Genomic DNA, 72,089 nt, shown 5'->3' on the forward strand with positions numbered 1-72,089 from the left:
CTCTTGAACTTCAATAAATAATCTATTTTCCTTAAAACTTCTTTACACTTTCCTAAAAAAAAATTCCATTGTAAATTTATTCATTTAGTTGAATTGTTATAAAAATTCAATTTATTTAGATGTGTATTTTTATTTTCCTCTGCAAAGAACAAATGTTCTTCTGTCGTCTCCATTCTTTTTCATTCCTACTTATAGCCGTTGCAAAATAGTCAAGCTGATTAATGTGTATTGTAAAAACTGTAAGCCTGTGACTTCCCATCCCCAACCCATCCCCAACACTGTGTGTTTGGTCTAGAGCAATAGAAAAGAGGCGAAAAAGTATTGAAAATGTCTACCTTTATACCTTTTCTTGTAGAAGTTTCTATTAAAAAAAATATAATTACAACGACTATTAATTTCACTCCTGCATCGTGTTCTGCTATGTCGTGAGAGAAGAAAGATACAAAATGCTGCCGAAAAATATTTAGTCCCATGACTATTTAAAAAAAAAAATACATTTCTTATTAAATCTCTGAAACAATACGCTAAATGTCACGATTTGAGACGACGATTTCTTGTGAAGCAAAGACGTTTGTGACAGATAATACACGTAATGTGTCAGAAATCTATACGTAACACCTAAACGCTCATGCATAATTTCTCAGATAAGGCTTTGCGTCACGATGAATAGTGGCCGCAAATCTTCACGTTTTACAGATTGTATCAAAGGTAACAAGTATCAACGAATCGAATCACACCAGTATTTTTACATAGCGATGCGTTAAGTGAGATCTCCATTAATCATTAGAGAAATTGCTGTTTCGTCTGCATTTGTGTGTGTGTGTGCGTGTGACTTGGATTTTTAACGTAGTTTTAACAATTTTTCAGTCATATCGCTACGATGTCTGCAGTGTGGCAGTTGATAGTGATGTTAAGCACTGTATGTAGCATGATGACCCACCCAGTCACATTATCATGACACAAGGCCGACCAGTCCTAACACCAACCTCTTAATGCTGAGCGCCAAGCGAGGCAGTTGTTAGTGCCATTTTTGTAAGTCTTTGGCATGACTCGGCTGGGGATCGAACCCACGACCTCCAGCATTCGAGGCGGACGCTCTAACCACTAGACCATCGGAGCTGTTGATTGCATTTGTAATCTCTTTCTCCGTGAACTGAAACCCATTTTCACTATCTTATTTATTCAGCATCCCACAATTGATGAGAAACGTTTTGCAGTATGTGTTTATGTGTACAGCTGATATGTACATTTTCTTTCAAAACTACATGGATACACATGTAGACGAGTATATCGCTTCGCGTTATCGCAAGGTCATTTTAAGTACTTGGGGCTATGCATTATGCTGGTATTATCTTTTTATCGGGACAAAAATTTATTGTTATAAATAGGTCATGTAGATCCTTTATATTTGTTCCTAATAGATTTTGATCTAAATAGTGAATTTTTCAATTTATAAAAACATATCAAACCATGTTCATATCAATGGTTGATCGCCATCCGTCTAAATAAAGCCTCGCTGTGTAAATTGCCGTGTCGTTGCTGTTCAATATTTTAATGCCTGGAGCGCCACCTACAACTTATGAAAGAGCGAAGTACACGCTACGTGTCGGTATGTACATGTACATGAGTGGTGGCATATGTAGAGGTAGAGACGGTCATTCTTTTCAAAATGACTACACGTTCTGATGCGAGAAAAAGAAACGTGTATTACGCTGATGAAGAAGCAACTCCCTTTATCCACGTCGAAGCACAAGGACCGATGGAAACATGGTAAATGAATAAAATGAATATCTTTGACAACGGGTCACATATCTCTCTCTCTCTCTCTCTCTCTCTCTCTCTCTCTCTCTCTCTCTCTCTCTCAAAAATATATTTCCCAAGAGTAACACAAATCTTCAAAGTAGTTGAAGATCCATCTCAGAGTTTTCTCTCATTTTTATCGTTTAGATATATGCAATGCCTTCATCACAGATAAAATGTCAGGACTTGTTTGAGTTTACATCAGATAAACCTCGTATCACATATGTTTATTTATTGATTTAAGCTGTAATTACATGTGTGTTTCAAATGATGTATTGTAGTATTGTTTTGTCAACTTTATGATGCAATTACGAAACGAATCTCCCCTGGCCATATTATTTCTGTCGCAAATATTCGTTAAAAAACGTCATTAGAAACATGCTAAATGTACACTAATGGCACGCAGCAGTGACCTAATTTTTGTAAGATGTTTTACTCACCAGGACAAGTTCAAACAAAATGATGTATAATTCTGAAGCCATCAATGCCTGGGAAATTAAGATAAACGCAAAACTTAATGAGTATGTGAATAATGGGTCACAGGAGTCTATTTGTTTGGATTTTTATACGCATCAGCAGTGAATAAATAAATGCACGAAATATAGGTCACAGTGATCTATTTTGGTAGGTATGTGATACTATTAACGCAATGTACCAAATGCACCAAAGCTGCATTCATTGAAATTATAAAGGAGATTTTATCCACCAATACATTTTTATTTACTTATACATTTCTTTTAAATCTGCAACTGATGCCAGAAAGAAAAATAAAAAGCGTACCAACCATGTCGGCCAATTCTGCGCGTCGGGTAATTCAACGATACGTTATTTCTGTAAACATTGGATCACTTGCTATTTTGGGGCAAAAATCCATTTAGTATCAAGAAAGAACGATTGTACTTTAATTAAGAAAAGTGATATTCATAAAGTGTATAAAAATATCCCACGTTTCGACTCGAAAGGCATATGAAATTATGATTTCAAAATGTCAACATGAAGACCCACTCCATGGCCTTCTTAAACCTGTAATCCAGGAAATCCTATTTACTATGTATCTTTTAGAATCATAGAAAGAAATACATTACATCAAAGATGAAAATGTATACCTTACACAATTCTGCATCTTAATCCAAGTTTCCAGTTTTGCAAGAAGTTGTCCCACACGTACAATATCGTCTGCTACCCAACGTGTCAACTTGCCGCTAGAACGGCATTCTCAAGAAATTCCCGTTTCTAAATTCTTTAGTAAATATTCTTCATAAACAAAATGTAAAACATTACATTCTATTCAAGATGTAAAACATTACATCCTATTCACTGTTGTTTTTCTTCATCATCATAGCTTATTTTTTTATAAAATGTTAAACTTTACTAATTTTATACAAGTTCGGTTTATTTTGCTTAGTATCTCTTGCTATTTATTGGCATTGTTATGTTGAATTTTGTGAAACTAGCTATAAACGTGATCCAATTACTCGACTGAAATGCTGACAGAAACAGTCGAAAGTAATGTATTTCATTTCTATATCCCGATGGATAAACATTACATGTTTTCAAAGCTGTGCGCAGAAAAGACCGACATATTGCGAGTCATGAAAACACTGGTGTGCTATCTCCTGTGTCCAAAATTAATATTATTTCGAACAGACTATTCTGGTGACAATTGCTTCTTTTCAAATGGTAAGCATGAAAGTATTTTATTTTCGTCAATCGGTCGAATTCGGTATGCGTTTTGCTTCAATATTGGTGATGGAAACCTTAGGTGCGCAGAATTGTCCGACAGCATTGTATACATTTTACATGTCTCAAATTGCAAAAAGTGAAATAAGAGCGAACATTTTAATGAAAACCAAACACACAGACAGAACAAAATTGTCGATAATGAATACAACGGAAATATAAAATAACCATCTCAGTATCACATATTTATTTGCAATAGATCGTAGTCGTAATGTAAAAGGTTGTGGTTGAATATTTAAAATCGGAGAACCATTGGCATCCGCAGGAATATTTCCGACAGCCTTCTCATTTGAGTAAAGACTATAATTTCTCTGTACTTAATATTTAAAAATGATACTTCTGTCAGTAAATCAGTTTCACAACTATGTTGGTCAACATTCCCATTCTTGTTAAATTTTAAATTTTACAAGTCATGTCTCATTTTCTTCTCTCCCACGGTATGGTAGTTTTCATAGTGCTGATGTGTCGACAAATTTTCCTGTTGATTGATCTGGTTACTTGATTTATTGATTATTCGAGTGTTCGTTTAATTCATTTATTTATTTATTTATTCATTTACGGGAAAACAGTGAGGACGATAAGAAGCTAAGGAATGTCAGAAAGGAAGAAAGGTTTCACTGGGATATATGGTTGACTCTTACACTTCAAAACTGGATTTTCGACTTTGGTAGACCAATAGCGGCGGTATGTGACGTTTTGGTTTTAGTAGACTAATGTCGATGGCATTTAAATTTTGATACAGCAATAGCGACGATATGTGACATTTAAACTTGTATAGACCAATAGCGACGGCATTTAGAGTTTGATTGACTAATAAGTGGCGGTATGTGGCATTTAGACTTTGATAGACGAACAGCGACGGTATCTGACATTCAGACTTTGATAGACCAATAGCGACCGTATACGGCATTTAGAGTTTGATTGACAAAAAGCGACGTTATGAGATATTTAGACTTTGATAGACCAACAGCGACTTATCTAAGATTTAGACTTTCATAGACCAACAACAAGGGTTCATACGATTTAGACTTTGATAAACCAATAGCGACGTTATCTGAGATTTAGACGTTTAAAGACAAACAGCGACGGTATCTGAGACTTAGACTTTGATAGGTCAACAGCAACGGTATTTCAGATTTAGACGTTGATAGACCAATAGCGACTGTATCTGAGATTTAGACTTTGATAGACAAATAGCGACTGTATCTGAGATTTAGACTTTGATAGACAAATAGCGACTGTATCTGAGATTTAGACTTTCATAGACCAACAACAACGGTACTTAAAATTTAGACCTTGATAAACCAATAGCGACGTTATCTGAGATTTAGACGTTTATAGACAAACAGCGACGGTATCTGAGATTTAGACTTTGATAGACCAATTGCGACGGAATGTAGCATTTAGACTTACAAAGATCAATAGCACTGGATTTAAATGAAATACGAAACGTCGTATAAATATATCATTTCATTCCTGCCTTACTTATCTTTGTTATCATTTGATACTACTGTATTAATATCACTGGCCTACAGCCTAAATGCTTCCGAAATAAATGTAGTCAAACTTGATTAATTCTGAGTCACTGTTAATGAAAATGATGCTTAAAATTGTTGATTGGCTCTAGTTTTTAAAGAAATACTGGGTCAATATATACGACCCTCCACGTGGCAATGGCGGAGGTTAAGTGAGTTATAAAGGGAAAGGATCTCAGTTTAAGCCAGAAATGGCAAAAATATATATTTGACTGGATCTATGAATAAATCTATGACCGGGTTTCGACAGTACTTGCTTTTCAAGCAAAAAGATTGAACGATGCTATCTGAAGCTGATATTGAGTCATTCATAATACGAATTGCATCATGTTTTTCCTAGAAGTCATGGAACCTGCCATCAAATTGCCCTATTTCAGCTCTGGAAATCATACAGTGTCGTTATTTCTTATTTGTCAGTGTTTGATTTTGCAAAGGGAAACATTTCTGTTTAGCCAACGTAAGCAAAGATGCCTCGTACTTGTGTGAACAATGCAGATAACTTCTGCTGTGTTTGTGGTGAAGTGACTTTTGCATCACAAAAACACCGTATAACCACTATGGTTAAGAAAGCCTATCACCCTTTTTTGGGCTGCAAAATTGGAGTTTAGGACAAGAGATGGGCCCCACACAATGTTGCAACACTTGTGCAACAAATCTTCGTTGAAAAGGAAAAGGAAATTTATGACGTTTGCAGTACCAATGATTTGGAGAGAGCCACCAGATTATATCAGCCATTGTTTCTTCTGCATGGTCCCTCCAGTTGGGAAAGGTGCGTCAAAGAAGAAAAAGTGGACAGTGCATTATCCAAACATTCCATCAGCTATACGCCCAGTACCCCAGGGAGAATGACTGCCTGTTCCTGATGCAACATAATCTTTCTTACTTGAGTCAGACGAGGAAGATGAATTGATGAAACTTCTAGTCATAAACAATCAATTTCACGTGACCCATATTTTCCTCTATCCTCCTCCTCTAAACCATACCTCCTAACACAAGGTGAACTGAATGACCTTGTCACGGATTTGGAACTATCCAAGAGTAAGGCAGAAATGTTGGGCTCCAGACTACAGCAGTGGAATCTCCTAGCAGGTAATGTCAGGGTTTCCATGTTCCGTGACCGTCAGAAGCATCTTGTCGCATTCTTCTTCATGGAAGGTGATCTTGTAGCCTGCACGAACACCGATGGTGTGATGGCAGCCCTCAGCATCATTCATGATCCAGATGAGTGGAGATTGTTCATTGATTCGTCAAACACGAATCTTCAATCTGTTTTGCTGCTTAATGGCAATGTCTGCCATCAATTCCAGTTGGTCATGCAGTCCATATGAAGGAAACCTATGAAAACATGAAACAACTTTTGAGGTGCATAAACTATGACCAACATCAGTGGCAGCTTGGTGGCGATTTGAAAGTTCTTGCTCTCTTGCTTGGTCTGCAGACTGGATACACAAAGTACTGCTGTTTTCTCTGCGAATGGGATAGTTGTACGAGATATTCCCACTACATCAAGAGAGATTGGCCACTCCGACAGTCATTGGAAGCTGGAAGGAAAAGTGTTCAGCATCCACCACTTGTTGAATCAAGGAAGATTTAGTTACCACCCTTGCACATCAAGATGGGTCTGATGAAGAACTTTGTCAAGGTCATGGACAAAACACCAACAGCTTTCAAGCACGTCCGTGGAAAATTTCCAAGTTTAAGTGAAGCTAAGATAAAGGAAGGTGTCTTTTTTGGTCCTCAGAATCGTGAACTTCTTCGAGATGATGCATTTGACCGTGCACTGGGTGGCAAGAAAAAGACAGCATGGAAAGACTTACAGTTAGTGGCAACAAATTTTCTCGGAAACAACAAGGCAGACAACTAAAGGGAGTGGTGGAAAATCTCCTCAAGGCATACAAAAGCCTTGGTTGCAACATGTCACTAAAGATAGATTTTTTTCTCACTTTCATCTAGATTGTTTCCACCGAACTGCGGTGCAATGAACCACGGTCGATTTTACCAGGACATTACAACAACGAAGAAACGCTATCAGGGCAAATGGAGCCTATCAGTGCTTACAGACTATTGCTGGACATTGACAAGAGAGGCATCATTTAATGAATACAAGAGACAAGCCAAGAAGCACTGAATAATGACTAAACTATTTACTTATTTATACATAATGGTCTTTTGCCTTTTGTTTCATAATAATTTTTATTTATATAACCCATTTTCTGTTTTCTAAAGTGTTACATTAACAAGACAGGTTAAATATCATCATGTAAAGCAATCATAAACACGTGAAAAGACCTAAGGTTTATAATTTATGATTAAACTCTACTATCTACACAATATATATAGACGTAAAATATAAAAACTTAAATATCTTGGAAACAGTAGCTAATCAATTGTTTTAATTGTCATATTTGAATTCAGCACATCAAAATCCATAATAAATATCACATTTTATCTCTGAAGCAGAAGACTTTTTAAAAATAATATAGACCAGTGTATTTTATTAATATCACTGTTTGATAGTATTAATATTTTATTATCATTCGATAGTATCATCATTTGATAATATTTATACTGTTTTGTTGTTATTTGATAGTATTACTGCTATTTTGTTATCATTTGATAATTTTAATATTTTGTTGTTATCGTCTGATAGAATTGATAGTTTATTGTTATCATTTGATATAATTAATACTTTAATGTTATTATTTGATAGAATTAATACTTTATTGTTATTAGAAGCAGCATTATCAGCGTTTTCATTATGATTATTATTATTATTATTATTATTATTATTATTATTATTATTATTATTATTATTATTATTTACATCACATTTTATCTCTAGTCTTACACTACTTTGTACCATCGCGTGCTAGGAAGAAGGAATTGATAGGCATTACCTGCTACCCAATCCCAATAATATATAAATTATATAAGTACAGAAATTATTTTATATCGCACCAGTACCAGACTCTATCCAATGTGTGTGTGTGTGTGTGTGTGTGTGTGTGTGTGTGTGTGTGTGTGTTGTAGAATCTTATATACATAACTATACAGCGTTCTGGGAATCATCTTTAACTATCATTTTTGCAGCTGTTTGTACCCCTATCGATGACACCGCTAAACAAGCCAAGCATCGGCGACTATTTCCACATGGCCTACAATGTCATAACACCATTTTGTATTTTGAAGGTAAGATGTCCATTTGCTTCATACAACAAATAACGGTACATTCGTTTTCATTCATGGTTTCTTCCCTCGGTAGTTACACTGGCCGCCATGTATAGCCTATCGTGTGCTGAAAAATGGTGTTAACCCACAATAACAACAACAATAGTCGACGAGGGCTCCCTTTTGTGATTATCGAACCCGCGACCCTTGGATGATGAGTCAGAACTTCAAACCATCTAAGCTACATCAGTTCCTTCATACAAGAGAACAATGTTTGAAATCATAATGTGCGAAAAATATGAATTCTTTCAATTGTAATTATCAAAACGACGCTATGAAATATAATGTTCATTTCATTTTGAGTGCAGTAAGGGGAAAGTAATTGTACATGGGATGTAGTCAAAATTACATTACAATCTCGACATGTGTATTGTAATGAAGCTTTAGAACTCATGACATAGTTCATGTAATTCGGATTTGCAGAACTAAGAAAGTACATGTTGAGGAAATTCAGGATGTAAAACTGTAAGTATATTTTTTGCCATTCTTATTACCAGCTAGAGAAGACACTTTTATCCCTTGTCACTTGCATGTTATTGGTAGGGACCCAGACCTGTCTGGCGTCTATCTCTAGCCTAAATTTGAAACACTGTATCATAAAAGTTAACGCGGAATGTAGCAAAGCAGCTGGCAAGGCAGTCCACGAAACATCTCCTTTAGTTCTTTCAGAAACAAATATACTCAACCAAAACGTAAAGCGTCTACTACGTAAGTGTACATGATTTGTTTACAAATTAGTTCCTAATACACTATTGGGCACACGTGTCTTGCACGTGAGTGCAATATGAAGAACACGTGAGTGCGATATCGTAAAATATTGCACGATTCTGATAATCTAAATCTAACGGAGGCAAAAATAATCATCTGAACGTTAAGTTTGCTACACACTTTCTGTCGAGCAAAACACACTTTTCAAAGAAAATAAACCACTTTAAAATTGCAGTTTATCCTGGATGCGAACGAACATACGAACAGACATATACAGACGGACGGGCTCAACAGTAAAAGACTAAATAATTAAAACTAGGTATGTATCATCTTCGTTAGCTAAGGTTCCGATAACCCTATCTACACCTTGACGGACCGAACAGCTATATCGGTGCTTTGTCCTAGCGACATCTATTGGATTTCATGTGTTGCCTCCCTTAGTATGTAATGCCAACTAACCAATAGCGTGGTGCGTTGTATATCGGCCGAAAATGGTGGTGGCAATTGACCTTAAAAGGATACTTTGTAAGTTTAACATCGAAAGTATGACTATGTACCAGAGGGAAGCCATTACAGGTCTGTTTGAGTGAAAGATATTTATGCAAACACGGACCAGCACTGGAAAAGTGCTTATTTATCAGTCCATTCAATTTGAGTTCTCCCATTGTCTCGATTACGCAGGAACAGTGTTCGAATTTGAACAACTTTATTTTGATTGGTTATGGTGGCTTGCTGCCGCATCCAATGAAATTTACAGACCCGAAGCAAAGAAATATCTGCTCGATATCAGAACCTTGGCTAGCGAAGATGGGTATGTATGACAATTGCATATAATCTCACACATATTAGTAACACCGAGAAGCTATTTCTCCTTGTTATAATATTATCAGCAACATACCGTATATGCTCGATTATTGTATCATCCTCTCAAAAGAGATGCATGCTAGACAGTTACTCCATTAAAATCTGAATGATTCAATGACGTTTGTATTTAAAATAAAAAGAAAAGTGTATATAGAATAGAATGCATTTTCTGTCGTTGAAACTTTGAAATTTAACATTCTATGACAATGCTAAGAAGGAATGACCCAAAACTATGTCGGACACCCTTTTTCATGTGTGGAGTGGGAGGAATACATCTTGATTTCCGTTATCTCGATTCCTCCATTGAGATGAAAACTCGTATGCACGAGGTCAATTTTATGTATAGACAAATCTCTAGTTTTGACTCTGTACAACTAATTTTTGATCTATTAATTGATTTAGTTTACATTCATTTCCACTATTTGATATTCTATCATTTTGTACTATATTTGTTTAATGAATGCGTATGTAGTTAGGAACCGAAATGTATAAGGTTATAGTACAAAGTCTCTTGGTGTAATATTGTTAATGAGGTTAAACTGCAAGCAGCGATGTAACTTTTATGTTAGAATTATAATCGGTACTTTTATTCTTTCCAAATAATGACAAATATTTCAGGAGCCAAAATATGAAAGAACTTTTGTAAATGAGCAAACTGACTCTTAAAGATATGAAGTCAACAACTTTGTAAATGAGGAATTGACTGGTAAGAGATATGAAGTCAGTAACTTTGTAAATAAGGAATTGACTGGTAAGAGATATGAAGTCAGTAACTTTGTAAATGATGAATTGACTGGTAAGAGATATGAAGTCAATAACTTTATAAATAAGGAATTGACTGGTAAGAGATATGAAGTCAATAACTTTATAAATAAGGAATTGACTGGTAAGAGATATGAAGTCAATAACTTTGTAAATAAGGAATTGACTGGTAAGAGATATGAAGTCAATAACTTTGTAAATGAGGAATTGACTGGTAAGAGATATAAAGTCAACAGCTTTGCAAGTGATGAAATTGACTGCTAAAATATATCAAGTCGACTACTTTGAAAACGAGTAAATTGACTTCTAAAAGGTAATGCAGTCAACATCTTTGTAAATGAGCAAATTGACCGTTAAAAGATATGCAGTCAAAAACTCGGTAAATGAGCAAATTGATTGCTAATAGATGTAAAGTCACTGATTAATTTTCATACACGTACTCATTTATATCTTCCATTCAAAATAGGTTATAACCCATGCACACTTTATATGTACATTCAACTCCATCTTAACAATCCACTTCTGGGAATTAAGGAAACGACCTATAGGTGGTTTCTCACGAAATGTGTATCTGATTTGAAGGATTTACCCTCCAAAATATGTTTTTTGTTCTTAAACAGGTGATTTCTTAACACGGTTGACCTTTATGGAAGATTGAACTTTTTAAAACTGCACACAAGAGTAATTACTCCTCAGCCACAAAACGATGACGATGTTAAAGCACTAAATTAACTGCATTGTGTCCGTTGATATGTGCAAATAGTTTGATATTAAAATGTCGCATGAACTATGTGATCTTCTTAAACTTAGCTTTCTCAACGTCGTTGACATGTATCTTAAACGAAGATTTTCTTATCTTAATGCATACCATAATACCCTTCCGCGTGACCTTTCAATTCCATGACCTTTCTGATGGCCATCACAACTTTCATAACTTTTCTTCGTCATCGTTTCGTCGCTGGATGGCTCACTTTAGCGACTGCTGATCTATGTATTCTGCGCACTAATATAATGGGGAGTAAAGTTTCAATTTTAATTCCTCTCTCGCCGAATCAGCTACTGGAAAGAAGTCCCCGAAAAGTGTCTCCGACATTGGTCTATTTGTCAATCATCACGTTTGTAATGGGTGCCAGTATCCACCTGGTGGGAGACTCAATAGATCATCGCCTAGTGCACCTGGGATACCAGCTCCACCTGTCGGTCAGGGATAATCCCATCATGCAGCAGCTCAAACCTGAGGGACTTGTGAGTATAACCTAGTTAGTCTCCAAAAGGAAAACTTGGATTACCTTGATCTGTCAATGCAAAATGTAGGATACACCACTGTATACTTTAGTTTAGTCAAACAAAAACAAAACTATGATGTGCTTGGTCCTTCTTTTTTAAATGTAGTGTGACACCTAAAGGTTATTTTTAGAAACGTTTTTCAAGATGACTCCTTTATATTCCCATAGAGGTGTAAATGTTGCGTAAGGACATACTGATGTAATTTGGAGTATTTGTAAATGGACAATTTGACAAACTATGATTTTCTAACGTACTTTTACGGAGGTTTAGTATGTCTTTATACGTGTATTATGCTATAGATGAAGATCGTAAAATTAATCTTCGGATGAATTTCAGTAACGTAAAAGACATATCAGTACTTATGTCATTACTTTAAAACCTAAGGATACAATTTGCATTGACTTGCCGCCTGGAAGAGTTATTAATGTCAGAGATAGAATGCGAATAAAGCTGGTGAAATTATATATTTATTTATCGTGCGCAGCGCATGCCCAGCCATTTAACAGCGTCATCATCAACAAAGTGTAGAGCCTGCTGTCCACCGGGGAACGTTGTCAGTGCACAGTTGTTCACAATGTCTGACATGGTCTGTAGAGCTCCACAGCTACAGGAAGTCAGTGGCCTGGCCCCACCGGACAAGGTTGACTGCACAACGACCCTGCCCTATCCGGAAACAGTTCCGCGTTGTCCACATATGTCGTGGAAGGTTGAAGCCAGAGGGCAGACAGATGTCTCAGCTACGAGCTAGTAGTTTACAACATCCGTTGAAGACCTCTAATCACTCCATGCCGAAATAGCCGTCATATCCTCCGACAACGGACCTAACCAGATTAGGTGTCTCGAAGCCAAACGGACTGCTGCATGTGAAGTGATGTCCACGTACAATGGAAGTTTCTCGCTCACTGCCTTTAACCTTAGCTATCAGTTTTGTGATTGCTTCATGGCGGCGGTGATGTGGAGGAAGAATGTTGCTGAGTACCGGCAGCTATGGTAAAGGAGTAGGACGTAATGTTCCAGACATTATGCGCATTGTTGTGTTGGACTGGACGTCAGTTAGCTTGGTACAGGACGGTCGAGCCCAGACAGGAGCACAATATTCGGCTGTCGAATATCAGAGAGGTAGTGCTGATGTATTGAGTGTCTGAGCACTAGCGCCCAAGGTTGAGCCAGCCAGTTTGCGGAGTAGGTTGTTTCGAGTGGTCAGTTTTGCTGCAGTTCTCTTCAGATGGTTGTAACATGTCAGTGAAATAACTGGTCATCGCTTCATAGCTAGATACAAAACAACAAAGAAACGAAGCCGATAATATGAGAAGATTGCCAAATAATGTGTACACACTAATGAAGACCATTGCTTATCCAAACTAGAGAGCTTTCATTCCAAGCTATATGCCGTCGCTTACAAGTCAGATACAACTGTATAGAAACATATCTTCTGTTGCATAATGCGCTGGCAGATCTGGGTCTATGCAGTTTGTTAGAAGTAATCAGTAATACAAACAACACAGGCTCTGATCTGCCATTTAAAAATATGTTGGCAGATCAGGGTCAATGTTTTTTGCAGTTGGACCAGAATTATACGCGAGTATAAACGGTATTTAAACAATGACTACAGAGTATAATGTCTCGTTTAAAAATTCCGAAACTTCAGACTTCTGATTCGACTGCAATATATACAAACCAAGAATTGTGAACATTTAAATTAAATTATTTGTTGTGGTTCTTATTTTGTTGTAATTCAGTTTCTTTTTTTAATGACGCGGACAATGAAATGACATCTCGTCAACAAAGCAAACTCTCAACACGAACATGTTCTTATGGGATAGATGGAGTTATCTGACAGCACCTTGTCTCATCCTGTATATGCTGTCCTGTTGTACTTCATGTTTATATTTATATAAATGGAGTTGTCTTCTCATGGTTTCCATGCAACTCTTTATTTGTATATGTTTCGAATTTTAGTTGACACAAAATAACTAAAGTTGTGTTTTCGTGCCGTTGACAGAGAATAGCCTAAAGGAATAATATCAAAATGCGTCATAAGTAAATGATATAGTTAAGAACCTGTCATCCTTTACACGTCTGTTTCGAGATGAATATTCCTTTCAATTCTAAAGACACGTTATTTTTTTCAAAAGGGGATTAAGTAAGACAACTAAACATTTTAGTATCTGGTTGGTGATCTTTGTTACATAAAAATCAAATGTATTCTTCTTTTCCTATCGCTCCTGTGGCACGTTTATGATATTACTGTAGAGCTATGCAACATTTTCCCTGCACCACCGGATGAACAATTGAAAACAAAAGTTCTTGTGTTTCAAACCATTTAGTATACGATGTTTGCATTCATATAAACATTTCGAAAGAAACAGATTGCAGCGTCATTTTATTATTGTTTCGCACAAGTGGCATTATCAAAATTGCAAGCAGATCTAAGTGCCCGTTGTCCACTTTCTTTAGTATTAATAAGTGATGTAACTCCAGGTGTATATGGTCAATGATTGCCAGTTTGAAATCTTTCCTTCTTATGCGTATGAATGATGGGAACACGTGGACAACCTTTGGAGAAGAAAAAAATTAAATTTATATCCCGTATATTGCTTATCAATACATTCTGTGTCTCATTTCAGACTGACTCGTTTGAATTGCTATATTATTAATAATACAGTATGTGTCTCATTTCAGACTGACTCGTTTGAATTGCTATATGGTATCACGGTACCAATTGTTTTTCCATATACCTCAATGCTAATGTTTTGTGAAATAAATATACTTTCTGTCCTACTTGGGCATGCATGTCACACGCTGTCATATAGAACAATGCTAGATTGTCAATTTGACAATGACATAACCAGGTACTCCATTGCATTTAAGAGAGATAACTCTACTGGAACTAGACAGGGATAAGAGTTATCTAGTCACAACAAGCACATTTTCAGTCATGTGTACCATATTTTAAAAAAATCATAAAAAATACAAAATATGATCTAGATAGAAATTAACACAAACTCACATGTTGCCAAGAGGCTCAACTTTTTTTTAAGCCAAACAGAAAGTACAAGTCTTACATAATGCACCAATCACAGCTAGTTTTGTTCTTTAATTCTGAATACAATGTTCCATACACCTTAAGCTCCGCCCACCTGGACTTGTGCAATTGGTACCGTTATACCATATTATTAATAATACAGTATGTGTCTCATTTCAGACTGACTCGTTTGAATTGCTATATTATTAATAATACAGTATGTGTCTCATTTCAGACTGACTCGTTTGAATTGCTATATTATTAATAATACAGTATGTGTCTCATTTCAGATTGACTCGTTTGAATTGCTATATTCGTATGACGAAGAGATAGGGCATCTAATGTGGTAAGTAAAGGAACTGTTTGTACGAATCATACGTGGCGTATTGGATTGGTTTAAAGGTCACGTAGAAAAAACTAATTTATTGGATGCGAATATATTTAATTCATGTAAGATTGCAACAACTTTAATCAGTATTGAATGTTTTCGTGTGAGCTTGCGTTCCAGTAGTTGACTGAATTTGGTAAACCATATGCATACTCGTGAAATGAGAAGAAATATTTTTACTATCGCGCTCTCCATTATATTGTATGATGATGCTATATAGTTTACACCCTCTCTGCTAGATTGTATCATGATAGTATGTAGTGTTTCCACCCTCTCTGTTATATAGTATCATCATACTGTATAGTTTCCACCGTCTCTACTAGACTGTATCATGATAGTATGTAGTGTTTCCACCCTTTCCGTTATATTGTATCATGATGCTATATAGTTCCAACTCGGTGGCGTCACTAAGTGGGTGCAGGGGCTGCGGACCGCACCTGGTGACACAATCAGAGGGGGTGACACCAAAATAACTGTCTCTAAAATTGTTGACTTTTTGTGCAGGAAGGAGGTCCATGGGGGTGACACCAAGAGTTACCGCACTGAGTGACACCAGCCTAGTGACGCCACTGTTTCCAGCCTGTCTCCTAGACTGTATCATGATAATATATAGTGTTTCCACCCTCTCCATTATATTGTATCATCATACTATCTAGTTTCCACCCTCTCCATTATGTTGTATAATGATAATTTACATTGTTTCAATCCTTTATATTGTATTCATTTAGGCCTGATGTGAAATTTTCCAAATTGGCCAATGATAGGGCTATTCAGTTAGGCCTGATGTGACATTTACAAATTGGCCAATGATAGGGCTATTCAGTTAGGCCAAATGAGACATCTACAGATTGGCCAATGATAGGGCTATTCAGTTAGGCCAAATGAGACATCTACAGATTGGCCAATGATAGGGCAGTAGTGAAGTGGGGCACCCTACGGACAATGGGAATTAGCATTACAGGGACCCCTGGGTCACTCTACGGACAATGGAAATTTAACATGGCGAAAAATCGTGGGTCAATCTACGGACAAGGGGAATTTAACATGGGAATAAATCGTGGGTCACTCTACGGACAAGGGGAATTTAACATGGGATTTTTTTTCTTTAAATTTTAAAAAAAAATTTTTTTAAAAAAAGGGGTAGGCAATGGAAAGGCTATCTCTTTTCGAGAAATATGGCTGGCCCTGAAAAGGGCCTTTGGGTTTTATGTTAATGTATTCATTAACATAAATGGCACCGCATTGGTCTTCTTCTTGTCCTTAGGCTGCGTCTTACTGTTGGTCCGTACATCAGCACTCTTTTCAGGCATCCTTGTCTTTCGACGTAGATCCTACGTATCCACAGGCTGGTGTTTGTCCTGTGGACAACGGTCCACTTCGATCGGACATACATGAGCAAGTCTGTCCGAAACATCATGGAAGACACAAGGGTGGATGACTCAACTGTAGTCCACATCTTGAAGCGACGAGAACAGGTGAATCAATGCATTGAACGGCGCTTATTTATAGGCGGAGGAAGGATTGAAACGGATTGAGTTCATTTACCAATCCGAACACGCGTTACAGAATTCAGTCAGCTCGCATCCAATCCGAAGAGAGCAGTCTGTGACGTCACGTAGTCAATATAGATTCGCTAGCGCTTGTGTGCAGTCAATCTATGCGACAGTGATTCAACATGACGGAAACTCAGAAAACGATCCAGTGGGGTGCACCAGCAGGGGAGACTGCCCAAGGGAACCCGGACTTACTTTCAGAAGAGGTGAATTGGGATTTTGTGGATTTTCTCTCCTCGCAAGAATTTGTTCCGGAACCTTCGTTACTTTCTTCATTACCGCAAGTGGAGAATTTTAGACAGAGACAGAAAGAAGAATTGGAGAAATTTATACAACGACAAAAGGAAGCGGAACAGACTTTTCTCCTACAGCAACAGCAACAAGAAGAAGAGGTAAGAAAAAAACAACAGCAACAACAGCAACAACAGCAAGAAGAAGTAGCAGCAAAGAAACAAGAGGGTGAAAATCAAACGGTCACGATACTGTTAGACATTTTAGCGGAGTTAAGAAGTCTTAAACAAATGTATCAGACTTCTTTATCACGACCGAAGAGAATACGACCTTCCCGAGCCAAACATGTCAACCCTGTGACTAAGCCTACCGTACCACCCTTAGTGATTTCAACCCAATCATCATCATCATCAACATTACGCAGTCCAGAAGTAGGCCTTGGCCGTGGCAAAGGCTTAAGGCAGTTAAAATTGATTGCTTAAACTCACCCCTACACCATGAAGAAGAAAGGCCCTTTTCAGGGCCACCCACATTTCTCGAAAAGAAATACAATTTCAATTTGCCAATAACTCAAGAAAAAAACTCACCCATGTTACCCTTTTAATACGTGTCTGTGTATGAGTGCGTGAGTGTAGCTTCTTATTTTAAAATCACAACTCAAAGACACTTACCTTATATCATTCATTTATTCTTTTCTCCATTTTTTACAATCCAATTCACAATTTATAACACAACACTTTAATTAAAAGTTCATTAATTTCTTCTTTTCTCCTTGTTTAGTCTCTCCGTTTTTTGAATTTCTTCACCGTCACACTCTTTTCCTCTTCTTCCTCCTCGCTTTCTTCCCTTCTTCTTTTTTTCTCCTGTTTCTTTTTCTTCACCTGTCTTCTTTCTTCCTCAGAAGAATCCCTCTCTTCCTCAGAAGAATCCCTCTCTTCCTCTGAAGAATCCCTCTCTTCTTCTGAAGAATTCCTCTTTTCTTCTGACTCCTCTTGTTTCTTTTTTGGGCAATCTGGAGACCAATGTCCTTTTTCTTGACAATGATAACAGGTATCTTGACTTTTATCTCTTCTAGCCCCTTTTTTTCTTTTTTGACGGTCTGGACACTCTGAAGACCAATGCCCTTTCTTCTGACAGATATAGCAAGTATCTTGACTTTTATCTCTAAAGGAAGGAGAGTAGTCCGTAGGCTGGTCTGAAGAGAATTTTCTAATGACCCCTCGCAAAGCTCTGACGAAACGTTCCATCTGGTCAGTCTCTTCCATCGTTGTGCTCGGCTCGAGAGTGAAATGAATAGTGAAAGGACAAGACACACACCCTTTTATATACGCTGGTCTGCTATGACTATAAAGTAGTTTATGGTGTTTGAACTTGAGTCATTTGACTTTTTGCTTTCAAGATGAAACGATCCCATTCATTCGAGAAGAAAGAAGAAAGTAAGAGGCAGAAACGTGATCTATCGCCTCGTACCAGGGCTGAGATCTTGGCACAAATTCATGCCAGTGATTTTGAAGAGGACATGAGTGAACCAGAATTTGAAACCTCTAAACCAAGTTCACCACCCTTAGTTAACCCTGAAAAGTACTATTCCATTCGAGAGACGGAAAAGCGCTCCTCTAGAAAATTTAGAACCACGGCTTACAAATACACGGTGAAGTTTAAAGATTTCAAGGCTGAAGTGCCGTTAGAGAAAGCAGAAGGGTTCATCACTGAGGTGTGGGATTCTTTGCTCACTACACTCAAGCGACAATGTCAACCCAAAGAAGACGATCGCTTGAGACTTTCCATACAACACGACGGTTTGAAATCCCCTGTTTGGATCGAGTTTAGCACCCCTGCAGAATTAACTGCTTCCAAAGTCATGGACAAGATTCAACACGTACAACAATCTAATGATCAGTTTGACATCACCGATGGTAAAGCCACACTGGACATGACCCACGTCTCTCCTCCTCAAGGGACTGGACGCAAAAAGATGTTATTGGTGGACGACCTTCGCAACACCAAAACGAGTCTCGTCCGAATTAACAACCCTCATGACCAGATGTGTTTAGCCCGTGCCATCGTGGTGGGACGAACCTATGCCAACAAGAACGACACGGTAGAATGGAAAAGAACCTGGGACACTATTCAACGTTCCGACCGAGCCAAACAACGAAACGAAGCAGAACTCCTGTTACAACAAGCCGGACTGCCCAAAGACACACCCTGTGGCATTCCCGAGATGCAAAAATTGCAAGATGTCCTAGCTCCACGCTACACCTTGAAAGTGCACCCTCAAGAAGTGCGCGGACCTCTGTTGTTTCGAGGCCAAGACTTTAAGGACGGAAAATACATTCACCTTTATCATCACGATGACCATTTCGATACCATTACCAGTATCACTGGATTCCTGGGATATGTTTATTATTGTGAGAAATGTGACTATGGTTATAATAATCGAGAGCAACACAAACATTGTGGATGGAAATGCTCAGGATGTTTGGCCTCTCCACCCTGTCTGAGCGAAGAACCAGTGCCTTGTTCCACTTGTCTGCGCACGTTTGTCAGCCCTACCTGTTACCAACAACATCTGAAAACGCAAGGTTCACAGAAGAAATGCGCTTGTCAACTGCTGAGATTGTGCCCTACGTGTGGACAAGGCATACTTACCAATAATGCCAAGGCACACGTATGTCGAGGAAAGAAAAAATGTCACATTTGTCACCACATCGTGGACTTGGAACACCAATGCTACGTGCAAAAATACCAACCCCCACCAGAGAAAGAGGACGGTCACAAGAAGAAAGGCAATTTCATCTTTTTCGATTTCGAATGCATGCAAGAGACCGGCATTCACATTCCTAATTTTTGCGTGGCTCATCGAGCGTGCGAGAAGTGCATTCAAGAACCTATCTTCAGTCATTGCCCTCACTGCAGCAAGATTCCTGGAGGACGTGAAAAAATCTTTCGGGGACCGAACACGTTAGCCGATTTTGCACAATGGGTCTTAGACCCCATCGACAAGACGTGGAGCCAAGAGGACATCGAACGTTACGGAGATTGTCATCGTCATGCCACGGTGATGGCTCACAATTTCTCCGGATACGATGGACAGTTTCTTTTGAGGTACTATACGGAACAAGGCACCGAGCGTCCTAAAGTGACTTTGAACGGAGCCAAAATCATTTTCATGCAAGTGGGACAAGTACAGTTTAAAGATTCGATGAGCTATTTGGCCATGCCTTTGAGTCGAATGCCTAAAACGTTTGGAATGACAGAAATGGCTAAAGGGTACTTTCCACACTTTTTCAATACGGAAGCCAATCAACACGCCGTTCTACCCCATTTACCTGAGGCTCACTATTACGACCCCGACAACATGCGTACCGAACAACGAGAAGCTTTCTACGCTTGGTACCAGGCTCACGCTTCGGACCCTTTCGACTTTCAGGAAGAAATGCTAAAGTATTGTCGTTCCGACGTGGACATTTTACGGCGTTGCTGTGGAAAATTTCGAGAACTGTTCATGGAACACGGAGGGGTCGATCCTTTGAAAGAAGCTTGCACCATTGCCAAAGCGTGTTCCTTAGTGTACCGCCAACGATTCATGCCTGAAAACACCGTGGCTGTCATCAGTCCTCAAACGACCCACTTTGTCAAACGTCAATACTCGGTCAAAGCCCTACGTTGGTTACATTACTTGTGCGACAAGGAAGACAAGTGGATTCAGCATGCCCGCAACGGAGGGGGCGAAAAGACCATCGGAACATATTCGGTCGATGGCTGGGACTTAGAAAACCCCAAGATCGTGTACGAGTTTAACGGTTGCTTATTTCACGGATGTCCCGTCTGTTACCCTGACCGTGGTACTAAAAATCAGTTTTTGCAACGAACCATGGAAGACTTGTACCAGGACACTTGTCAGCGACGCCTAAAGTTAGAACAGGAAGGATACCAAGTGGTGGAAATGTGGGAACACGAGTACGATCACCGTATGAAAACCGATCCCGAGTTTAAACGTCTCGTGGAAAGTTACCAGTTCATGGACCCGCTGAACCCGAGGGATAGTTTGTACGGAGGAAGGACCAATGCCACCTGTTTGCTGTACCAAGCCGACGAAGAGAAAGGAGAAGAAATCAAATACTTGGACGTGTGTTCGCTGTATCCCTACGTGTGCAAATATTGTCGCTTTCCTGTAGGACACCCGCAATTGCTGACGGAACACATCGACCTGAAAAACATTCGACAATACGAAGGCTTGATTAAGTGTAAAGTTTTGCCTCCCACGAACCTATACCATCCCGTCTTACCTCACCATTGTCAAGGCAAACTGATGTTTCCCTTGTGCCGTACTTGTGCCGAAACGTGCAACCAAGATCAGCCTTGTCAGCACACCCAGGAAGAACGGGCCTTGACGGGAACCTGGGTCAGCGTAGAATTGTTCAAAGCTCTGGACATGGGATACCAACTGTTAGAAGTGTACGAAATTTGCCACTTTCCCAAGACACAACAGTATTGCAAGGGTGATCCCAGTCAGAAAGGCATTTTCGCAGACTACGTGGATGCCTTTTTGAAACTGAAGCAAGAAGCCAGCGGCTATCCTTCCTGGTGTCACACTCCCGAAGACCAAATACAATTCAAAGAGAAATACTACGAACAAGAAGGCATCACTTTAGACCACATCGAGAAAAACGAAGGCAGGCGATCGTTTGCCAAAGTGATGTTAAATTGCTTGTGGGGTAAAATGGCACAACGACCGTGTTTACCCAAGACGGAATATTTGACAGAACCTTCCCGCTACTTCCAGATGATTCACGACAAAACCAAATACATGAAACACGTGGACGTCGTTCGAGAGAATTTGATCTTGGTCAATTACGAAGAAGATCTGGACTTTGTACAAGACGACCCTTTTGGAAATGTCATCATTGCGGCTTACGTGACAGCCCATGCTCGCTTAAAATTGTACGAAGCTTTAGAACTGTTAGAAGAACGCGTCCTGTACTTTGACACGGACAGTTGCATTTACATCCATCACCCGATTCAACATCACCCTAACATCGAAGGAGACCGTTTAGGAGCCTGGACAGACGAGCATCCCGACGACAAGATTCTAAGTTTCGTCAGTGGCGGTCCCAAAAATTACGGCTACGAATACCGGGACAAACAAGGAGAAGTGCACACGACGTGCAAAGTGAAAGGACTGACTCTGAATTATCGTACCAGTCGAGTGGTCAACTTTGGGGTATTGAAAGAAGCCTTGCAATCGGGAGAGGATGGAAACTTTAAAGTGACCACTCACCAACCGAACAAGATTGTACGTTTACCCACTCACCACATCGTCAGTCGGCCCTTGGAAAAAGTCTATCAAATCGTGTACCAGAAGCGAGTTCGACTTCCCAATCATTTCACCTTACCGTATGGACACGTTGGTATAAAACATTGGTTGTAAGAGGATAGTTACCCCACCAGAAAGATGACTTCGCCACAGCAAGAATCGAGTGAGAAACCCGATGAGAACTCCAAGTTCAAACCCTACCATTTTCCAGTCTTCTTACCTGACTATTGTGATTGTGCCCGTCGATTGGACACGTTTCAGAAATGGTCTACGAATAGGGAAGGATTACCTTCTTCGCATGTTTTAGCTAGAACAGGATTTGTCTACTTGGGACCTGAGTCAGGATTGGGATACGAGGTACAGTGTTTCGCTTGCGGACTGAAGTTACGAATGGATCTATGTATCTATAAAGATTCAGCTATTCTGGAGCATACTCGATGGTCTCCGCACTGCCCTTACCTTTCTATGGCCTTTCCACCCATTACACTACGGTACAATGTTGACGGTACCTTAGAGACGGTACCTTCCAGAACAGGACATAAAAAACGTGAAAAAGGAAAGATGTACAAGTTGGAGACTGCATTGAGACTAGTATAAAAAAGGGGCTATGGTCAAGATCGATAGTTCATTGTGACTACCAAGACCGAGCGAACAAGATGAATACTTTGAAAAAGACATCGTTTCAGTTTGGGGATTGTAAAAAAGTTGTATCTTCCTCTAGTGTGACTAATACTGGATGGATAAGACCCATGCATTGCGACGGAAAATGTCCGGAAGGAAACTGCGATTGTCCATGTGGTTACCATTGTAATTGCGTAACGGAGTTTGCAGACGAGTGCGATTGTGAGCCTTGCGATGGGACCGATGCTGTACCTTGTGACCTGAGCGATGCCGTAAAGCATCATGGGAACTTTAGTACCCCTACCCCTATCATGGAAAGTGATGCTGTGCGTGTCAGACCTGTGGGATGCGAAAGTGATGCTGCTCGTCCTCTTGGACATTTTACTGGGTTTCGTTTTAAAGGGGAATGTCCACCTTCACGTCTACCCCCTTACGGATGTCATCCAGCCCTGAGCAAACTCCTACCTATGTCACTCAACCCTCATCGAAACGAACCTGTGAAAGACGAATATTCGTTTCCTGTGCGTTTGTCGGAATACTGCGACTTTGAAAATCGTCTTCAATCGTTCAAAGGAAAATGGCCAAAGTATCTGGGAGGACCGACCCCCGAAGAATTAGCCAGAGCCGGATTTTTCTACTTGGGCGAAGGAGATAAAGTCAAGTGCTTCAGTTGCGGTGTGTCACTTCACCACTGGGAACCGCAAGATTCGGCCTACGTTGAACATGCTCGATGGTCACCGAATTGTCATTACTTACCCTTAGTGGGACCGAGACATTGAAGTAACTTCTTACCATAATAATCTGTTCATGGATACTTTACAAGAGAACATTCGTGCTTTGCCTGTGGAGTTGAGAGAACGCATTTATCGAGAACTGGTCAAAATACAAGTGAAACGTAAAGAACAATTGCATCCGATACGTCACCGGTGTTTGAACCACTGGTACCTTCAGGCTATACAAGGACTGATTCAATTGAAAGTGTTCCATTGGACAGACATTGATCAACGACCTCCTGGTTATAAAAAGGAATGGTTCGGTATGGACGATTCTATCTACTACATTGTAAACGTACTGCATCGAATTCCAGAGGAAGAGTTAACGAATTACCAACATCTTTCACGCAATGTCAACTTGGTGAAAGAGGAAACTTCTGAACGAATTGTAATGTGTAGATTAGTGACTCAACGATTTAAATTTGACACTGAAGTGAAACCATGTTTGTGCAAAGAGTACATTTCTTGTGTCAGACCAAAGAGGATTTAGTATGACCTATTCATGGATACTTTGCTAGAGAACATTCGTGCTTTGCCTGTGGAGTTGAGAGAACGCATTTACCGAGAGCTGGTCAAAATACAAGTCAAACGTAAAGAACAATTGCATCCGTTACGTCACCAGATCTTTAACCACTGGTACCTGAATGGTATAAGAGAACTGATTCGTCAGAAATTCTTTCAATGGTCAGACATAGTTCAACACTTTGAGGTCGCTAATGATCGACACGTTCATAATTATGGTTACTTCGAGATTCACCTAGTGCAACGCATTGAGGAAGACAAGTTAAAGGATTACAAACATATTTTACGTGGAATCTACTTAGAGGAAGAGGAAACACCTAAACGAACTCTGACGTTTCGGTTACAGTATGCAAGATTTAGATTCCCTACTGGAGAACGAAGATCTCTGGCTAGAAAGTACGTCTATTGCATCCGAAAAAAAGAGAATATAAAAACAGGCTGCCATGCCACGGTTTATGTCACATGTCATCCAACAGATTCCGTGGAAGGAACTCAATGACCATATTCAAACCGTGGATCATTACCATCAATTATTACAAGAACTGTATCCATTCAATTTGGGACGACAAGTGGTGTGTGTCTTAGTGACTTGTTTTTTGGGATTTCGTTTACCAGCCGATTCTTTGTGGACTCTTTACGATCAGTACTTACCACCTCCATGGCCTTAAATGGTCACGAAAAACTCCTTTTGCTCAAAGCCTTGCGTTTTCATCTGGATACTTCTCGACCTCTACGGGAAAAAAAGATTCGTCAACTTTTAGCTACCCAAGACGTGTATGACGATGTGTGTGTAGCTTGTGACTTACATCCCCATTGGACAGATGTCCGTGCCTGGAAAGAATGGGATTTTGAGGCTTGGACCCAAGAAGTGGCCCAGTATGCACGAGAGTTGTTCAAGGAAAAAAGTTACTTTTCAACCCGTGTTAGTGACGGTGCCAGAAGAACCCGTCACCCAGGACAGGACTGTCGTGGACAGACCTGAAAGACCCTTTCGGGAGGACACTTGTGTGACCTTACCCCCTGTTGAACTGGTTAGAACATTACCCAAAAGATGTGATTGTTGTACAGACACTTGTGTTTATTCCACGTTCATCGTTATCATGTGCCTTTTATCCTTGTACTTAAGCCTTTGGCTTTTATGTATTTTTGTCTTTCGTATTCATGTTTGAAAAAAAACATTCAATAAACGTGTTCTGAAAAAGTATATAAACTCTTGTCTTGTTTGTTTTCGTGTCACAAGTGACATTTCTCACACCATGGCTACCTCTGCTGTCTCTGCTCCCTCTTCCTCTACTGTCAAAGTCATCGACGAACACTTAGATCGTGCCAGTTGGGAGGCTTTGTATCTTCGCCATCCCTTTAACATGCTCATTGCTGGACCTAGCGGTTCAGGCAAAACCGAATTCGTCAAACGTTTGATCGAACATAAACATCATTTGATCGATCGGCCCCCTCAACGGATCGTGTGGTGTTACAAAGAGTGGCAATCGGCGTACAGCCTCTTGCGTGAAAGTCAAGGCGATTCCATCGTGTTTGTGGAAGGCATTCCTAAAGAAGACGATGGCATCGTCTCTGACTCCCGTCTAACCCATTTGGTCATTTTCGACGACATGTTAGGAGAAGACGAAGAAGAAATTAAATTGTGGTTTACGCGCAAAGGGCATCACCGTAATGCCAGTGTCGTTTACATCACCCAAAATTTGTTTCAACAAAGTAAAGCCCATCGCACCATCAGTCTCAATGCGCATTACGTGGTCTTGTTTAAAAGCCCTCGAGATAAATCGCAAGTGCAAGTCTTAGCCAAACAGTTAGGAACGCCTTGGCTGACTCAGGCGTACGACGATGCCACTCAAACGCCACACGCCTATTTACTCGTCGATTTGAAACCTACGACCCCCGAGGATTTGCGATTTCGTACCCACTTGTTTCACCACTGGTGCCAAGACGGAGGGCCTGTCCTGTACACGTCTCCGTCCTCGACTTCATTTCACTCCTCCCATGAAAAAAATCTATAAAAACCTCAGACCCTTTTTCGTCTGTCTCACACAGTGTGAACATGACGTCCCTTCAGTCGCATCTTCCCGTCAAATTGATTCGTGCCTTGTATGGCATCAGTCGAGAAAAAGATCCACAAACACGAGCTCGTGTCTTAGAAGCTAGTCTCAAAGAAGTCTTACGATGGTTCACGGTGACGGCACGTCAATTACTCCAAGGAATCATTCAGATTCCTCATCAAACCCAACGCTTTTTCGATCGAAACAAAGTCGCTTTGGTCCAACTGGCCGATCCCCGCATCGACACTCAAACCAAAAAACAAATCATTTTGAAACCTGGAGGGAGCGGTACTCTAGGAGGGGTCATCATTCGCTCACTCTTAAGATGGGATCCTAATGCCCCCAAAGTTATCCCTAAGACAAAAGTCCAACGAAGCCCCAAGAAGAAAAAGAAAAAGACCAAGTCCCCAAGAAGAACTTCTCCAGTGGCGGGACCCTCCTCTTACCAGACACCACCACCATCACCCCGGAAAAAGAAAAGAAGCCCCAAGAAAAAGAAACAGAGAAAAAGTCCTCAAAAAAAGAAAAGTCCACAGAAGAAAACTAGTCGCAAGAGAGGCACTTCGGCCAGGACGCAACCTTACACTCGCAAGCCACGACCTGCCACAACGTCTCCGGCAGCCTCACGTTTGTCCACTTCTCCGTTGATGTCACCAGGAACTGAAGAGTACTTGGAGACGTTGATCACACCAAGAACTTCTCCGTTGATGACCCCCAAAAGAACTTCCCCAGTGGCAGGACCTTCCAATTTAGTGGCAGTGGCTGCTGCTCACAAAGTACCTTCTCCCAAAATCAAAGTTCAAGAAAGATCGGGCATGTTACAAAGTTTACTGGATTTGTCCAAGCAAGAACTGGCTCGATTTAGTCCGTTACGTACCCCTGCACGACGTGTCATGCCTGTCCTCAAACTGATAAAATGTAAAGACAATCAGTGGCGACGCGTTCCAGTATAAAAAAGGCCTGTGACCGAGTAGGGTATCAGTGTTTTTTAGGTGCTCCTAAAGACTCAAAGATGTCACCCTCCAGAAAACCCCAAGGAAAGAAAAGGAAAGGACTGCCACCACGTTTAGCCAAACATGGGGACCTGTTATCTGTCCTGTCCAAAGCTTCTCCACCCCTACGAAAAAAACTCATTCAAACGGCCTCCAAAGAGGTCATCGATACCGTGTGCGAATGTTGTTTGAACGTCTTGAAAGGCACGATCCCTTTGTCCAAACACCAGAAACAATGCTTGAGCAAACATCGTCACGTTCTTCGCCAAATGGTTCGAAAGAAAATTCCCATTCGTCAAAAAAAGAAGATGTTAGTGCAACGTGGAGGTATTTTACCTCTCTTGTTAGGCCCCATACTGAAAGGAGTCTTGGGAACCATGTTGGGAGGACTGATGGGAGCAAGATAAAAAGGCCATCGGAAGTCCCAAGATCTCAAAATTCACCCCTGACAACCCCATGGAAGGACGAAAACTAGCTTTAGTGCCTTACAAACGATGGATGGAATACCATCGGTGGCAAGAACAACGCACCCCGCATTTACCTCCCAATCCCAATTTGAGCGAGATGTCCCAGTTACAACACGAATTGCAATCCTTGATGGATCGCCAAGATTTGTCCGAAACAGAAAAATCGCAAAAGTATGGTCAACTCTTGCAACGACTGCAACTCTTTCACCAGAAAGCTTTAGACGAAACAGCTTTACCCACTCTGAAAGATTTTAAGACCTTGATGAAAAGTCCAGCACCATCACCAGTACCAGTACCAGTACCAGTACCACCAGTACCCGTGACCAAGACAGAAAAAAGAAAAGAAGAAGAAGAAGAAGGGTTTCAAACTCCACCAGAAAAAGTACGCAAGTTAACAACACCACCTACCTCCAGAATTGGATGGATTAAAAAGATGATGGCCACCCCTTCTTCCTCACAAGAGAAAAAGAAAGTGAAGACAGAAGTGAAGACAGAAGTGAAACAAGAACCTATATCCCCCGCTCAGACATCCTCCTCCTCTTCGACACCTATTGCCGGTCGCACACGCAAAGCCTTGCAATCCAAGAAAATACCCCCAGAGAAAAAGAGTAGCCTCTTCCAAGAGTGGGTGCCTTATTAACACACCAACACAAAATAAAAAATGGAAAAAGTCTTAGCCAGCATTTACTACGATCCCTCCCATCCTGCAGGTTACGCAGGAGTTCAAAAATTGTATCGTGCTGCCAAAACTCGACTGAAAAGTCTCCGTTTACCTCAAGTGCAACGATGGTTACAAGAACAAGCTACCTACACTTTACACAAACCCATTCGACGCAAGTTTGCCAGAAGTCGCACCCGAGTGGAAGGCATAGATCATCAATGGCAAGCCGATTTAGCCGATGTCTCTCATTTAGCCAGCTACAATCGTGGCTACAAATATTTGTTTTGTGTCATCGACGTCTTTTCCAAATTTGCCTGGGTCGTGCCCTTGACTTCCAAATCCAGCAGCGAGTTAGTGCGAGCCCTGCAACGAGTGTTGAAACAAAGCGGCCGTCACCCTCTTCGATGGCAAACGGACAAAGGCACCGAATTTCTGAACCAGGCTTTCCAAAAAGAATTAAAGAAACGTGACATTCATTTTTTTACCACCGAGAATCCCGAAACCAAAGCCAGCATCGTGGAACGTTTTCAACGCACTTTGAAAGAACGCATGTGGAAATATTTTACGCATCACCACACTCTGAAGTACATCGACATCTTACCTCACCTGGTGCAAGCGTACAACCAATCTTACCATCGAAGCATCGGACGTGCCCCGCAAGACGTGACTCCCGAGAACGAAGTGCTGGTGTTTGAGCGCCTGTTTGGTACGTCCCCGACGAGGGCTGTCCCCAAGAAAAGTGGAGAGTTGACCGTAGGAGATTGGGTGCGCATTGGCAAAACCAAACGCACTTTCGACAAAGGTTACTTACCTAACTGGACGACCGAATTGTTTCGCGTCACTGGACGAGTGCATGGCCGTCATCCTGCCGTCTATAAATTGGAAGACATGAACGGAGAAGTACTCAAAGGAACGTTTTATTTGCCCGAGTTACAACGTGTCACCAAAAAAGAAGACGACGTGTACGACATCGAAAGCATTCTGGAACGCAGAACCCGTAAAGTGGGCAAACGACGTGTCAAAGAAGTCAAAGTACGTTGGAAAGGATATCCACCCAGTTTCGATTCTTGGATCGACGCTTCGCAAGTCATCGACTATAAAAAGAAGAAGTGACCATCATGCCCTTTCACACAGCAGACGCAGCTACGTCGACCAGTCCTTCTTCCCCTAGTTCTTCTGTGCAAGATTTACAAAAACAACCCTTGTGGGTGTGGTGTGGAGAACGTGTGCCTAAAACGCAAATCGTCTTTTTCTGCCAAATCTCCGTGGTGTATTGTGTCATCGGGGCAGCCATCGCCAATTTGAGTTTGCAACAAGGAGACAAACAATTGTGGACCATTTTATTGAGCAGTTGCATCGGTTACCTACTTCCCAATCCCTCCCTGAAATTCTCCTCGAACGGGAACGTTGTGTCCAGTGCCAGTGCCAGTCACCACTCCAACCACAATCAGAACCCCATTTTGGGCGGAGACACACCTCTGACATCCACTAATATTCCCTCGGACAGCCACAGAACTCTGGAATTATGAGTCACCAAAACCAATTTTACTTAACCTTACCCAGTGACAGTTCCATGGAGGTGTTTCCCAACAACACGTTGTGCTGTTACACGGCCAAATTACCTCAAGCCATCCCCTTAGATCACGAAGCCCATTGGGAAGTGGCTTTAGTAGAAATGATTCACCCGACCCAAGTCCTCAATGTCCTTCCCAATCAAAATAAATTTGATGTGGAAGTTCATGACGAACAAATGCAACAGTACTTGGATACCCATGGCAAATATGACAAGAAAACCCGTAACACACAAAATCCAAAGTGGACCACCTATCACTTGTTCATTCCCCCAGGCTATTATTTTAGTGGTCAACATTTGGTCAGCACCATAGCCACCAGGTTTAATGGTGTGTTTCTGAAAGCTTTGGAAAGTGTCAAAAAAAGTGTCACCCTGGAGTACCACAAAACAGCTCGTCGCTTCCTGATAAAATTTCCTGAGGGGCCCAAAATCATGTCTTTCTTATTTTGTCCTGAATTGTTTGACATGTTGGGCGGGGACATGGAGATGAAGAAGAAAGTAGAACAACAAAAAGGCGAATTACTAGTCATTTCTGACAACGATACTTTTGCCAAGTATTTTCGTACCCCGGTAGAACTGAACCAAGGACTGAATTTGATGTTCGTGTACTCCGATGTGGTGGAATACAACGTGGTGGGACACACCTCCGTACCGTTACTGCGTGTCATTCCTTTCAAAGTGGATTCTGCCGCAAACGCTGACGAGGAAGGTGGAAACACTTACCACGTCCACCGCGAATTTGTCCATCCTCACTATTTGCCGGTCAGCAAGTCGTATTTGGACACGGTCAACATTACTATAAAAGGAGATTTGGGACAAAATATTCCATTCACCAAAGGAAAAGTCACGGTGAAACTCCATTTTCGAAAACGGTTCTCTCACGATTCGTAAGTAAGTCATGTATCCAGTGTACCGAGGGGTGGCTCGACAGCGAGGACACGGTTTAGGAGACATGTTAAAATCGGCCTTTCGTTCGGTGGCCCCGGTGTTGAAACCGATGGTGACACGCGGATTGCACGCCTTGAAAGATGCGGCACTGACGCAAGGCAAAGAATTTCTCCAAAATGTCATCATCGACAAACAAAACCCTAAAGAAGCCTTCATGAGGGCAGGCAAAAATGTCTTGCTGCAAACGGGTAAAGACATTTTGGGCCGACGAGACACACCTATAAATGCCCTGCACGATACCGAGTCAAGCATTCAGCAAGGACAAGGCAGAAAGAGACGAAGAAGAAAACACCCCTTCACCAGACTTCAAGCGAGAAAGGCCAAGAAAAGAAGAACCGTACGAGACTTAGACGTTTTCGATTATTGAGAAAAGAGACAAAAAATGATGCACCGAGAATCTTGCGCCTGTTCCAAGACGGAACTGGATCTGTTTGCCATGCCCCCCACCATGATGACCATGCAAGAATCCCAATGGGTGGAATTTCACCCCGTCTCCTCATTGACAGCCTCAGCTCCCATCGAGTTTGAAATCAAAGGACAGCCCGAAGATTACATCGATCTGAATAGCAGTTACTTGTACTTGAAAGTCAAACTTGTCGATGAGGACAATTCGACCCTAGATGGCGATGAGGTAATAGCTCCCGTCAACAATTTCATGCATTCCTTGTTTAGCGGAGTGGACTTGTACTTGAACAACAAACTGGTCAGCAGCAGCATGGATACTTACCCTTATCGAGCGTACCTGGAAAATCTCTTGACGTACGGAATAGACGCCAAGAACACTCATCTCAATGCCTGTGTGGTATGGGAAGCTGACGAAGCTGAAAAGTTTGAAAATTTAGAAACTGATGAAAAGAAAGAAAACAATGACGGATTTATAGAACGAAGAAAGAGAATCAAAGATGGACAGAGTTTAGAACTGATGGATCGTTTACATCTGGACATGTGGTTGCAAGAGAAATATTTACTAAACGGGGTCAATGTCCGCCTGAGACTGAATCGGAGCAGTGCCGCTTTCCATTTGATAGGTAATACTGTTTGCAAAACTGTCATCGAGGAAGCCAGGCTCTACGTACGTCGTGTGGAAGTGTTACCTAAAGTGGGTAACGATATCAGTCAAACGTTGAGCAGAACGACAGCCAAGTATCCCATACGACGCGTGGAAGTGAAAACCTTCACCATTCCCAAGGGACAACGATCCATGATCGAAGATCATCTGTTCCAAGGACAGCTACCCAAGCGTTTGATCGTTGGTATCGTCGAAAATGAAGCCTTCAACGGAGCTTTGGCTAAAAATCCTTTCTACTTTCAACACTTTGGCGTGTCCAAGATCGAAGTCAGTCGCGATGGCAAGACCTTGTGTACCCGACCCTTTGAGCCTGACTTTGAGAAGAAGAATTACTTGAGATCGTACTTGTCCCTGTACGAAGCCACCGGTCAGTTAGGAACCAACACCAGTCACGGTATTACGTACGAGGATTATGTAGGAGGCTATGCTTTGTGGGCTTTCGATTTCACTCCAGACCAAGGCAGCGACGAGGGACATTTCCACCCTATAAAATCAGGCCAGATTCGTGTGGAAATTCAGTTTGCAAACCGAGACCCTGATGTAACGGTGAACGTCATCCTGTATGCAGAATTCGATAATACCATAGAAATCAACAGTTTGAGAGAAGTCATCCTAGATTACTAGAAAGCCATGGAAGACTGTTGTCCCTCTTTACCTAGTGAAGAAACTTTGGAGATGGAATGTAAGGAGACCGTGGAAGGAGAAGAAGATATCATGATGAAGTCGAGATGGCCAGAACAAGAAGCCCATTTAGTCTCCTGTTTTGCCAAACACTTGGTCGACAAAATAACAGAATTGATCAAGAAAAATTGTTATGGATGTCAAAACGATCATCCCAGTCAAATTCAACACGATAAATGCCTGATGTTGAGTCAAGAAGAAAAATTGGACGAGTATCTGGACGAAGCTTGGAGTCTCATCTCAAACAAAGACGTGTTGCACCAGTGGTATAAAGACTTGCGTGAACATTCTTGTCCACCATTAACCACTCAAGAGATCCATCGTATCGAAGCTCTCCTGAATCAGAGTGAGGAAACAGAACGAATAACCGTTTATTCGTCAGACATTTTCAAGCAAAAAGTCAGGATCGAATTGACGACTTATTATTACCTGTGAAGAAGAAAAAAACACAAATCAATGGATACCTGGGAACTTTATTACCTTTTGAACCATAGTTCGTATACGGCTTCTTGGAATCCTGTCGTCTGTGCTAAAGATGAACTCCCTCATCGCAAACCTAAAGACCATCAAGCTTACGTGATCAACACGGACGAAAGTCATCTCCCAGGAACCCACTGGGTAGCCGTCTACTTTCCTCAAGAAGGATGTGTGGAATATTTCGATTCGTACGGATTGCCCCCTTTGGAAGACGATATCATCGACTTTATGAGAAGAAATGCTCAAACCACCCGATTCAATAACGTGAAATTACAAGGCACAGATTCCTTGGTGTGTGGACAGTACTGTGTGTATTTTCTGCATCATCGCAGCCTGGGCTATTCCTTAGAACATTTAGTGACTCATTTTGATCCTCGTTCTTCTGCTAGAAACGATGTGAAAGTAGATCGATGGTTTTGTGACCATTATGCTTATCTTTTGTCTCAAGCTAGGAAACGTAGTGTCCATCAATGGCCTAATGATTTCCAACAGTGGAAATCACAGTTTCATTCACAACGTTGTCAGCCTTGTTTAAAGTAGATCGTATTTGAAGAAAAAAATGTTTGTGATTTGAAAAAAATTGTTAGATGTTATAGTGTTGGATTAATGTTAAAAAATGTTAGAGTTGTTGTTGTTTAGTGTTAAGTGATTTTTGAATAAAAATGTTGTGTTTTGAAAAAAATGCCTTTGTGGTTTGTTTAGCTATAAGAATATTGGATTGATGCTCTTTCATTTCTTACTATCCCTCTCATGAACGTTGCGGCTCGAAAACCGTGTGGGGGGATGTTTTCCTTCACGTCCGCGCTTTAACTTTAAGAACCGGGTTGTTCCCAGTCTAGCCATCCATTGTCGACTCATCCTCCTAAGAAGATGTGCTCCAAACTAGCTAAGCTCAACGAAGCCTACGTGAATTTGCATAGGGTCAGACACAGTCTGATACCGAAGCCAGAAGAAATAGAGAATGTGAGAATGTTAAAAATCACTGAAGACCTGATAGAAGAGCTCTTCAGAGAAGAAATGAACAAGGAAAAAGAAGAATGGACAGAGAAGTACAGACTTCAGAGACAGCAACAACAGCAGCAACAACAACAGCAGCAACAACCTGAAGCTGACAGAGGCTTTGTCGATTGTCGTATCGACACCAAAGAATTCTTCTTCTCTTTCCGAAGAAGCAGACCTATTGCCAGAAAGTCTATCCTCAGAGGACATCGCATTCTTAGAAACTAAAAAAGAATGCCATAGCAAAAAAAAACAACAAAAAAACAGCCCTTTTCAGGGCTACCCCAATACTCTAGAAAAGAAGTAATGATCCATTTGCCAATGTGTGTAGGTAGAGAAGTGTGAAAATAAACACTAACTCTTTCTTAAAAATTTTGAGGGTATGTGTTAGTGTTTGTAAGTGATAAAGTAGGTTGGTGTGGATAGTAGATTAAAATGATGTTAGTTTTTTTTTTTTTTTTGGGCTGCTTGAGGTGTATATTTGGGGTTAGATTGGATTGCTTTGAGTATGTGGATAGTCTATTGAAGTGATGGGTAGCATAAAAAAGTGAGCGAGTGTTTCTTTTAGGTCCGCGCGTTGTTGTTGTTTTTTGGTCATGATCTAGGTAAGATGAATTTTATGTTTTTAGGGGGATGTTTTCCTTCACGTTCGCGCTTTCAGTATAAATTGAAACTCGTTCGGCAGTCCAACTACCCTTGTTGATTGATCAACACAGCCAGAAGAATGACTAGCAGAATAGTGAAACTGTTAGAACTCCAGATGCACCTGGAATATGCCAGGCGGATAGTAAACGAACTATCAGCGGAGGCTATCGTAGAAGAAGCAAGAATAAAGAAGGAAGAAGAGGAGAGAAGACAGAGGGAAGAGGAGGAAAAGAAAAGAGAAGAGATGATGTCGTTTAATATTCCTGAAACAGAGGATTGGGCTGCTGAAGCGAATCATCCTCCCTCTGCGCTCCCCAGAAGAAAGGTGAAAGAAGACTGGGGAAGAAGATGCGTGTGCGGCGCCAGGCCAGGAAGGTGCAACCATTAGATAGGTGCATCTGGAGTTTAAAAAAACAGCCCTTTTCAGGGCTACCCAATAGTCTAGAAAAGAAATAACTATTAATTTGCCAATGTGAGTAGGTAGAGTAGTGTGAAAATAAACACTAACTCTTTTTTAAGATAGTGTGAGGGTATGCGTTTGTGTGTTTGTGTGTTTGTGTTTGTAAGAGCTCAGGTATGTTTGTGTGAATAGTAGATTATGGGTTTCTTAGCGTATGTGAAGAGTAAAGTTAGGGTTTTATTATATGAAATGAGAAAGTAGGGGGATGTTTTCCTTCACGTACGCGCGTTGTTGGGTCATGATCTAGGTAAGATCCATTTTATGTTTTTAGGGGATGTTTTCCTTCACGTTCGCGCTTTGAGTATAAAACTAACAGTGTTGGCCATTGGAACCCATTCTACGGAATAAGCAAACAAGAAGATGCCAGCAGCTTCAGCTTTATATAACAATCTTATGGGAAGTTGGTATTGGATGGTAGATGGATTGAGTGTAGTAGAAAGGGTTGAACAGGAATGGAGGTATGCAGTGACAAAAGACTTCGTCTCAAGACAAGTAACCAGCCTCCACTTATCCGTAAATATTGTAAAAGAAATGATACAGGATGAGGAGAAGAGAATCAGAGGTTTAATTAACCCACCGTATGTCAAAGTGGGTAAGTTAAAAGAAGCGATAGATCATGTGACGAGTGCAAGGTGCTTTCTAGAAGACATTGTAGAATGGACAGATTGGTGTTTCGCGAAGTGGGGGTTAGAAAAACTTAAGAAAGCTGAAGAACTAATGAGGAATGTGCTGACCGAAGAGGTCAAGAAGATCAAAGAAAAGTGGTTAAAGGAAAGAAAAGAAGAAGAAGAAAATAGAAAAAAAAGGGATGAATTCGAAAAACTGAACACAAACTGGATGAAAATCCAAGAGAAGTTCCGGGCCATGGGCCACCCGGACTGGTTGCCGGAAACAGAAAAGAAAAAGAAGAAAGGAATGATGGACAAAATAAGAGGATGGTGGAAGAAGTTAAGAAGTTAAAAGAAGAAGAAGAAAAAACCCAAAGGCCCTTTTCAGGGCCAGCCATATTTCTCGAAAAGAGATAGCCTTTCCATTGCCTACCCCTTTTTTTAAAAAAAATTTTTTTTAAAATTTAAAGAAAAAAAATCCCATGTTAAATTCCCCTTGTCCGTAGAGTGACCCACGATTTATTCCCATGTTAAATTCCCCTTGTCCGTAGATTGACCCACGATTTTTCGCCATGTTAAATTTCCATTGTCCGTAGAGTGACCCAGGGGTCCCTGTAATGCTAATTCCCATTGTCCGTAGGGTGCCCCACTTCACTACTTAGGGCTATTCAGTTAGGCCAAATGAGACATCTACAGATTGGCCAATGATAGGGCTATTCAGTTAGGCCAAATGAGACATCTACAGATTGGCCAATGATAGGGCTATTCAGTTAGGCCAAATGAGACATCTACAGATTGGCCAATGATAGGGATATCCATTAGGCCTGATAAGACTAATTGCTTTATGGTTACATAATGTGGGTTAACACGTGAGAAATGACCTCACAATCTTATCTAAAAGTCATTGATACTGCGAATCATTTGCCATGAAAGTACCGTCATTTTGTCAGTCAATTTATAGAGCATATGTGTTTAAAGAGTCCAAGAGTATATTTTAATTACATCTTTACAAATCCTTATTTTTCAGGTACATTCCATTTTTCATCAGTTTGTTCCTATACTTTTGTGGCTGTTTCCGAGATGTAAATGATTCCAGTGCCAAGAAAGGGGGCATCCTGTGGTGGATTCTTACATTATTCAGTGCAGTCTACTACTGGTACGTTGTAAGCACATATACAAGCAATTACGACACATATTACAACACATATTGCGACACATATACAAGCAATTACGACGCATGTAAACAAAGAAATCAACGAGTATATACGAGCTAATCAGCCAGCTTAGTTTTTCTGTTTGTTTGTTTCTCATCATTTATTTATTTATTTATTTATTTATTTATTTATTTATTTTATTAAAATCAAAACTAAAAATATCAATCAAAGCTTGACAAAAGCTGCATTACTTCAGGGCCAGTCGGACTTAAGATCTTGGTCACTCTGACACTGAATTCTGCTAAACACGTTCTCGCTTCTTTACATGTACATGTATGTGCACTTGAACTCAAGAAAATGGATACGTCAGGATTACGTTGACAGGCATTGGAGACGGATTTCAAGTTTAAGTTTTGAATCTCTAATTAAATTTAGGTCCGCTGAAGTCGTATACAACTATACAGTGTCTTCTATGATTGCATTGCTGCTGTTTTGTTACTGAGGTGGGCATTGGTGCTGATAATGTTGTGATGGTGGTATTACTGCTACTGGTTTTAAACGTTTTCATCCATTCCTCCACTTTTGATAGTTATCATTTTTTTATTCAGTGTTCTTCAAGTGAATTAGTTTCTACGAAGTTCCAGGAGCAACATTATTCACAAAAAGACCATTATTTCTATTTCAGGTATCTCGTAACCGAAGGTCAAATTTCATCAGTTTATCTCTTGACCTATGTCGCCATGGTGATTTGGATACTTAGAGAAAAGGTTGCAGGCCATGCCCTTGACATCAACGGCCGTTTTCTGTTCTATTCCTTTACTGCAACGTTGATTTTAACCGTTGTTTGGGTGGCGTGGCTTTGGAATGATGCAGTATTGAGGAAAAAATACCCAGGGTTGCTCTATGTACCGGAACCATGGTCATACTATACTCTTTACTGGAAGGGTTAACATCATATGAGGAACCATGTTTTTACCGATAAAATAGAACTACCAGCAGGAGGATTTGAATACGAACAGGACACAATTCGTATGGTTCATATGCAAGTTTATTGCCATTTGCATGCAAATACCTTACATATATGACCTCTGCTTTATTACTGAATTTACTCCATAAATAAATAGTTTTCCTTATCTTTGGCGGACAATCTTGGATCTTGACATCTAATCTTTTTTGGCTGTTGTTATTAGTTTCAATGCGCCAGTACTCTCAAGAGAAATTAAAATCTTACAATTTTAACACATGTAAATGTGCTTCTGTATTAACCATACGTTATTTATATCCATTTATCTGTATGATAAGCGTATGACACGTGGACACTAAACCCGGGACTTTGTTATGTTGAGGTCCTCTTAATTAAATCCTACCGAGACATATTGACCTTAAGAGACACATTTAGCTTTTATGATCGACTGAGATTTTAAAGGGAAGTAACTGTTCGAGTGTAACAGACACTTTTTAGTTTTTCCCCTTTTCCTCATGCTGACTTCAGCAAAGTAGTACATGTAATTTCCGCTTTGACTAGTACTCTCCTCCTTGGACTTCTTGCACAAATGTGCGTTTGTCACATTGCACAGTAGTTAAAATGCATGGTACCAGACTAGATCAAAGAATCATCAATAGCTTTAAAAAATAGTATCTAAGTACTGAAAATAAAACCTGCCAAATCAAGAAACTATACAATTTCTAAATCAATAAAAGTTCGGATGGAGGTGGAGGAATAAATAAAATAAGTAAGACGATACCAAACCATTGTCTTAAACCAAGATTCGTTTTCGTGTTCAGCGGAGGATCAAAAAGGCTGGAGAAAGAAAACCAAAAATGCATAAGTTGCAACTATTCTAGTGTGGGTCATCGGTGGGGGGGGGGGGCGTGTGCGTCTGTGTGTATGGGCATTTGTGCGTTTTCTTTTTTAGTCACATTGACTGCTCATGCGCATATTGACATGTGACCTACTCTGCTTGACCCTGGTGTTCTCAAACTTAAAACGGACCAAGTATGATCGCTGTACACACCCGATGATTAACAATCTGTTTTCATTCTGCAATGACTTCATCGGGTACGTTTAATTGCTTCCAGATGCATGTGTGGACCTGTTGTCTCTGGAAGACTGCTTGCAATTTTATGCGAATATTTTCAAAAATAAACGGAAACCATAGTCACAATCATAGTGTAGTTATCCCCAGCACTTTGTTTTATAAAACTGTATCGCTGTTCACACACCCGCGTTTGCACATGTATTTCAGTTGCAATACATTGCTGTGAAAGAATACTTTGTTAATTTAGGCAACCAAATGTTTCATTGTTGTATTAACATAATATATATATATATATATATATATATATATATATATATATATATATATATATATATATATATATATATATATATATATATATATATATATATATATATATATATATATATATATATATATATATATATATATATATATATATATATTATGTCTGATTCCGTTCGTTTTATTTCGTCTGTGTGAATTTGGTAAACAGTAAATATTATCGCAAACAGACCTTACAGTTATCACCCATTTGGAAACATTAAATAATTGTAATGTTTAGCTATTCTCATCATTGTATCTACCAAAGAAGCTGTCATTTACCATAGATATTTCAGGCCTGAATTATGGCATCTAGAGAACGTTGAAAATTTTCTTACCTTCGCTTTCATTCACCTGTACCTATCAAAATCGTTTAGTTTATTCAAAGTATTTTTTATATAATTATTTTACTGCACACGAAAAAAAAAATACATAAATAAATAAGGGGCCCCGAGTGGTCTAAAGCGCACTCCGTTACGGATCACTGCCATCTCACCTCTGTCTGCGTGGGTTCGAGTCTCAGATTCGGCCAATGTGTGTATGTGAGAAAGCCTTCCAGTAACTTCTCGTGGGTCGGTGGTTCTTTTTGGAGTTTTCCTGGGTTCTTCCTCCACCATTAATACTTGCCGCCATGTATAGCCTATCGTGTGCTGAAAAATGGCGTTAAACCCTACAACAACAACAACATAAATAAATAAATAAATAAATAAATAAATAAATAAATAAATAAATAAATAAATTTTAGTTATGAAGATTTGTAGTATTTTCCGACATTTTCAATATAAATAATGCTCTTTACTGCATAGTGAAGCGTTTATTACAACGAATTTGAAAAGCAGATTAAACAAGGTGAAGCTGCCGATGAAATTTACTTTTACCCAAAAAACTATATGGTCCTTTTTCTGGCGTTATTTTTTTTAAATAAATTTTACTCGTAGAAGATAGTTATTTATTTCTCATAAGAAGAACATCAAAAGAATGTTATTTCATCCCAGATATTACTGGTATGAAATAACCTCCATATATAAATGTATGGAAAGTCAGATTCTCTAACAAGTAGTTTATTTTATCTTCAAGGAAAGGTGGAGAATAATCACTGAGCTTTTAATGCATTTCCTTTTTTTTCTCTTGTTCTTTTTATTTTTTTATTTTTGTTGTTCTTTGCAGTTTTTGATGATATGCTAAGTATCTCAAATTGGCTATCTTCCGATTACATTTCGGTCTCGTTTTTCTAATAGGTGATTTCTTAAATTTCAAAATTCCTCCATAAACTGAAACTTGAGAGCATCTTTTAAATAAATTTATAAATTTCAATTAAATTAACGGGACGATTGAATTACTTTTATATTTACCTGCATGATGACTTTATTAAAACTATGGATAACGCTTTTATTTAGTAAAGTTATGATTAGAGTTTATTTTCTCAAATGTATGCCTCGTATTCATATTAACTCGAGTAAAAGTATAAATTCGAAGCCTTTTGAGAAATGGCAAAGTCGTTTTCGAGTGTACCGTTTTTCCTTAATGGCGAATGTGTGTAGTGACACGTAATGGCGATGGGTAGGTAAATTCTATCAAAAGGTCTTCAGGTCCACGTAGTGAAACTAAGGATAGTGGAGTGGTCTGTTTACGATAATAGGAACTGCCCCAACTTGAGGTATCACGGTACCAATTGTTTTTCCATATACCTCAATGCTAATGTTTTGTGCAGTAAATATACTTTCTATCCTACTTTAGCAAGAATGTCACACACTGTTATAGAGAACAATGCTATATTGTCAATATCACAAGGACAAAACCAGGTACTCCACTGTATTTAAGAGAGATAATTCTACTGGAACTAGACAGGAGTAAGAGTTATCTAGTGACAACATTCTCAGCCATGTGTACCACATTTTTGTTATATATTTTTAAAAAACAATACAAAATATTATCTATATATGAATTAACATAATCTCACATGTTGTCAAGAGGCTCATATTCTTTTTAAGCCTAACAGAAAGTATAACTCTTACATAATGCACCAGTCACATCTAGTATTGTTGTTTATTTCTTAATACACTGTTCGAGCTCCGCCCACCTGTGGGTTGTTCAGTTGGTACCGTTATACCTTGAGAATCGTGGAGTGGCCTGTTTATGATGGGGGCGCTCACCAGTTATTATGTACTTTTAAAAGAGTGACCTATGTAAGGTGAAGTTGTTTGCGTTTGAAGCATGCACAGTGGAGAGAATGTTGGCATACCTCTATGCTTCTTTGGTGTAATGTGCCTGACATTTCTTTGGATATTATAGTTGTGGAAATTGTACATGATCTAAGCACACTGCTAACTAAATTGACTGCCCCCTTGTGCTAACAAACATCAGTATGAATTTGTCTAAAGTAGAGCATCTTTAGCAGCTATTAAAATAGGGAAAATGAATTTTGCCAGACTAGACAATACCAGCTTCTAAAAGTGCAATAAATGAATTACCAAATATATAAAATGTACATAAGCTATCGGCTCTTTTAGTTTACAATTTACCTCTGATGTTCAGGAAGTGAAACTGTTGAAGTGGAGCTAGCAGTTTTTAAAAGGTGCAAATCTGGAGTAAGGCCAAGCTGTTTACTGTATAACCCATATTACACTCATCAGTCATACGCCCAAATAAAGGGAATTAAAGGTTCTTTGAACAATATCTAAGATATACAAGGTGTTTTTAAAAAGCCAGTATACCCAGTGGGGAAACCCGTGGAAATTCTTTTTCTTTAAAATTCTAACATATGCAAAATACGAAATAGTATAGCGCCATCATAATAGGTACTCTTTCAAATTGACGATAGTAGTATGGCCTGTTTACGATAATAGGAGATAATAGGTACTGTACCAAATTGAGGATAGTGGAGTGGCCTGTTTGCTATAATATGTGCTGTCCCAAACTGAGGATAGTGGAGTGGCCTGTTTGCGATAATAGGAGCTGTCCCAAATTGAGGATAGTGGAGTGGCCTGTTTGCCATAATATGTGCTGTCCCAGATTGAGAATAGTGGTATAGCCAAATTGCTATAACAGAAACTGCCCCAGATTAAGGATTGTGGAGTGGCCTGTTTATGATAACGTTGAACTATTGTTCTTGTTCTTGTTTTTGTTGTTTTTGTCGTTGAAGAAGCATCGACCCGATTGATATAGACGCTGGAGGCCACGACGATCAAAGCTTGATGTGAAGCTGATTTATGGATACTTGAAACAAGGACCCGATTTACAAAGACGCTGGACGCCACGACGAGCAAAGCTAGATGTGAAGCTGATTTATGGATACTTGAAATAATGACCCGATTGATAAAGACGCTGGACGCCACGACGATCAAAGCTTAATGTGAAACTGATTTATGGATACTTGAAACAATGACCCGACTGAAAAAGACGCTGGAGGCCACGACGATCAAAGCTTGATGTGAAGCTAATTTAAGGATACATGAAACAAGGACCCGATTTACAAAGACGCTGGACGCCACGATGATCAAAGCTTGATGTGAAACTGATTTATGAATACTTGAAACAATGACCCGATTGATAAAGACGCTGGACGCCACGACGATCAAAGCTTAATGTGAAACTGATTTATGAATACTTGAAACAACGACCCGACTGACAAAGACGCTGGAGGCCACGACGATCAAAGCTTGATATGAATCTGATTTATGGATACTTGAAACAATGACCCGATTGATAAAGACGCTGGACGCCACGATGATCAAAGCTTGATGTGATGCTGATTTAAGGATACTTGCAAGAGTTCTCTCAAAGACAAAGATTTAAAATTCCAAACATTATTTTAAGCCGAAGTGTTTTAAAGCTTTCGATAATAACAGACACAAGAGTTACAACCGTATTATGAGGATGTAAATATATAATTTATAAACATTTCAAATTTAACCGAGCATGGTCATCTTCCAATGATAAAACACTAATTCACTTATCGACTAAAAGTTACTCTCATAAAATGTTACATTGTCCACAAGCAGAATAAGGCTTGCGTGTGATACATACATACATACGTATGTGCCTGCGTGCGTACGTGCATACATACATACCGACAGACAGACAGACATACATACGCACACACACACACACACACACACACACACACACACACACACACACATATATATATATATATATATATATATATATATATATATATATATATATATATATATATATATATATATATATATATATATATATATATATATATATATATATATATATATATATATATATTGTGGTTGCCAAAAGGTTATATTTGTCTCCACATGAGGCATAGAGGCATAGCCTAGTGAAGAGACAAATAATGGGATTTCCTCTTCTTATTACATAGATTATTTTTCTCACCCAGTTTTTTCCAACTAAATTAAAATAACCCTGCACCCTTGCAAGTTAGTTAACAGATTCAAAACACAGAAGTCATCAGGTACAATTATTGCTTCTCACTCTCTATATAGGCCATCAAGTTTTGCACTCGTTTATGGAAATCTGAATAATTATCTAAGTAGAATCTAGCTGTATATGCCTTTATTACAAACGGAAACAAAAAAGTTATAATTGTTATTTGTCGGAATGAGCATCTCGAGCCATGTACTTTTCTTTATCCAAATACGTCGCATTAAGACGAATATCTTAATGAGGGCAATTGGATGAACTGTTGACCCTAGGTGTGTGTGTCCATCCATCCATACATATATACATACATACAGACAGACATTCATACATGGTATGAGAAGGGATTGAGTATGGGTCATACATACAGTTATCTTTAAAGTCTAAAGTTCGTATCCCGTATCCAAGCAACTCGCAGAGCTCTCCAAAACAATGACACTGCAAAAGTATTTAACAACTGCAGAATGACGCCTCATGAAAACGGCTATTAATAAAGGTAAAAAGGTAAATTCTGTACCTGTATTGGTAAAACACAACATGTAGATAACTGTAAATGGCAAAAGCCACGGCTTATGTACTAAAGCTATCTTTCAAAGAGAAAACACGGCGATCCTCTTCTCCGCTATATTATCTTCCTTTAAGAAATTGGCCACCTGGAAAGTTGCGAATGTATTTTGGACCACATGACCAAAGTAATCCTAACGAATGTCTCCTCTCAAATTTTCTAAACACAACATGAACCCATCATCAGACTCATGTTATAACAAGAACATAGGAAATTTTAAAAAAAATGTCCCCTTATATCTTCTTATATACAGGCACAGAGTCCTAAAACACAGTTTGTCTCCCACTTAATACGTAACATTTTGCAAATACCTCACATCGTGAAAAACCCACCAGACAGACCTATCCAGTGGGAAAGAACCCCAAACTTGTATACTGGTTTAATTATTAGAAAATTGACAACACATATGTATAGATCTTCAACAATCTACAGTCACTCTTAATATTTTAAAACAAGATAAATACGAGTGTAGAAACAAATATCACTAATATATTCTTTATTGATACTCACTACAATTTACAGTCATGAAATATTTTTACAAAAAGAACGATATATATATATATATATATATATATATATATATATATATATATATATATATATATATATATATATATATATATAACACTTCTTATCTATTTCTCTTTAAATGTCGGTCATCGTCGGTTGTTTCACCTTCTATTCATCGATGATTGCTCCCTGAATGCCAAATCTGACATGCAACAGAACTTGTTATTATTTCGACCTCACAAGAAGAATAGGTTGTTGCACCAACCAGGACCACGAAAACTTTACACAGAACCTACCAACACATTAAAATGGCTACACCCACCTGACAGTGGACAAGTTCACGTATCTCGGCAGTAAACCGTCAGGTGCAAATCACATCAAAGATGAAACCAACGCCAGAATTGCTAAAGCAATTGTGGGCATTGGCAGACTTCGCGCGAATGTGTGGGAGTGCAGTGGCATCAGTCCGCAAACAGAACTGAAGGTCAACAAAGTCATTGTCATCTCGATCCTTCTAGATGCCTGCGAAACGTGGACTGTGTACAGACGTTATACCTAAAGCTGAACCATTTGGCATGGGTTGTCTGAGGAAAGTCACGAGGGTAAGATGGCAGGATATGGTTCCAGACACTAAGGTTCTGTCACGGGCATGAATTCCAAGCTTCAACATTATGCCGATAAAATCACAGATGAGATGGGCAAACCACATCGCCAGGATGTCAGAAGAACGATAACCCAAAAATTCTCATACGGGATGTTGAGGGATGGAATGCTATCCCAGATTAATAAGAAAAAACGCTTCAAACATTCTGCCAAGTCATCCTTGATACACTTTAACATTGACCCTGGATTTCACACAGGATCTCTCTTTCTAGCGCACCCTAGTCCATGGTGGAGACACAGACTGCGAACTGACGAGTATTGAGGAGGTACTGCCAAAATCTCATAACTGCAGCAATGCGTCTAGTGATCAAGCAACCCTAAGCGGTATCTACTATCCATTGTGTTACAGACAGTTCAAAGATCAAATTTGCCTGATCAGCCATTTACAGAAACCAAATCAGTTAGTTGTGTCATGTATGTATGTATGTATGTATGTATGTATGTATGTATGTATGTATGTATGTATGTATGTATGTATGTATGTATGTATGTATGTATGTATGTATGCATGCATGTATATATGTATGTATGTATGTATGTATGTATGTATGCATGCATGCATGCATGCATGCATGCATGTATGTATGTATGTATGTATGTATGTATGTATGTATGTATGTATGTATGTATCTGTGTGTCTATCCGTCGGCCCGTTTATCTTTCAGTCGTCATATTTATCACTGACCAGTTTTTCTTTGTGCATGTATTTGAGCTGAGGGATAGTGGTGTCACGATACATCGTTGAACAAGGAAGCTCGTGTGTATAAAAGAAAAAGGCCACCCAGCTGCTCATATGTGTCAAACAAACATTCAAAATTGATAACAAAAGCTTTATCATGTATTTTAAAACCTAGATACCCGAGTATTTCTGTTCTGATATATCAAGCTGATCGATAATACATTTCAACACACCCATTATTGGTATGCACATATATGTACTTTGAACTGTTCCTACTTGAAATAATAATCGACAAAATTGCATAGGTAGCATTATAAAGTATTTCATTAGATTTTTGAACCAGCTCACCTGTAGTTTTACTCCCCTTGAAACCAGTCTTTGATGAAAGTCTGGGTTAGAAACAATTTCATTGAAACGAACTCAAAAGGAATTTGCAGATATTCATATTTCAGGTCTTTCAGTTGAAACGTGTGTGTGTGTGTGTGTGTGTGTGTGTGTGTGTGTGTGTGGATACAGAGAAAGATATGTAATGTAGGTAGGTAGTGAAGTATGTATGTATGTATGTATGTATGTATGTATGTATGTATGTATTTTCCATGTTTTTATTTGTATATTCAAAGAACTAAAACTAATTGAAATTCATCAGAAAGTTAAACCTTTTTCTCAGGGCATAAAGACATTTCCGAAGCATATTTCATAACTTCACTGTTAAAGCTTGCTATTTATTTAGTAATTACCAAGATATTAACATGGCAAGCTAGACTAAATGTTTGACATCATTCCTTGCAATGTCCAGGTAATCGAGAATGACTTGGTGGTTGATGTTGAGAATTTTTAAAGGACTGTCAATATTTTGTGGATGAATTATTGAGACGTATTCCTTTAAAAACGATATTTACACGAAGAAGATAGACATTTACAAAACTAAATCAGTCTATAAACTCTGTCAATGCATATCTATAGAAATCTATTTATTTTACATCTTGCAATCAAAATAATCCAACATATAATTAGGTTCATCTTGATTTCTCCTTTATCAAATGTCCTTTCGGACGTTATTTAGTTTCTCAAGTTTGTCGGAAGATGATCAGTTAATGTTGTGTTCTTTATAGGGTTTAACGCAATTTTCAGCACAAGAAATGGCGGCCAGTATTAATGGTGTAGGAAGAACCCTGGAAAACCCCGGAAAGAACCACCTACCCACGTGAAGCTACTGGCAAGCTCTCTCACATACCCTCATTGACCGAGCCCTAGACTCGAACCCACGCAGATAGAGCTGAGATGGCAGTGATCCGTAACGGTGAGCGTTTTAGACCACTCGGGGCCCCGGCAGATGATCATAACAATTGTGATCTGCTCCACAAATTGCTGTGAAATGATTATCAATTCGGATTTTTTGCAAAGCTTAACCCTACCAAAGAATCCCCAAACCTCAAAACCAACATTAGATGTTCCCTTTTCTAGCAAAAACTTCACATTTATAAAGGAGCAGTCTGACAAACTCTTCACTAAAGAGACCATATGCATTAGATGCAAAGATGAGTACGTTAACAACGACAACAGTAACAATATTAACGACGACGACTGCAACAACAACATGGACAAACACAATCGACACTACACGAGAGAATCAGTCTTCGTCAGCTGCAAATACGAGCACTTTAAAATGGTAACAGTAACAACATCAACAGCAACTACAACAATAACAACAGGGACAACAACGGAAATATATTCGCCAACAACATCAACGACAACAGACAAAACAAGGACAACAATAATGAAAACACATCCACAATTAGAACAAAATTTAATAGGATCTTTTACAAATCATACAAAAGAAAATGTGACAAATAAAGTTTTCAATAAGCAAGAGTAATACTGGTACAGATTCTTCAAATAAAACATCTCTTACTAAAACATCATGTTTTCTACTATTCCAAAAACAAAACCTCAACTGAATATCAACGAATCTGAAGAAGACAAAATCACCAAAGTAACAATGATCCCACTGAATGCAAGTCCACTGAATGTCAATGGCTCCTCTAAAATAAATATGGTATATATTCCCGCACGAACTTCCACCATGAGCCAAGTTGCAAGAATCTACCAATAAGATAAATACCCTGGGGTATATTGTCATGTAATGTCGAGGAGAAAGAGATAAAGGTGATATGTTACGACATATTGAGATATCATACTTGGGACAAAGCTTTCCCTTAAGTTGGTGATTAGATTAGGTTACTGAACCTTCGAATGCAGAAGGTGACAATAAAGTAATCAGTTCAAGGACAGCGGAGGAATAACACAAATAGTAACACCTCAGTTTTGATTCTGGAAGGATGAACAAATTGCAAGGCTACTTTTATGTCGTTCTACCTAGTAGATCAGGATAGATATAAAAAGAACCTCTAAACTTGTTTATGTTAACGTAATGAAATGCAGTTTAGTAAATGCGACAAAAAATATCCATTTGTTACTTTAGAAAGGTCGTATCAATAAAACTAAATTTAGACGTTTGCATTTGGAAGTACTTGGGATTAATGTAACCGATGAAAAATTTAACTACAGTCATTTTGTACTGTTGCATGAAATTACTAATCGTAAAGTAAAAGGAAAAATATGCGGAATATTTTGGTTTTTGCTGCATTTGTCAATAAAATTGTATTCCTTCTGCCGGTCGTATTTCTTCTGATTCATGAATGTTAACTGGAAAATATTTTAGATAAGCTAATTTCGATTTTTGCACCCATTCATTCTCCAAACTGTAATAAATGACTAAATATAAAAAGAACATAGAAATTTGAATAAATTTCTCAAAAGCGCTGTGTGGAAGAGACGTAGCCATGCTGTTTAAAGAATTCTTTTACTTTATGCCTTATATATACGATTTTAAAAATTTGTACTACAAGCAATACAAAATTGCTGAATGAGTATTTAAAACGTCTTCGAATTTCTATATGTTTCATATCACATTGACTTATGAAATATATATTGGAAAGGGTGTGTTGGAGGGTGAATCTGTTCGTGTTGCACAATTTTTGAGACAACGTCTGTTTCCCCAACAGAAAGCCTACAAACACCTGTTTCCCCAACAGAAAGCCTACAAACACCTGTTCCCCAACGGAAAGCCTACAAACACCTGTTCCCCAACGGAAAGCCTACAAACACCTGTTCCCCAACGGAAAGCCTACAAACATGGGGAAGGTAAATTATATTATATAGAATATAAATGTTAGTTTTCCAAATACATTGATGTGTGAGATAGTATTATGTACTTTGTGTTTTTTTCTGCATTGGATTGTAGAATACATTTTCTTTTCTCTCTGTGTATCTTCTTCTCGTGTCGACTTTGCATAGTGTGTTCACTTCTTTTCTTCATAAAAAGTATCTGCATTTAGTTCCAGTTATGTACATTAATACAAACGGACCAAAACTTTTTAAAAAAAACTACCTTATCATAATGATTTTGAGTAATTAATTGTGAATCAATATTGGGCTAAATTTACAAAGTGATCTGAAATATTTTAATTACTTCTAAAGTTGCTTATTATATTATCTAACTTTGTGTTTGTTCTCACCAACAGCATGTTGTCCGGACAACCTAGATTCAAGCTGTCCGATCAGTTAAAGCTTAACCAATCAAGAACCTTAAAAATTTACTTCAATCAGACCACTCGCGTGGCACCGTGAGATCTCTGCTATACAAGTGTTCTTTATGTAGCTAAAATCTCACTGAGTCAAGCGAAAGGTCTGGGTGAACGATGTACGTGAAACAACATAAACGTTTCCCAGAGTAAGTTTTCTTTATAGTTAGATGGTTAAAATGATGCCCTGGAAATATGCAGAAGCTACTGGTGATGTAATCCCACCCAACCCTCCAGGGTTCCCCTGGGGGTTATGTCCCACAGACCTTTAGCCCACTTTTATTGTCCCCTCCCCAGCTACCATTTAGTTGCAAAGCGAACTGTTATAATAATAATAATAATAATAATAACGATCAATATGAAGATTTTCCATAGTGTACGTTTTGAGCAAATTTCGTCATCCGGACTCTTTACTTGAAATCCTAAATCTGCAAACAATTCATCCAGAATGATTTAAATATAAACTCTTTAACAAAATTATTCTGTGCAACTAACTGCATAACAGTAAAATAGTTTGTAATAAAAAGTTTGTTTTAAACCGAATGGAAATAATCTAAACAAATAAAGATGTACCATATTCAGTGTAGTAAAGTTTTCACTGCTAAAGCTAAGAACGCCAACACGTCGCATTCTGACAATCATGCGCAATGTCTGTTAGTGACGTCATGTGAAACCAGTCATATATATTGCTTCATATTAATTTTGATTACTTCATATTAATATGCAACAAATTAATTAGCATATATGTAAGTAATAATGCTAGGGACACTTGACCCAAAAAGATGGACATATATTTCCAAAGGATGAGCAGAAGCCATGTTTCAGAGAAAATAACATTGTGATCATCTTGTCCGATATTAATTTTTGTCTTGATTCACAAGATCATCTATAAAATAGTGAAACATTAATAACATGGATTGCCATTTCCATCAGCGCAAATAGAAATAGTATGAAGTTTAGAGGGTATCATAACAGAAACAGAGCACAAATGTTTACATAGGATGATCCAAATAATTTCTAAGAAGTGTCATTTTGTCATCTATTAATTCATTTTACAATGTCTTTTTTAAGTCTTGTGATCTATTTGTTTTTATATATCTTTACTCATTTGTCGTTTTGTTTTGTCTATTTATATGTTTATGTTTCCGTTACGATATCTCTGCTCTATTATCTTTCTCTTTGCACATGAACTTACGTTGTTTGTTACAAGGTGAAACGCAGATCTTCATATGTATCAATGTCAAACACCACCCGAGTGTTCAGCTTTGCAAAGGAAGCAACATTTGATTACGAATACTTTCCCGTGTATCTTAAAACCTAGATAGCCCACCATTTTAGTTCTGCTATCTCAACCTGATCGATAATACATTTCAACACACCCAATCTTGTTATGTACAGGTTTTGTACTTTGAACTGTTGCTACCCAAGATACTAGTGGACAAAGATTGGAATGCTAGCAATAGAAATTACTTCTTTAGGTTTCGTACTCATCAAGCTCATTGGTAGTGTTATTCCCTTATAGGCAGTGCAAAACATCGTTGCTGAAAATGTGGTTTCAAAATAATTTTCATCGCACAAATTGTAATACAAATATAACGAGACGCACACTTAATACAGCAGTTCAGACTATAATACTTTCTTTGAAAATATAAGATTTAAAACCATTTAAAATTCACGAGAATGTTCAGCTTCACCTCATTCATAAAGAAGTTTACGAAACAATACGTAATAGCTTCTCGGCAAGGCAATCTAATTCTTTGGTAATCACTGTGATATTAACACGACAAGGTAAACTCAGCTGACGTCATCATTACTCACATATACTTTTTATGAAATTTTATTCAGTTCAAAGCCTTGCTTCCTGAGTCATTAGAAACTTTTTGTCATACGATATAATTAAAAAGGATTACACCAAGATTTCGTGTTTTGAAGACGATTTGTGTCTGAAACACAAGACAAAGTACTCTGAATTCTAATATTATACCATGATTCTTTCATGTGTGTTGTCAGGTTCGAACAGCAACGTTTTACAAGATGATATTGACGACACAGACCGCACAAGGTGTTCATAAGGACGTAACAGTGTAAGCAGGAGAAAATTAACCATCGTGGATCGGTGATCTCTTACGCGTCAAAATCGGAAGGCATGAAATAGTTTGGGTGCACCAGACAAGACAGACTCTATAGTAGGGGTGGGAAAAATTCAGCCCATAACCCGATTTTATCCTGTGATTTACACCACAGTGTGTGGCTTTAAGCATAACTTATCCGGCCCGCGCCCTGGAGTAAGTTGCCCATGCCTGCTCTATATGCTGACAAGCAATGTACTTCTTTGTAGAAGCATGATAACGTCAGTTTACGAGCTTAGTTTTTGCACAACAGTGTCTTGGATATTGTAGTGAAATGAGATAGGACAGAAAATTCCAACGGCTTGATTTGGCGGAAAACAAAAGAGGTTCTTCTGTTTTATTTTATATCCGCATTTGGCAGTTGTATTAAGATAAGAAACATGGCTGTTGGCATCACAATCTTCATCCTCTTACTCGTTCTGCAATCATGCGCCTCTCAGGTATGTTACGATCATAATCCAAATTAACGAGTTTTTTGTTGGATACCACTCAACAGCATTTAACTAATTCCTACTCTATGACATAGATGTCTTAATTAATATTTTTGTATTTAAAATAACGATATATATGTTTCTCAATACTTGGCTGTGTCACATTTTATCATACATCATTGAATTTTAATATAGGTTTTTCATCATTCATGGTTTTATGTTAACTGCATTCGTTTACACGTTGTTTATCGTCATTATAAGCAATGATAATTGTAATATTCTAGTGAAGTCATTACATACTGAGGTCGGACTATGCGCTGTATATTTTTTTTTCTCCTTTTGGATTTTACAAATATAATGAATTCTTTTCAGAAAACAATTTTTGTTTATTTTGTTTGTTGGTATTATTCTTGCCTCTATCTCTGTACAAAATGGTCTCTGTAAAAACGCATGGTCATACATTTATATGCGGCAATGAATAGGTTGATATGTGTACGTTTGTCAACATTAGACCGATGGGTGGGTTGGTTGGTGCATGGGTGGATGGATGGAAGGACGTACATACAGACAGAAGGATAATTATTAAGACATACATACATACATACATACATACATACATAGAGATTTACTCGTAATAAGTACTTGTTTACTGAGTACAGGTCAGTCAGATGATGGAATACGTATGACGAATGGTCATTCTATGAGTGGATATACAGAGAGATAAGTGTGTTTGGGTGATTTAATAAATGTATGTATGATACATAGATGGATAGACAGATGGGTGAACGGATAAATGTTTGAATGGAGAGACAGATATGAGGGGTTTGAAAAAGACCCCGACCAAAAGGGGGAGAAAACAAATCGAAATATTCAGTAAAGCTTTACTACGATTCTTTTCTTTATAGACCACTTCGGTGGTCTAAGTGATTAGATCATCCGCCTCGTATGTTGGAGGTCGTGGGTTTGAACGCCGGTAGAGTCATACAAAAGACTTATAACAACGGTATTAACAGCAACATCGCTTGGCGCTCAACATCAAAAGTTTAGTGTTAGGACTGGTCGGCATGATGTCAGGATAATGAAACTGGGTGGGTCATGATGCCACATGTCTGCGGTATGATGCCCCGGGGCTATACATCAGTATAAACTACCACACTTCAGACATCGTAGCGATATGACTAAAATTGTTAAACCTACGTTAAAAGTCCAAAAATCAACATACTTTTCTTCTTTTTCAAATAAATATTTATAATTCCCTGTTGGTTTCATTTGATTTTAAATGTACGGTCTACATCAAGTACACCATACTTTCATATCAAGGATATATTTCGACACGCATCCTATCAAAAACAGCAGGGCTCTTGGTTGACAGTTCAACATAACCCCCGGAATGTTTCTGCCTCAATATTTGTATGCGTACGTTGTTGTGACTTTTATCAAGTACATAAATATTCAACAGTATCTTCTCGAACGAAAGATAAAAGTAGTTGTGCCTTCAGATCAAACACAGGATCTAAAACTTTGGGGCTTTTTTTATTTATATTTTATGGAAAGCGAATACCCAAACGATCGAGAAAGGGTTTATGGCTGGTGGTCCTTGTTAAGAATTTTGGAGGGAATGCCATTATTAAGAAAATATCGATTCCCAAACTTTTTTAATGCAAGGAAGGGATGTTACATCCGATGAATGTTATTTATTTCAAATCAGGAGCGCCCACCGATTTATTTTCGGGGGGGGGGGGGAAGAGCAAATATGTAGTGGTCAGCAATTAAGTTTCACGGTTATAGGCCAAAATATGCAAGTTCCCTACCCCCCCCCCCCTCCGCCACTATATGCGGGCGCCCGTATTTCAAATGTTGCAATTAAAAGAAGTCAATACATTTTCCATGATTATTGTGTACTATACTTAGCTAAAGGTACTCATGAGAGTTACTCGGTCCAAAGTTGGATCGAAGCCGGGGCGATGTGGGCTCAAAACATGAGCGCGAAACAACAGGTACGTTTCTTAGAGCACGATTTCTTTGCAGTTAGATTGATAAAGTATGTCCTAGACGCCCTTACAATGCAGGAGCTTCTGGTCTCACAAGTTTACAGTCAGAAGTTTTATGAAATAATGATCAGTTCCACAAACGACGCATTAAAATGATTATCAATTTAATCAGATAATTTCTTGATTTTGTACAGACCTCGAAAGCATCAACAGTATCTTCAAATCAACCGAAAGAATCTCCGGGAATAACTGTAACAGTTGCTCACAGCACCAACACAATTTCTAGCTCTGCATCTACATGGACTACAACAACAACAAGAGAGATAACAAATGTCACACAGACAATTTCAGCACAAACTGTAACAACGAGCACACGTTTGACCTCTACACACTCTATATCTCCTACCTCGATCAAGGGTACCGACGGTAAAAATTCCTCCAATAAAACAATCACACCAACAACTATGCAAATAACAAATACTAGAAAAGATGCACCGAGCCATGGCTCCCAAACAGTGATTTCGAGTACGACAATACCGACATCTATTTCAACAGAAAATTCCACCGTCAGCCGAAATGTTACAGAAAGTGATAGAACGACACTCCTCTCGAGCTCATTCTCAGACAGCTCTAACCTAAATAGCAGTGTGTCCACAACAATACCTCCAAGTACAACCGTTTCCAAAGTTACTTCACGTGTGGCAACAAAGGATCCCACGAACAAAATGCAAAATTCCACCGTCAGCCAAAATGTTACAGAAAGTGATAAAACGACACTCCTCTTGAGCTCATTCTCAGACAGCTCTAACCTAAATAGCAGTGTGTCCACAACAATACCTCCAAGTACAACCGTTTCCAAAGTTACTTCACCTGTGGCAACAAAGGATCCCACGAACGAAACGCAAAGGGACAAGGGGAATGAGAAAGAGATAAAGAATGAGCTTGGATACGACAGAGACTTAGTTATCATATTTGGTACAATGCTTTCCCTTATGCTGGTGGCAAGTATAGGTTATGGAATCTTCAAATGCAAAAGGCGGCAAAAAAGGAGACAGTTCATGAAGGGAGGCGGAACTATTCAAATAGAAATGTCTAAGTTCTGATTTGAGGATGGATGAAAAAATGCGCTCTTTATTTTATTTTCATTCTAACCATGTCACTCAAGAGAGATGAAAAATGAAAATCTGAACTCAAGTACTTTTATGGAATGAACGCTGGTTAGCAATTGCGATAGACTATCCGTTGATTACTTTTGAATAATTTTATCAGTAATGCTAAATTTGGATTGTTTGTGTGTTAAAGTACTTGACTTTCAATATAACTGACCAAAAAGTAATGTTTGCTGCTTCATGAATTTCTTAATCGTATCGCAAATGAAAAACATGCAGAATATGTTGTGTGTGTGTACCGCATTTGTCAACTAAATGTAATTATTCCTAATTACTGAAAGTTAACAGATGAATATCTTTGATAGGCTAATTTCGACCTACTGCGTCGTTTCGTTTTCGCATTAAATGGTTAAACAACACCAAATTCAAGGAATTTGAAGAAATCTAAAAGCTTTTTATGGAAGACACGTGACTCTGGAGTAGGCTTATAGTGGATTCACTTTTTTGAGCCTTAAGGATGATCGATTATGAAATCTTGGAGTATTTTAATTTTCTTTAAATGAAATATTTACATAGATAAGTGTCCGAATAATACAATTTCATTACTAAGAAAAGCGTAGTTAAACATAAACCCGTCACAAACTGTCCATAAATTTCAAGCTGAATGAGTATTCAAATCAGCACAAACCGATGGTCATATCCTCCTCTAAAGAAATATACGACGAAGAGATATGCTGGTGTGTGAATAATTTCAGCTGCAGCAATTATTGAGATCATATTAATTTCCGCCTACGCCACGAATTTCAATAGGTTGTAATCGCTGTATGTATGTATGTATGTATGTATGTATGTATGTATGTATGTATGTATGTATGTATGTATGTATGTATGTATGTATGTATGTATTAGCACAGCTTTTTTCGCAATTATTAACGAAGTTAACTTGTCTTTCTACGTCCAGTCTGTCCAAGAGTTGATCATACATCTCACAGTGAGTTACCTCCATTGGGAAAGATAAGTGGCCTCAGGTCACGATTATTTTTCCTATATAGTCCCTGCATTTATTTGCCATTACTGAACTTTCTAGGATTATAATAAATAATATCTTAATCTAACATACTTTCAAAGATGAACTGACGGTCAACCGACATTTTGAGTGAGGCTTGACAGTAAATATAACAACATGCAGTTGGAACACAGATTTCACCGCCAAACCAGCCACAATTCCTCATTACTCACTGTGCACTGTCGCAAAAATATGCACACCATAATGCTCATATTCTAAATAATCAACAATTTCCGTTCAATCAGTTCCAATAATGCATAAATCTAACGCATTCGTCACCACCAAAACGAGACGAAAAACGCTCTAAAATTAGACCGGGGCTACGGGTACTGAGCCGAAAGTAATAATTGTGACCCGAGTCCAAGTGCCACTGTCACAACCCTGTTAATCTGACACCTGACTTAAGTGGCACCTGGGATAAAACCGTACGCTCTGATAAATGCAATACTCAGTTGGTCGGAATGTCTTCTCTACAATGGGTTTAGTAGAGATGGGGAAGATTTTACCAATATTGTTTTATTTGCGGGCGGTGGCTGAACAAATAAGCAAGAGGTCTTTGGGTTCCAGGAGACAAAGAAAACTTACTATAGGTAATGTTCCGACCTTTGCTTCGTGGTCACTTTGTCACTCTATATCCAACCTTTTACCAAATACGGATGAGGAAAGTCAGTAATGCTTTATCTCGACACGCTGGCGCAAAGGGCTATGTTATTAGGTTGCACGCGGTACACGTAACAAACAATATACAAATGATATCACAGTTTGGCTCTTTCTCCTTTGGTTTGATTAAATATCGATTTGTGACAGATTTACAACAAAATCAGACAACTTGCTGTTTACTAATTCGAAGACCATATACCCGTGGGTCAAAAGAGACTTACGGCAACAATTTATACTAAAAAAGTATGAGCTGTGAAAATTCATAGTGGTACAATACACCTAGGCAAAAACTTGCATTATATTTGATGACGTCATAATGTAATCATCACGCCTGTGCAGCAACGCAATAAACTTTAAGTTTAGGAAAGTGGACTCCATTAACTTGAAATAGTGTATATGAATAAGAACAGAAAGGTCAATGTATTCAGTTCAGCCTGTCATAACACCCATACGCAACATTAATTTCAAATATTGAAAATACATAATGCATTGTTTTCAGACATATAACTATATTATTGTGTGAACTGCTTAATTTTCTGTATCGGAGTGCAAAATAAATTTTCTTTTCTCTCTGTGTATTATTTCTATATTGTATGCCTATTCTTCGTACTGTATTAACTGCTAATTCTTGCAACAATTTTCTACATTTAAATGACTGGCCTGACAGGCATGATATAAACACAAACTTTTGTTTTCTAAATTGATACAAACGGACAAAAACAGATGCTTATCATATCATAATGGATGTTTGTAATTTATTGTGACTCATTACCGGATTTATCTAAAAAAAAGTTTTACATTTCTGCTAACTTTGTTTAAATTTCTGTTACTTTTGTTAAATGTCTCCTAACTTCATTTACATTTTTGCTAACTTTGTTTATCAAACAATCTAACTTTGCGCTTTGATTTTACCAATAACACCTTGTTAGGACTTGCACCAATAAATAGATTCAAGCAGTCTGTTCTGATGAAGTTTTACAAATCTAACTAGTTAAGAGTTTGTTCAACCAGATCTCTCGTGTGGATCAGTCAGATCTCAGATATACGAGTGTCCTTTGTGTGGCGATCTCAAACAGAGCCAGGCGATATGTCTAGTTGAATGAGACTAGTGCCTTAAGTATAGATCTAAAGGTTACTATAAAACCTGTTCTTAAAATATGGGCCGGGCCAACCACTGACTTATGAAGCACTTTGTGATTTAAAGTTTAATATGTCCAAACTATTCACTGAATGATTTTAATTTATGTAAGATAAAAACTAGATATGTGAGATAAAAACTAGATATGTGAGATAAAAGCTAGATATGTGAGATAAAAACTAGATATGTAAGATAAAAACTAGATATGTGAGATAAAAACTAGATATGTGAGATAAAAACTAGATATGTGAGATAAAAACTAGATATGTGAGATAAAAACTAGATATGTGAGATAAAAACTAGATATGTAAGATAAAAACTAGATATGTGAGATAAAAACTAGATATGTGAGATAAAAACTAGATATGTGAGATATAAACTAGATATGTGGTTTGTTGTGACTCATTACCGGATTTATCTAAAAAAAAGTTTTACATTTCTAGATATGCGAGATATAAACCATAAAATCTTTTTGGTCGAGTGCCAGAACATGATTTACTACATTTTACATATTTATTGACCTCAACCACTTTTCTCCGTCATTTTTTTTTTTTTTTTTTTTTTTTTTTTTTTGTTAGCGTTTAAACTTCGTCCAAGTACGATTTTATGCCCGTTGTAAGCAGTTAGGTTTCTTTTTTGTAACCCAGTAAAAAAAAATTACTAGTGACAACGCTTGTTCTGGACGACTGGCGCCAACTTCACAGAAAGGTCCCATTTTTAGAACATAAGATGTATACAACTGTTATATGATTGCCGAGGTAAGTAACTTAGTGAGAGGCTGGTGGTAGTCGTCTTGAAGGTACTGGTTATTATCAATCATATTACAAGCAGAACGTTATCAACGAGTTATGTGTGCAAACATCTATTTGGACATTGTTTAGTTCCCACTACTGCATTAGTGGCAGCGCGACCGGGGTCAGTGCTCTTACTAGCGTCCCTACTCTGCCATAGAAAATAGTCTTTTTGACAGTTGCCAACCTCCATCCCGCCCCCATCCCCATCTAAATGTAACTTTGTGACGAATTGTCCTCGTTACACTAAGGTGAGGTAAAATGCCACGAAAAATTTCAGCTGCAAAAGTAAACGCTCCAGAGGCGCCCCCTACGCCTGGAGCCCTTGGATAATTGCTGCCTACACACACACACACACACACACACACACACACCACCCTCGCGCTGCTCCTGAAAGGAATTCTGCTTGTTGTTGTTGTTGTTTGTATATTTTTAACCACTCAGCAGGTGAACATAAAAAAGACTGACGGATATTTGTCTTCAGGTAAAGATTACTGTATAAACTTAATTTATTTTTCGCCGCTTTTACGAAAGTCTTAAGTATGTGCGTAGTGAGATCTTATTTTAAACAGTACCTCTTTTTGATTTTCAACAAATTAAAAAAAATGTTTGCCTATGTTTGAGATGATCATTTATTAATTTCTTCTAGATTAAGATTCTTATTTAGATTCCTATCGAAGTCCGTCGCTAGCAAGAGAATAAATTAAATTTTACTGGGGTAATGAACGGTAGTAGTTACTGACGTATGGGAAGAAAATTGTCAGTATTTGGGGATGGAAAATCTTTCTAAAAAAATATTTTAAAAAGTGGAACTATGGGGCAAATGTGAATGTAATGTTAAAAACTTCCACAAGATTAAATGTGCATTGGCACTAAGGGAGACAATGGGATTTTAACACTGTGTGACACTCTGATACAACCAATTACAAATACTCTCCAAAACCCACACCTACTGACCATCACCTATATTACTGGCTAACACCCCACACTTAAATAACCAAAGTAAATCCCAAACATGAAGTGAATTCGACTAAAAGTCGTCCTAAAAATTGAGACCGACTTAAGTGGAGACTAATAAAAGTCCTAAATCTTATATTAAAAATGACCTAGACCAAACGTCGTCCTAAAATACAGAAATGGACAAAGACTTTAGTGGAACTAAAATAAAAACTATAAATAGTTTAAAGCAAATTAAAAACTAATATCTTAATAAGATGTAAAAAATTAAAACAAAATCTTAAAAATAAAACAATAAAGTCAATATTTGTACATTTATTAGAAAATATTGAAAAATAAAAAAAGAATTTACAAAATTATTAAATTCAATTTCCTATTTAAAAAATATAACGATCAGTTTTAAAAAAGGTTACAACAATAGCAAAGAATAAAATGTATAAAAAAATTAAAACAGCAAATAAAAATGTAAAACAAGAATTTATGAAAGAAAAGGAAAAGAAAATTGAACAAAATATTTACATTAAGTACAAGTTAGAAAAATGTCAAAAGTTTAAAAAAAATTCAAAAACAAAATATCTAAATAAAAATAAAGACAACAAATTTACTCCAAAACAGTTACAAAGCAAAAGTTAATTGAAACTAAACGAAAGAAAATATCTGTATAAAACAATAAACTTTTTACAAAAATACAAAACTTACAAGAAAATAGTAACAACTTGGAAACAAACACTGAACGAATTTCAAACAAAAAGGAGTGAATATTTTTGTTAATTATATGCAAAAGAAATATTTATGTAGCTTGCGACTTTGATCTAAGTTTTTGGGGTTATCCTTTAAATAAATGAACTTTAATTGAAAAGTAAATAGGTACGGACATAAATGAAAACATTAAATAAGGTAAATAAAAAGATATTCCTAGATATAAAGTGAGATCAATACAATAAAATTAAGGTATGTATTGATTTATTACAACACAGTGAATAGTGAAGCTCACATCATGAGTGTTAATTATTTGCTATTGGGTTTTCTATCCCAAAAAAAACGAACATATCATAAAGCCAATATAAATATAAAGAAACCTCAAATATTTAATTCTTTACTTTTAGTATGACTTAAAAAATGTTGCAACTTTATTTATTACAAGACAAAAGGTAAAAACTCATAAATATAAAACTATTATTTTGAGTTTTAAAATGATATTGAGATAATTTTACGAAATTATGTCAACAACTTATTAAAAACAGGATGATCTGATTTCTCGGTGTGATAAAAATGTTCAACAACTGCATCGAAGTTACATTACTGTTTCTCTTATCGAATATTTTTTCACAAAAGAATCTGAAGAGAGCATGATATACATTTTATCATAATATTAAATGCTGATATTATCTGCACTGTCATAAAGAAAGAAAAATCATTTTACTCGTTCAGCAGCTGTTCTTTATACCTTTTATACCCTGTCGATATTTCTACGATCACCTCAATCTATGTTATACACTGTTCCAGAGAATGTTTTGGATTTGGGTTTAGATTTCTGCAATTTCTTGTTGTTGCAGGGATATTTCTCTTTTCTTTTATTTTTGTTGTTGTTGTTTTGTTTTTGTTTTGTTTTGCCGCGCCCCATACGTCACTACCGTAAAAGATTACGACGATTTGTAACAGAAACATAAAGAAAGAGAGATACATTCTTGCAGCGACAAAAAGAAGAGGACACTTTTGTTCCATAGCAAGAGGAAGTGAGAGATGAAGACCACTAATACGATCTATGAACTGAGCAAACAGACCTTCAGGAACCGAGAGTCTGTTACATGATATTCTGCTTGTGCTGAAACAGTTAATAGCTTCTTTGATAAAGCCTAAAAGAACGAGACCAACATTTTCCATGAATTCTAAACCATTAAAAACAACAGATGCAGCGAAACTCAGAAACGGGAATAGATTAAGACAACTACAATCAATTATTGAAATTCCACGAATTGTTTGACAACTTTTTAAAACTTTTAAGAGCCATCCATGTCTCTATAAACAGAATAATGGTCAAAAATACTTGTTTTCTATTTGTGTTTGTATGTTTGTATGTAGGTGTCTGTATATACATGTCAGATCTTTAACGCATCCAGTCATTATGTATGTATGTATGTATGTACGCACGTGTGTGTATGTATGAATGTATGTATATATGTATGCGTGTGTGCGTGAGTGCGTGCGTATGTATGTATGTATGTATGTATGTATAAATGTATAAATGTGTGTATGTATGTATGTATGTATGTATGTATGTATGTATGTATTGTATGTATGTATGTATGCGTGTGTATGTATGTATGTATGAACGATGCACTTTACATTTGACACTTTTTACAATACATTTTTTGCAATCTGTTTAATTTTTCATTATTAATTTCGCTTATTTCACAACTTTTTTACGTTTTATTTTGTACAATTTGAACAATTTGACTATCTTTTACAAGTGATTTAATTTCTCTAATATTTGAATTTTTTCATGATTTTAGACACTGCTTTAGTTTTCCAAATACTTTCCTGTAAGTAATTTTCTAAATTTTAAAGTTTTGACAGCAAGTATTAAAATACCTTTCAGTGTTTAACTTCTTCTTACATTGGGTTAATATGTAAAAAAGTTATTTATTTCAATTATATATTTTTATTTCTGTTGTAAATTTATAAATGTTCATTCGTTTATAATTTTTTTATAAACTGGCTTTGATTTTTCAAATTATCCCATCTATTTTTAATATCGTTTTAATTTTTTCAATTTTTGGTACATTTTCAATGTTTTTAAATTATTTTAACAATTTTTATTTTTTAGTTTTATTCAAAGCAATGTTTTATATGTTGAGCTCGCTATTGTTAAATTTGTTTTCGAATGTGACATTTTCAGAAAACAAAGTAATGTTTCTTCTTATCATTGCTTATAATTTTTGTTCAATATTTTATTTGTTGTTTTCATATTTTGCTGTAAATGTCTTAATTTTGGCAAATCTCCTTTTTACTTTGAAATTTCTTTTTTGCTTTTAAAATTTTGTTTTTATATATTTTATTTTTTAAGATGAATTTTTAATTTTGATAACATTTTCGACTTAAGTTGTTTACAAACATATTTGTTCTATTAAGTATATCTATGATTTTTGTAACTTCTGGCATATGATTTTGTCTAATTTTTTTAATTTTAATTTATAATTGTAAATTGTAGTGAGTATTTGTAGCTGGATTTGGCGTATATGCACAAGGTCTATTTTAAGATAATAAAGAATGTCAAACTGCATATATTCTATAAATAGATGCTTACGTCCGTCTTGACAGCTACTAATAATAGAATCATTAGTAAATATGTTTACGAGTTGGGCCATTTTCCTATTGATCAGGTGGTATCTTAGAAGTATTAAGTTCATTCCCATTGGATGGTTTAAATCATGTGAGTTCTTCTACGGAGTTGGAAATTTCCGATTTGTCACGTAAGTAGTGATGAGGAAATGCGTTTTTAGCTTTTTCGCCTGTATATAAATATCTCGGACTGGAAAGTTTTCTTATTCTTATTTCTAGGGTTCCTGTTGCAGCATCAAGTTTGCAGACGTATTTATGTTCTACTTAAATGTTATTTAAGAGAAAACATTTATTTGGGTTGTTCAGTATAAATAAAAAGCACTCATTGAACTATAATATTATTGCAACTATTGTGAATTTATCATATGTGTGCTGGTCAACGTCATTTTGACAAAGTCACGATTCTTGGCGGAGCAGGACGTTTCTGGATCTGATATTTATACGGAATATTCCATTCTTTTGGACTTTAATAGAACTTTTTCAGGATTATTTTGGATTCACTTCATAATACTGTAAGTTATTCTCACATTTTCATTTATAACTTTGATATATAAATTATTTGGTAAGTTTTACAAAACTTCTTGGTTTTGCTTCATTCTGTTACTTAGTTTATGACCACAGATTTGTAACAATCTTGTATTTGTACATTTTTTTTCGGCATTTGTTTTCGTTTTCGTTTAAGTTGTTGTCAGTGTGACTTTTAGTCTAAACCATATTTTGTAACATAATATTCCATGTTGTTGCGTCTAAACTAAATTCAAAAGTTAAATTCACAGCGGAATTAACTCTGGTTACATTCCCCAGCGAAAATATATTTTAAACTAACACTGACTCAGTAAGAAGAGAAAGGTATTGACTGTTATTGAACAAAGACGCACTTATGATATCAAGGAAACCACGCTATTCGTAAAACATAATCGGTGATCGACATTGCATTCGTGGTCTGATTCATATGATTCACCTCCATGTTGCGAATGTGGAGTACAGAAGATGACGCAAGAGTAGTATATGGGGACGAAATAGGGCAATATAAGATTATATAAAGAAAAAAGAGGGGAGGTTGTACCCTACGGACAAGGAGAATTTAACATGGGTGGGATAATCTAGGGTCGATTTGAATTTAACATAGGGAATGCATAGCGACAATGTATTGGATATGTATAGGGACAATGGGAATTTAACATAGGGAATGTATAGCAACAATGTATTGTGTCTTTCTACGGACAAAAGGAATTTAACATGGGTGGGTCTGTCTATGGACAAGGGAAATTTAACATAGCAATAAGGGATTGGGACTGTATAGTAGTGACAAGAGAAATTTACCATAGCGACAAAGGATTGGGACTGTCCAGGGTCAATGGGAATTTAACATGGTGGGACTATCTGGAGCACTAGATAGGAATTGAACATGGTCGGGACTGTATAGGGACAAGGGGAATATGATAGGATGACGTCACGGTACTGGACACTGGGGAAACAATGGCAACAATGTTACAAGGGGCTAACCTCAATCGAGCGGAGTAGTTAGGAACAGTGTTGCAAGTGGCTGACTGAATATGCGCTACTCTAGGAACGATGGACAAATAGAGACATAGACGTGTGTGGTGTGACCTGTCTTTTTAACGTAGCTTTAACAATTTGTAGTCATATCGCTGCGATGTCTGCAGTGGGGCAGCCTATAGTGATGTCTAGTACCATGAGGCATCATGCCGCATACATTTAGCATCATGTCCCACCCAATCACATTATCCTGACACCAAACCGACCAGGCCTAGCACTAACTAACCTCTTAATGCTGAACGCCAAGCGAGGCAACTGTTTGTACCAGTTTTATAAGTCTTTAACATGGATGGAACCGTCTAGGAGCAATGGCAATTGAACATGGGACTATCTAGGGACAAGGGGACCTTGAACATGCATGGGCCTGTCTAGGGACAATGGGGACATTTGTATAGGGCCTGTCTAGGGACAAGGGTGGTAGAAGGCCAAACACAACACAGACAGAGACAGACATATACAAATACAAACACGAGATTTATTTATAAAGCATTACCGAGCCCTGAAATTATGTTGGCGGTGTTCATAAATTTGCATAATTGTAATGATGCTGTAAATAGCTATAATCAAGGAAAAGACAAACGCCAAGCTGGATGTGACTAAAAGCAACACTAAAATTACGAAATTGTCCCAGAAATTAACGGAGACTAAATATATCCCGGAACATTATATTTCATATTTTCAGACTAAAAGTAGTACAAAAATTATGACATTATCCCTGATTATAGCGGAGACTGAGAAAATCTGGAACATTAATGTTCAAATGGCTGTGACTAAAAGTAACGCTAAAATTATGAAATTGTCCCAGAATTTAATGGAGATTAAACATATTATATCAATAATGGAATCTCGCACAACTAGATTAGCTCGAGAGCGATTAGAGGCAATTTACAAAAATATATTCCAGTTCGTGATTCTGTCAGACAAAAATTACAAGCGTGTAAGGAGTATCAGGTGGAATTTGTAGAAGGTGCAGAACAATTATTTAAACTGGTTATAAAGGCTATGGAAGGAGTTACAGACGCTACCAAAGGTCTTCTTCCTACGTTGGAGCAAACCGCTAGAGCAACTGGAAAAAATAGCAGAAGGAACTAAAAAAAAAAAAGATTTTACCAGAACTTCCAGGTAAAAAAGCTGTTGTTCAACCACAAGTACACAATTACAAGAAGAAATACAACAAGCACTTGAGACTGTTGATAAAGTTCATGAGGAGGTCGGTGATGTAATGGATCTTGTTACGCCAAAACCAAACGAAAACCACCAGCCCGATTTACCGAAGAAGGTCTTAGACAACTTCAAGAAAATGCTGTAAGGGCTGCCGCAACAATATATCCAGATCGTGATAAATTATTAGATCCAAACACCGCCAGTTTTCCAGAAAAAATTGGATTCCATTTTTATTTCGAAAGTCTAGTGATAAATACCTAAAATCACTATAAAAAAATTATAAGGATGATTTTGCGAAATTTGAGAAACAAGTCGAAGAGGTTAAAAGAAAGTCCTTACTGGGAGTTTTGCCATTCAGCCCACCTCGTATTGAGGAAGAAGAAGTAATTGGAAGTGGTATTGGTTCAGGTACCAGGGGGAGTGGCCCTTTTACTCCATGTCCTAGCAACGTTCTTGCCGATGTTGAAAGACTAGAAATACTCATTGGAGGAAAACGAACCGGTAATAATTCCCCAGAAATCATTAATGAAGCAGCTGGTATTTGTCAAGGACCATTTACAGGCGGTTTCATGGATATTAATGTTTATCGGTCTCTCATTGATGAAATCGTTGATGATTATCACAGTGATTGAGGGTATACAATTAGATCAGTGACAAGAAAATAAGATGATTATACATAATGCTCAACGTGGACCTGTAATGGTCAAGGTGATAAAGTCGCGATTACCAATATATAAAGTTACCTACGGAGATGGACTCGGTGATGTTGTTCAGGGTCTATTTGGAAGGATAGCTCCAAAAGCAATACTGATTGCAAAGCAACTGGGAATGAAAGCTATTGATGTTGTTCGTGATAAAGGTATTGGTGTTGTTTGTGATGTTGCCAGTAAAGCATTCTCATCAATCAAGGAAAGACTAGCATAATTAATACGACGAAAACCGCAGCCAGTAAAATTACTCCGCACCGAGGTTATGCCTCCAAATGTTAGTAAAATAATAAATCAAGCTGCAAATCAAAATCTAGAAGAGTTGACTGGTGTACCCATGTCAGAAAAAGAAAAAGAAAAAAGAATAACTGCTAGTCTGATAGCAGGAAGTGGTCTTCGTGTTAGACAATAACAATTATAATAAAATGTTCAAACGTGTATCTGGTCCAGCATTTGACATGGATGCGCCAGTGCTCAAAGATGAATCTGTGCACGATTATCAATACTATTCTTATTCTACCTGGCTTTGTTAACATTGGTATTATGGCATTCTTTAAAAGTGCCATATGAATGATTGATGGAAAACCCATTGAATCATGCCTGAAAACTTATTGCTACGACGATACTTGGCCTTGCAAGATACAGCGATGATTACATAAAATCAGCTATTCCGTCAATGATGTTTGCGAAGGATACATCTGATCATCCAGAAGACAGAAACGTGAGAATGAATGCAGCTGGAACTGAAGTTGCATCAATGAATGAAAATCACAACGTAGCTCAATGCTAAATGATGAAGAAGAATTTTCATGTATGATTCCACTATCACAAATATTTGGATTTTGTAGACATGTCAGAAAGGTTATTTTTTGGAGCCGAGCATACATTTGTGCTTGTTAGAAAAGACAACGACAATGATGCAATCTGGCGACCCGACGCAATTGGTGCGTGTATAGTAAGACTAACAAAACTTTCGTTGTGGATGCCAGTAATGACTCCATCATTCGATGAAGAACAACAGTTACTCTCTTTTATGAGTCAGGGTGGTAGATCATCATTGACATGGTTGACGATGACAACAGACAGTGTTCAAAGTGAAGTTGTTGGTTTATTTACATAACATACAGCATCACAGCAGAGTGTTTCTGCACCCCGGCATATATTTATTGCATTTCAGGGAAATGCACGAGAAAACATACAAACACGAAATCCAATGCTATTTGACATTCTTGGAGTTAGTGAAGTTTCTTTAAGGATAAATGGACATCAGGAACCATCCGAAAAAGTATTACTGAGGTTTGATCACAATCATGTAGCACGTGCTTATCATCGGTTGATGACATTCATGGGTAGTGATCAGAATGTTGATTCTGGTTTATATACATCTCGGCGTGATTTTACAACGTTGTATCCAATCTATTATTTTTCATTGAAACATTTACAGTTACTCAGGCAATATGTCTTTGATATACACTTCCTAGCTCGTGTAGCACGATCATCACCAAGTAGACCTACACCAGTTATTCCTGGTGGTTATAGAGCAATTGTTGTTATACTCTCAGATAACGCAATGTTGCTTGAATGTGTTGGTGGACGAATGAGAGTCATTGATGCCCCAGTAGAAAACATGTAATTAAATCGCTCATGATATTTATAATGTCATATCATCATGTTAGTATCAGACTGACTCATGGTCAGATTAAAAAACTACAATCAGTATCAATAAAGAATTCTGGATCAAAAATAATAGTAAAGAAAGATCAGATCAGAGGTAGTCAAAATAAAATATCACTGACTGAACGTCAACTCAAGCACTTTAATAACGCCAAACGATCAAATATTGGTGTTAAATTTGATCTTTCTGCGGATGCCATTAAAGAAGCAGTTAAAACAGGTTGTATATTTCCATTTCTTGCAGCTATACCAGCGTTAATAGCGTTAATTGCCGCTGTGGCTCCAGCTGTTGCAAAAGCAGCTGCACTTGGTGCTGCTGGAGCTGCTGATAAAAAGTTAAATATAAAAAACTTCAGAGGTGTTTTATGCGTGATCAATTACCGAAAAAACCAAACAATTTTGAAACAGGAATTATTAATCTTGACAAAAGTTCCGATCCATGTAGCCATTTTGATTCGTGTGGGTTGGCACCACCAAAAGAACTTTTAAATTACGTAAACACCATAAAAACTCCAGTATGGTATTCAACATTACCAGCACAGACAATAACCGATCTGCCAATATGCGGGCGTGAAACAATTGCTGTACTTACAACATTTACGATGTCTACCACAATTTCACGGCGTTGTCCACTCATGACTCCGTCAGGTGGATCTCCTAGATATATGCTAGTGATGTTGGAGCGAAACGACAAGGAAACATTTGTAGTGGAACCCGATGAAAACCCGATTTATTATTGGTGTCTTGAATCATTCGCTAAATTCCCATCCACTTAAAATATAATGAGCATTCCGATCAACATTCAGCGTTTTAGATACAATCAGGCACGTCAATGGCTAACCAAACTGAAAAATATCGTTCACGAGTATACAATAAAAGTAACAAACATTGCAGACGTGTAGCTGTTGTTGACATAATTGTGTATTCGGAGTCTGCTGTTATCGCTGGAACAGTTGTATTGATATCAACAATAACAATGACATCTCCAGCAATTATAACAATTTGTTTATCAAATACAACAAAAATTGCTGCTCATCTTAATCTCATCGCAAAAAATATGTATAAATAAAAATACAAAACTGCATGATTCTTTATTCAAACTTCATACATCAGTGCTGGCTTATTATGTGTTATCTTCGTTATTGACATCGAGTCTCGGCGATGGAATAATATCCGATTTTGTAAATTTACACAGATGATTGGAATTTACAAAGATGCAATGACTGTGATAGAATCTACGTCTGATTTAAATAATAATAATAATAATAATAATAACAATAACAATAATAATTATAACTATAATAATAATAATAGTGTCAACCTCGAACGAGTTATCACAGCAGATTGTCGTTAATACAACCCCGTCAAGAACAACGATGATAATCTAAAATAGCTATCACTGTTCACGAACCAACATTATAAGCTGCGATAGAAATATATTCGCAAGATTATTCTGTAGATATTTATCAATCATCAATCAGAATTGTGTTAGGATGGCCAGAAATTCCGCATGTTCATCAAGGACCACCAGAACCACAACGCGACGAATTCTTCACAGACAAGAAAATATGCTTAAAGGATCCAGAATATCGAAAAATATATCCATGGAATAGTGGATATCATCATTTTGAATTTGATGAAAAAGTTTCTGGCTAACCAAAAGTTTTACCTACAACCAAAAATGTTGTTGGAGTTCCTTCTATCCTACCAGAAGATTTATTTAATTTTTCTGAAACTCCTAACTAAGACTTTATTAATTTATGTGCTAAAAGAATTAAAAACAAACATCAAATTATATTTAATTTATTTTCTAGTGTCATACAATACAACAATAACGACTTAAAACAACAAAATGTTGAAACAATACAACATTTTAATCAAGTTACAGCAGACCTTGAGTATGTCAATTTAGTTATTACTGAGTCTTTAATCTTCGGACGATATAGATTTACGAGTAAACCCCGGAAACAATTATTTGCTGAACATTATAAAATAACCGAAGCAGAATTACCAACATTCGTAATACGAGAATTTAGAACCGACGAACTAAAAAATATCAGTCAACGATCTTATCAATGAAAACTTTCCAAATATTGTTGAGTCATGTAGAAAAATAGCCCCACCAGAAATTATTCTCAAACATAACAAAAATCCGTACGTTGGAGGTCGTCATATTTCACCAGGAATTGTTAATATACCATCAATAATTTTAGTTAATCTTGTATGTAATGCAATTGGCGGCAGCTATCAAATCGATCTTGAAAAATCAAATCAGGCTCAGGAAGGATATATTCTGTATGCATTTACGCCTCAAGTACCTCCTGGATATTTGATTGTACGAGAGTCTATTAATCCGGTTTATCTACGTTGTCATAATCCGCTATTATCAAGGATACATTTCAAGCTTATTGACCAATCCGGATACTTGCTTGATTTGAGACAGGTAGATCCGAAAATAAATTTGTATATGAGATCAAATCTTCCCGTTCTTGATTGATATTCAATCCTGGTTCATAATCAGGGGAAATAAAATATATATAACAATTTTTTTACTGATTCTCAATCAGATTTAGGTATATGATATTCAAAATAACAAAAATCAGACAGATTTTATCATTGATGACGTAAAATGATACTCAAAGTAACGAAAATTAGTTAGATTTTAAAATTGTATAGGTATATTACCCATAATTTTTCAGATTATCAAACAATTATATCGAATTCACGGGTATATTAGCCAATTAAATCAGATTATCAAATAATTTCATCAAATTGGCGGTGTAATTAATACTTAAAGTAATAAAAATCTCAGAAAAATTAAAAAATTACATAAAATAGTAATAATTTCATTCTAGAACTTGTAAAGGAACAATCAATATAGCATAACAAAATGTATTTTTTACTGATTCTCGTCCAGATTTCAGGTAAATGATACTTAAAATCATGAAAGTCAGTCAGATTTTAAAATTTGATGGGTGAATGGTACTTAAAATAAAAAAATTAGTTAAATTTTATAATTTGATGGGGTGAATGGTACTTAAAAAATTTTAAAACAGTCAGATCTTAAAATTTGATGGGGTATATGGTGCTTAAGATAATAAAAATCGCATCGGAAACAGAAAATTACATAAAAAATATTATTTTCAGAATCAGAATAAATATTATTATCAGAATAAATATTATAATCTTGTTCTTCACTGAATCTCAAACTTGATAGGGTGAATGGTACTTAATGTCATGAAAATTAGTCATATATTGTAATTTGATAGGTCGAATGATACTCGTAAACAGAAAAATGCATAAATTTTGCAATTGTTTGATGCATAACAGTTTCACCAAATTTGCAATTTTGACTTTGTGTAATAGCTCGTAAATTACACAAGGAATTATCGAGTTTGATCAATCA

The 72,089-nt window shown here is 37.7% G+C and overlaps 2 protein-coding genes across 2 annotated transcripts; both read left to right on the forward strand.

Annotated features, from left to right (window-relative positions):
- The first annotated feature begins 1,579 nt into the window (after window positions 1-1,579).
- LOC149801414 (ceroid-lipofuscinosis neuronal protein 6 homolog) lies at window positions 1,580-38,278 on the forward strand. The gene is made up of 7 exons (XM_089955512.1): window positions 1,580-1,770; window positions 4,110-4,224; window positions 8,166-8,264; window positions 11,694-11,882; window positions 15,240-15,295; window positions 37,019-37,147; window positions 37,831-38,278. Exons 1-7 carry the CDS (start codon window positions 1,670-1,672, stop codon window positions 38,093-38,095), a joined length of 954 nt encoding a protein of 317 aa, XP_089811638.1. The 5' UTR covers window positions 1,580-1,669; the 3' UTR covers window positions 38,096-38,278.
- Window positions 38,279-52,345: 14,067 nt separating this feature from the next.
- LOC149801415 (uncharacterized) lies at window positions 52,346-57,923 on the forward strand. The gene is made up of 2 exons (XM_089955513.1): window positions 52,346-52,533; window positions 54,710-57,923. The coding sequence occupies exons 1-2, from the start codon at window positions 52,474-52,476 to the stop codon at window positions 55,616-55,618; spliced, it is 969 nt and encodes a 322-aa protein (XP_089811639.1). The 5' UTR covers window positions 52,346-52,473; the 3' UTR covers window positions 55,619-57,923.
- The last annotated feature ends 14,166 nt before the right edge of the window (window positions 57,924-72,089 follow it).

The sequence above is a fragment of the Sinohyriopsis cumingii genome, chromosome 4 (assembly GCF_028554795.1).
Source record: "Sinohyriopsis cumingii isolate HCF-2022 chromosome 4, ASM2855479v2, whole genome shotgun sequence".
Taxonomy (NCBI): Eukaryota; Metazoa; Mollusca; class Bivalvia; order Unionida; family Unionidae; genus Sinohyriopsis; species Sinohyriopsis cumingii.

Excerpts from the sequence above, each read along its gene's own strand:
- LOC149801414 (XM_089955512.1), top strand. The coding sequence starts at position 1,670 with ATGACTACACGTTCTGATGCGAGAAAAAGAAACGTGTATTACGCTGAT. Across the intron at positions 1,771-4,109 it reads CAAGGACCGATGGAAACATG|TGAGGACGATAAGAAGCTAA; the intron begins GTAAATGAATAA and ends ACGGGAAAACAG. Across the intron at positions 8,265-11,693 it reads CACCATTTTGTATTTTGAAG|CTACTGGAAAGAAGTCCCCG; the intron begins GTAAGATGTCCA and ends TCGCCGAATCAG.
- LOC149801415 (XM_089955513.1), top strand. The coding sequence starts at position 52,474 with ATGGCTGTTGGCATCACAATCTTCATCCTCTTACTCGTTCTGCAATCA. Across the intron at positions 52,534-54,709 it reads TGCAATCATGCGCCTCTCAG|ACCTCGAAAGCATCAACAGT; the intron begins GTATGTTACGAT and ends GATTTTGTACAG.